Below are 72089 nucleotides of genomic sequence, written 5' to 3'. Positions count from 1 at the left end.
TCAAGCCACAGCGGAAGATGTGAGTCACATCCCACACAGATTCATTATAAGAAAAAGGGAATATGGAAGCAGAGCGACATTTTTATAGCAATCAGGTAAAAACCATTAGTGTTTCAAAAACCATCTCAAAGAAGTATAAATAGTTTTAGAAATTATGAAGAATATAATAAAGTAGAAAACTCAGTGATAAAATGAATGAAAGGAAGATATGAAAGGAGAACTGACCACACTAAAAAATATAATTAAGGGGAAAAAAAGCATTTCAGAACTAAAGGCTAACTTAGAAGCAATTGTAGATAACAGCATGGATATTCTAAGACCAACAGATAATGGAAAGCAGAAAAATAGAAAACATGAAACATTTGAAAACAAAAATAAAATGACTTCAGAAGAAGTTACAGGTATATAAGGTAGACAAAAATATACAATATATTTGAGTCCCCACAAAGAAAAACAATGTGACAAAATAATACTAAAAGCTGTGTTTTCAGAGCAGTTTCCTGAAATAAAAGAGATCTTGAAACAAGTCTGTGTTTATGAAAAAATTATCTCAGAACAGCTAACACTGAGACATATTCTAATAAAACTAATCAGAAAAAGTAGACTAATCAGAAAAAGAAAACTCTTTGAGTTTTCAGGTGAGACATTCAGGTCACTTATAAGAGGAAAAAAGTCATAGTTAACTGTTTTTTGTTTCTTTGTTTTTTAACAGCAATGGTTTGTGATAAAATGGTAACATTTACTAAAGTAAAAAATGTAAGAGTTTTATATCCTGTCAAACTGACCATCAAGCATAAAGGCTCTTATGAACATGTTCAGAGGATATTGTTTCTAACATTCTTTCCTGAGAAATCTTCAAACGAGAAAAGTGACTAGAAAGTATTGACTAAGCTGGGTGTAGTGACTCATGCCTCTAATCCCAGCACTTTGGGAGGCCGAGGTGGGCAGATCATGAGGTCAGGAGCTACAGACCAGCCTCGCCAATATGGTGAAATCCCATCTCTACTAAAGATACAAAACATTAGCCAGGAGAGGTGGCTCATGCCTGTAATGCCAGCTATGCGGGAGACCGAGGCAGGAGAATTGCTTGAACCTGGGAGGTGGAGATTGCAGTAAGCCAAGATCGCACCATTGCACTCCAGCCTGGGCAACAGGGCAAGACTCTGTCTCAAAAATAAGTATTAACTAAATATTTATCTATGATCAGTGAATATACATTTATGTGTAAAACTGAGGCTAAATGATGGAGGTAAGGGAAACGGCATAGTACATGACAGTTGTGCTCTGACAATGTAGATAAAAATGACACAAAAATGGCAGGAGAGGAATGGGGCACATTTATAAGACATAATATAAACTCTGGTGGGCTTACTGATAATAAGGTAAAATGTTATTTAAAATTTGATGATAGGGGAAAGGAAAAGGAAGAGTTACAAAAGATAACTAGATATTTCCAGTGTTGTTCATAGTACAGAACCAACAGAAAGCATCTTAAAATGAGGAGACTGCAATGGACATTCATGTGCATGTGTCTTTATGGTAGAATGATTTATATTCTTCTGGGTATATATCCAATAGTAGGATTGCTGGGTTGAATGGTAGTTCTGCTTTCAGTTCTTTGAGGAATTGCCACACTGCTTTCCACAATGATTGAACTGATTTCCACTCCCACCAACAGTGTATGTGTTCCCTTTTCTCCACATCCTCTCCAGAATCTGCTATTTTTTGACTGTTTAATGACAGCCATTCTGACTGGGGTAAGATGGTATCTCATTGTGGTTTTGATTTGCATTTCTGTAATGATCAGTGATACTGAAGTTTTTTTCATATGCTTGTTAGCTGCATGAATGTTTCTTTTGAAAAGTATCTGTTCATGTCCTGTGCCCACTTCTTAATGGCATTATTTTTTTTCTTGTAAATTTGTGTAAGTTCCTTATAGTTGGTCAATATTAAACCTTTGTTAGATGCATAGTTTGCAAATATTTTCTCTCATTCTGTCTTATCTATCAATGACAGAGTGGATAAAGAAAATGTGGTACATATACACCATGGAATACTATGCTGTCAAGATAAAGAACAAGTCATGTCTTTTGTGGCAACACAGATGGAGCCAGATGCTCTTATCCTTAGCAAGCTGATGCAGGAACAGAAAACCAAATATTGCAAGTTCTCACTTATAAGTGGGAGATAAATGAAGGGAACTCATGCATGCAAAGAAGGGAACAACAGACACTGGGTATACTTGAGGGTGTAGGTTGGGAAGACTACTTGAGGGTGTAGGGTGGGAAGGGGAAGAGGGGAAGAAAAAGATAACTAGTGGGTACTTGGCTTAATACCTGGGTGCTAAAAGAATCTGTACAACAAACCCCCCTGACACGAGTTTACCTATGTAGCAAACCTTCACATGTACCCCTGAACTTAAATTTTTTAGAAAAGGAGGCATATGAAATTATATATATTTTCATGCATTTTTTTATAGGAAATAATGCATTTTTCTTATCTAACTTTGCTCTGAAGCAGTAATAACAAGAGAGAGCTGGACTGGAGGATCAATGTCCCCTTTCCTCCCTAGTTTACAGTACACATTGAATGTTCCCCTGCTCCTTAATTTGGTTAGTTGGTACATGAAATAATGTCTCTTACCCCAAGAGATATTTGCATCCTCATTCCTGGGATCTGTGGGTATTTTAGACTACATGACATAGAATTGAGATTGCTAATTAGCTGACTTTAAAATAGGGAGTTTGTCTTGGGTTACCCAGGTAGACCCAATGTAATTACAAGGATTCTTAAAAGGGGAAGACCAGAAGCAGAAAAGAACAGAGATATGGCAACCTGAGAAAGACCTGGCCCAAAGTTATTGACTTTGAAGATGGAAGAAGAGGACTATGAGCCAATGAATGAGGGCAGCATTAAAATGTGGAAAGGGTGGAAAAATGGGTTTCCCCTAGAGCCTCTTGAAAGAAGTGCAGCCCTGACAACATTTGGAGTTTAGCCTACTGGGACCCATTTCAGACTTCTTAATTACAGAACTGTAACATAGGAAAGTTGTGTTGTTCCAGCATTCCAACAGCCATGGAAAATGGATATACTTAGTCTCAATATAAATTCATCTTCACTGGGTTTATGATAAATATTTGTGGATTGGTGTTCAAAATCCATTCTAACTTCTGTCTAGTGTAGTGAATAGCAAAATTTTTTGGCCTCAGTCCATGTGGCCCATATGATCATTTCATTTCATAACCTAGTTACACACACACACACACACACACACACACACACACACACCCCTCTGAAATAAAAAGCTTTACCAAACAATCCTCCTTTGCTATGTAGGATACAATAATCAATTCTATTCCATTTCATTAAAAATAAATTGATTTCATGGCTCATTAAATAAATTGATTTTATGATATGCAAGTAATTTGCAATGTAGGATTTGAGAAATGCTCTTCTATTATGCATTCCTGCCTGGTAAAATATATTAGAATGCTAACATTTTCATTTCCTGGACTCTCTGGATTTAAGGGTCCAGCTGTGATTAGATTAGGCCAATCAAATGCACTTGTGTGAAATCAGGGAAATACAAATCAAAGCCACAATGAACTATCTATACCTGCTAGGATGGCTATTACCAAAAAGTCAAAAAAATGCTAGTAAGAGTGTATAGAAAAAGAACTCTTATACATTGTTGCTGGGAATATTAATTGCTACATGCATTAAGGAAAACAGTATGGAAGCTCCTAAAAAATTAGAAATACAACTACCATGTAACTCAGCAATCCCCCTTCTGAGTGTATATCCAAAGGAAATGGAATCAGTATGTCAAAGAGATATCTGTACTTTCATGTTAATCGAAGCATTATTTATAATAACCAATATATAGTTGGATGATGAGTTGATAAAAAATGTGAAGCACACACACACCACCCCTATAACACATAAACCCTGGAATGATATTCAGCCTAAAAAAATAAATAAATTCTGCCATTTGTGACAACATGGATAAACCTGGAGGATGTTATATTAAGTCAAAGAAGCCAACACAGAAAGACAAATACTGCATAATCTCACTGATATGTGGAATCTAAAAAAATTCAGCTCATGGAAACACAGTAGAATGGTGGTTATTAGGAGCTGAGGGGTGGGGGAAATAGGAAGCTATGGTTTAAATGGTATAAACTTCTAGTTGTAAGATCAACAAATACAGATCAACTAAGATCAACAAATATACAGTATAGTGAACATATTTAATAATATTGTATAGAATACTTGAAGCTTACTAAGAGAGTAGATCTTAAGGACTCTCACCACAAAAAAATAAAGGTAATCATGTGAGGTGATGGTATGTTAATTAGTTTGATTGTGGAAATTATTTTATAATGTATATGTATATCAGAACATGTCTATCTTTAATATACGCAATTTCTATTTGTCAATTATACTTCAGTAAAGCAGATTTATTTACTTATTTAGTTAGTTAGTTATTGAGACGGTGTCTTGCTCTGTTGCCCAGGGTGGATTGCTCACTGCAATCTCTGCCTCCCGGGTTCAAGCTACTTTTTGTATTTTTAGCAGACACGGGGTTTTGCCATGTTGGCCAGGCTGGTCTCAAACTTCTGACCTCAGGTGATCCACACACCTCGGCTTCCCAAAGTGCTGGGATTACATGCATGAGCCACCACGCCTGGCCTTGAATTCCTTGAATTCTTTTTAAAGATGTGGGAAAATCTACAAATTGTAAGTGGGACTGGGCCTGGGTCGTCGTGAGGTGCAGTCATTCTCAGAGATGTAGTCTTTCTCTTTTGAGCAACTCTGACTTTGTGTGACTGTAGAGCTTTTGGAAGTGACACTGAACTCTTAATAGTCTTTGTTCCTTTGTTGAGGACCTAAAATCACAGCTGTGTTTCTGTGACCAGCTTCTTTCACTGAGTATAATATCCTTCAGATTTATCCATGTTGTCACAAATGGCAGAATTTATTTACTTTTTTAGGCTGAATATCATTCCAGGGTTTATGTGTGCGTGCACATGTTTGTCTTGCATTTTCTTTATCTACTCATCATCCAACCATATACTGATTATTATAAATAATGCTTCAATTAACACAGAAGTGCAAATATCTCTTTGACATACTGATTTCATTTCCTTTGGATCTATACTCAGAAATGGAATTGCTGAGTCATATGGTAGTTCTATTTCTAATTTTTTAAGGACCTTCCAATACGGTTTTCCTTAATGGATATAACAATTAAAAATAGGTACTGTGTATGATATATTTGTTTGAGTATATCTAGGATATATATTTTCGATTTTGAGATGATTTCTTTTGCATTCTTTGGTCTTTGAGAATTCTAAGGAACAAAGAATTTTAAAAGCACAGATTGGCTCGACATGCATATTAAGGGCAAATATGAAGAATATTTAACTACTGGTATGACCCAGGCACTGACCAACTCAAAACCAAGAGAATGAATGCTAGCCATACACACTCTGGGTGGCCGAGCTGGCACCCCACAGGCCATCAGCCTTGTTTATTAGTAATATTTTGCTAGTCTAGAAAGAATTAAGTTTGTTTACAAAAATTCAAAAAGATAAAATAACTGTAAAAAAAAAAAAGGGTAGGCTGGGCATGGTTGGCTCATACCTATAATCCCAGCACTTTGGGAGGCTGAGTCAGGAGGATCTTTTGAGCCCAGGAGTGTGAGACCAGACTGGGCAACATAGTGAGACCTCATCTATACAAAAATGAAAATTTTAAAAAATTAGATGAGTGTGGTGGTGTGCACCTGTAGTTCCAGCTTCTTGGAAGGCTGAAGTGGGAGGCTAACTTGAGCCCAGGAGGTTGAGGATGCAGTGAACTGTGATCACTCTGAACTCCAGCCTGGGAGACAGATTGAGACCCTGTCTCAAAAACAGTTTAAAAAATTGTGCTAAAGGAATGAAGAAAATAGAAAAGGCAGGATGAAGCCAGGGGAGAAATGTGTATTTTAAATGCACCTTGCAATGTCTTAGATACTTTTTAGAGACAAAAGGAAAAGGTGCCTCCCATCATGATCCACCAGGGGGCACTGAACTTGTGACAGTTTATTCTTTTTGTCATGTTTGAAGTCACTTACATTCTCCATAATACAGATCACCAGCTCGATGCTAACCATGCATTGGCTAAATTAATACTTCAATCTTTAGAAAAACAGAGCATTTTTTTTTTAGCTCCCAACACAATATTTCCTCTGTGCCCTTTTCCCAGAGGGCAGGGAGAAGAATAGATGAGAAACAACTCCTCTGAACTGATAAAGCATTTGTAAGTTCAGCCTCATTATGGCAGATTGGATCAGAGTTGCAGTGACCACTTAGACATCATGCAATTTTGTGATAAAAGCAAGGTCCGTTTTTCAGCTATGGTCTCTTAACTAGCTAAAAAGGATCACCAGGCCGATTGCTTCATGTACTTTTTCTCTCATCAGCCTACTACACAGGTTTGCTTTGTGGAATTTTATTGACTCTATGTTCTTTGAAATACTTTGCTTGACATACTTGATGAGGGGAAAATGTTCTAACAAGTGAATGAAACCTTAGTGGCCTAATGTTAGTATTTCTAAATCGACAGCTCTGAAGACTACATACAGAAGTAATGTATAAAGGAAGGACGGTGCCCGGCATGCCACTGCTATAAAAGTAATTGCTTCTATGCTGATGGAAAGAAGCAAATAGACAGTCAGCCCTTCATATCCATGTGTTCTTCATTTTTGCATTTAACTAACCACGGATTGAAAATATTTGAAAAAAATGCTTTTATACTGAACATGTACAGATTTTTTTCTTGTTATTTTCTAAACAGTACAGTATAACTGTATAACTTTAACATTGTACTAGGTATTATAAGTAATCTAGAGATGATTTAAAGAATATGAGAGAACATGTGTAGGTTATATGCAAATACTATGACATTTTATATCAGGGACTTGAGCATCTACAGATTTTGGTATCTGAGGGAGGTCATGGATCCAATCCCCCATGGATATTAGGGATGACTGTACTTCCCATTCTCTAGATTAGTTCTCACAGTTAAGGGTCAAATAATTAAAGAGATAGAATCACCTACAATCCCAGCAAAATCATTAAAGCTGTTTTTTGTTTTGAAAGAAAGAAAGAACAGCAAGACATCAAGCCTGTTAACTGTAAGTCTTCCAAATGGTTGAAACAAGAGAATTTATGGAGCCTTAGGGTTTAAGCCTGAAGCCAGAGATTAATGCCAAATGCTTTTCTTTAACTGCTATTTTTCTTCAGGCAAAGTCATCCTTGAGGCTACTGGAAAGTCATGGCAATTGAAATACAGAAAGGTGTATGTATGTAGGAGTCTCCTAAATAGAAGGCTTCCTGGTAAAATTTGACAAACAATAACTTAAACCCCTTTGAGAACATCAGAGTGAAATTGATGCTTATAAGCCTTTAAAAAAATTAGTAATTATAATAAATAACTCCAACAGCTAACATTTATTGAACACTCAATTTTGTGTCAGGTGCTGTTCTAAATACTTAAAATCTGTTGCATTATATAAACCTCACAATTACATTACGAGGTAGGTAAAGGTTTTACAGGTAATAAAACTGAATATTTACAGAGAGGTTACTTTCCCAGAAGTCTAAAATGCAGTGTGTGGTACAGCCGATTTCAAACCCAGACCATCTGACTCTATAATCCTTTATAATTTCTGTATGTCATGCCTTCCAACACCCATACAGCTGAAGACATATGAATCAAACAGCTCCCCACTTTGACTTCTTGGCTGACTCTATGGCTCATGATAATTAGATGGCATAGGAAACCTATTTACTATAATCAGAAATGGTAGGCTAATCTAAGAAGTCCATGCATGTGGAAGAATCATGATAAATGACAAATATATTTAATTAGATTCTTTTGATGTCCTTGAGGACAGCTTTTACACAAAGTAAATATTATTGAGAGTTATACAGGATTTTAAAATTAATATTTGACCCATTAAAGTAATAACCATAATTTTCGTTAAAAGTTTCAATTTAGCTTAAAATATTCTGATTTTACATATAAATCTAGGAAATTATAATAATTACTTTTAAAAAGTAGCTTTACAACTTCTTAGACCCTACTTATACATTAAAACTATCCTAAGCATTAAAAAATATCAATCAATTCCTTTTAAGAATTTTGAGGCTGGGCATGGTTGTGCATGCCTGTAATCCACACAGTTTGGTAGGCAAATGCAGGAGGATTGCTTAAACCCAGGAGTTTAAACCAGCCTGGGCAACATAAGGAGACCTCCATTAAAAAAAAAAAAAAAAAAAAAAAAAATAGCCAGGAATAGTGGTGCATGACCGTGGTCCCAGCTACTCAGGGGGCTATGGTGGGAGAGTTGCTTGAGCCTGGGCAGTGGAGGCTGCAGTGAGTCATGATTGAAATACTGCCACTCCAGCCTGGGTGACAGAGTAAGACCTCATCTTGAAGAAGAAAAAAATAATTTTGACAAAACTCTTCAAGTATTTGAATAACTCTCATTGTCTAATGGAATAAAGTATATAGTAAATTCTGAGTTCTCACAATACTACGATATTATTAATGAACTTAAAAATGTTTATATGTTTATATTAAAAATCAGACTGACATATTTTTAAAACTAAAATGTGCAAGATGGAAACTAATGTGGCAAATGTTCTCAGTAAAAAATGAACTATGCACAATTATCGCAATATGAATGTAATTAACTTCAGCAGCTCTAATCTTAATTATAAATTTCCCCAGCTTTAAAGTCACTTATTTCCAACAGATAATTTTATCACCTCAAGAATTTAGAGTTTCTTTCCCAGGTAAACTTGGGGTTATCTTCTTAGCCAAGGGAGATTTGTATTTATCAAAGATTTTGGAGTACTGTGAAGTCTGGAGGTATAGGAACCAGGTGTTTTTTTGGTTTTGTTTTTGTTGTTTTTTAATAGAGGTGGAATTCTCTTTATATTTACTATGCTCATGAGGACCACAAATCTATTCCTCCAAGTGTGTCCCTGGGATGTAAATTATATATTCCCTCATTCTCAAAGTTGATTTAAATCTACAAACTTCACCTAAGTTGCTTCATTATTTAATTGGACCAACGAATTTATTTACTATTTGATATTGTTATTCTTTTCAGAATTTTCCTGTATATCAACACAACAAGTCTTGGAGTTATTTATATGAGATTCTATCCCATTCTGAATATCTTTCAAGTCTTTTGGTATCAAGTGTAGCTAAGGACATACGTGTATTTTATTTTAATTTAAAATATATCGATGTACAAGTATTTGCCAAAAAGTATGGGCTTTTCTTTGAATAAGAATATACTAAAAAGTTGTTTGTCTTTCTTGCATAAACCATAACAATGATAGATTCTTTGTGATATTCTTTTAGAATAAGGACTTAAAAACACTTGTGAGGCAATCTGAGTTCAGGATTACTCTAGATCCTTGCAATTTCCCCTCCCCATGTTTTACAATAGGTCTTCAATTTTTTTAAGGCAGTTTGCTTTTATCGTGTCCTTCCAAGGCATTTCAAAGTTAGTTTTCCTATAAGCAATGTTTTCCTTTTTATCATCCTATTCAAGAAGTTTATATAATATTTAATCAAATTAAATAATTACAAATAAAAATCAATAATACAACTGACTCCAGATGGTCATTCATGCTAACTTATGGGAGTAGTAGTGTACCTGTGTCTTACTGGAGAAAAGCCTATGAACACTTAATGTCTTTGGTAGAGGAAATGGAAAAATATTGACTAAAGAAGAAATAGAAAATCTGAATAACAAGAAATTGAATTAATAATTTTAAAAAATTCCACAAAGAAAACCCCAAGCCTGGAAGCTTTACTGTTGAATTTTATCAAATATTTCAGAAAAAATATTGCCAATCCTCACAAATATTTTTAGAAAATAGAGGAGGAAAGAATACTAATTAATAAATTTTATCAGGTCATTAAAACTGTAATATCAAAGCCAGACAAATTATAAGAAATGAAAACTACAGACCAATATCTCTCATGAACATAGACAAAAATGTTAATACATTATTAACAAATGGAATTCTGCAACATATAGAAAGGCTAATGTACCATAACCAAGTAGAATTTATTCTAGTAGTTCAGGGTTGGTTTAACATTTGAAAATTCACTTAGTTTAATACACTGTATTATAGGAATAAAGCACAAAACCATATGATGATCTCAACAGACATAGGAAAAGCATTTGACCAAATCTAATGCCTATTTATAATAAAAACTCTTGACAAACTGGCAATAGAGGAGAACTTTTCCCTTTGGATAAAGGGTACTTACATATTTAATAGTGAAAGACAGAAAGAATTTTCCCAATTGGAAAGAAGAAAGTAAATGAGTCTTTTTTATAAAATAGTAGGATACTATTCCAAGATGTGATATTGTATGTACAAAATCCTAATGAAGCCAAAACTATTAGAGCAAATAACCATGTTTACAAAGGTTGTAGGATAGATTAATATACAAAATAAATTATATTTCTACGTACTTCCCAAATTTATATATTCAATGCAATCCCTATCAAAATCACAACAGGTCTTTTTATGTAAATTAAAAAGCTTTTAAAAAAATTTGGAAATGCAAATAAAATAGCCAAAACACCTTTGTAAAAGAACAAAGTTGGAGGACTTATTTAACTAGATTTCATAGCTTATTATAAAGCTATAGCTATCAAGACAATTTGGTATTGTCATTGATATGGTGGGTTTTATCCACACCCAAAATGTCATCTTGAATTTTAATTCCCACAATCCCCACATGTCAAGGATGGTACCAAGGGTGGAGGTAACTGGAACAGGGTGGCAGTTTCCCCAATGCTGTTCTCATGACAGTGAGTTAGTCTCATGAGATCTGATGATTTTATAAGTGCCTGGCATTCCCCTGTTTTCATTCTGGCCACCTGTGAAGAAGGTGCCTTTTTAACCCTTCGCCTTCCACCATGATAATACGTTTCTGAGGAGTTCCCAGCTATATGGAACTGTGAGTCAATTAAACCCCTTTCCTTTATAAGTTACCCAGTCTCAGGTATTTCTTCATAGCAGTGTGAGTACAAACTAATGCACTCATAAAGATAGGAATAAAGATCAATGAAAGACAATTGCAAGTCCAGAAATAAACTTATATTTATAGTCTTTTTTTTTTCTTAAGGTACCTATTTCAGTGGAGAAAGTATAAAATTTTCAACAAGTGTTACTGGAGCAATTGGATATTCACATGCAAACAACAACCGAAACAACAAAATGAAAACCAAACCAAACCAAGAACTTAGATGTTTACTTCACAACATAGACAAAATTAACTCAAAATATATTCAAAGGGAGAAAATAATCTCCTTTTTCAGTCTTTATAAATTTATAGCTGGAACAGATTTCTCTTAATTATAGACAGGTTAACAAGGGAAAAAGAAATATTTTTATGTTTAATACATTTGTATGTACATCATGTGGGAGGAGCCTCTGTTCAAAAGCCTCTCACAAGGTAGCGGCTGGGAGCTATGCCTTAAATGGTATTTTAACAAAGAGCAGTAAGTCCTGTAGTGACTAGACAAAGGGGTCCTTTGGAAAGGCCGGAAACCTGGGGGAAGGTAGTCAAATTTGTTCCCAGGTTTTCCTAGCTCTGCTTGTTCCAGCTTTTGAGCTAAGGGCTCAGAGTTACCTTCAGTATGGACAGAATTTGCATATCTGTCTTCAGGCAGGAAGGGGTAGGGGCAGGTTGAAAGATATTTTGACTTTATGAATTGCTCTCCTGTCATCAGGCAAGGATAGGGAGAGGCAGATATCCTCCTATGTTTTAGCCTTCTTCAGCTCAATAGCCTTCAGTATTTTAGAAATAAATATTTTGGTTTTCTTTAGTGTTATTGACCTAAATGTAAAATACTTGTTTAAACAAAAAAAAAATAGGGGAAAACACAGTAGAAAATTTTTGTGCTCTCACACTACAAAAAGGATTCATACACAAAAGAAAAAGAAAAAACTATAAAAAAAAAAAAAAAAGAAATTGCTCAATTGGATTACTTTAAATTTAGAACTTCTTGTGCTTCAAAAGGTAGCATTAAGAATTCGAAAATACAAGTCACATCCTGGAAAAAAAAATTGCCAATTATCTATCAAATACAGGGCTTGCATCCAGACTAAACAAAGAACTCATGCAACTTAATAAAAATAAGACAACCAGATTTACAAAGAGGTAGGTTTAGAAAAGATTCTCGTAAGTGTCACCTATGGGAACTGCTAGCATTATGGTTGCAGTTATTGGGATCAGCAGACATTGCTGGAGGAAACTCTAGGAGCCACATAAAGACCTGCTGTTAGCAAGAGGAGCCACGTGGAGAGCATCTTGCGAGGTTGCTGGGAGAGGCCCACAGTGGCCAATACATGTTGTTTGGAAACAGCAGCAGGTGGTAAAAGCAGATGGTGTTGGGTGTGTGATGTGGGTGGGAGTGCCTTCTTGCTCACACAACTCCAGCCATCTGTCATCCCCATCATGGGCTATCCTCAAGGGAAAAGGGGTGTTAGCCCCAGTTATCTACATGTGTGTGGAGGGGGGGGCGGTGAGGAGAGGAGTGGGAAGGGAACGTAGGGATAGTTGGTATTTTAGTATACGTTTCACTGAATATAAAGAATAACAACTTGCTACCTTGATACCAAATGTGGTTTCAAGCCCAGAATCTCTGATACATATATTAGACATCTAAATACAAAACAAGCAACCCCTCCAAAACAAAACAAAACTGTATAAATTTATGTGAGCGGAGTCTAGGATCTTCGAATTTGAGCTAACAAAAGATTCAGAAATAATAAATTCTGATTGTTATTTCTTTTTTTTTTTTTTTTTTTTTTTTTGGGGAGATGGAGTTTCGCTCTTGTTACCCAGGCTGGAGTGCAGTGGCACGATCTCAGCTCACTGCAACCTCCGCCTCCTGGGTTCAGGCAATTCTCCTGCCTCAGCCCCCTGAGTAGCTGGGATTACAGGCACACGCCCCCATGCCCAGCTAATTTTTTGTAGTTTTAGTAGAGACGGGGTTTCACCATGTTGACCAGGATGGTCTCGATCTCTTGACCTCGTGATCCACCCGCCTCGGCCTCCCAAAGTGCTGGGATTACAGGCTTGAGCCACCGCGCCCGGCCTGATTTTTATTTCTTTGTCACTCTTTATTCTTCACAATAAACTCATGGAATATGCTTTTGCAAAGGAGGAAACAGAGACTCGAGTATATAAATTAATGTATCCAGAGTTGCACAAGGAGCAAAACAAAAACACAGTTTTGGTTCTCTGACTTTAAACCCTGTACTTCCATTCTGTCAACATCTCATATTTTTTGGCAAGTAAGATCCAGGAATGAGAATTTTATGTTACTTAGCAACACACAAATAGGAGATGGTGCCTTGAGCCTTGGCAAGACATATAGTGGCATTCTAATGGGAGTGGTCCTTCTGGGATTCTGTTTTATGCTTGTGAATAAGACACACTGTTTATATTTTGAGATAGTCTTTCTGAGGCCCAATTTCCTCTTAAAAATGAAGATAAATTATATTTTACATTTTTTTAAAATTTATTTTCTGTCTCCCTTACTAGAATGTCACCTATATGAGAATAGGAACTTTACCCTATTCCCTTCCCATAGCACCAAATAAAGATAAACTATTTTGTAAATATTTGCTGAATTTGTGAAATAAATGACTATACTTTGTACCTGTCATTGTTACAGTAGGTAGCTAGTCAGATATGAGCAGGGCAGGAGAGAGGTGTCTTACAACCATCATGTAACAGTCAGGTGGTTGTAAAAATATCTTTCTAAAATAATAATCGGTCACAGCCCATGCCAGGGAAAGGCAGTCTCCCAATAGACAGAAAAAAAATCCTGAAACTGGTGATCAGCAGCTTCCCACTAAGATCTCAGGAGTTGAGTGAGTAGATTGAAACATGCACATTAAGGCAAAATGTTGGAGTTTAAGTGTTAAATGACCTTTCTCCAGGAACAGTGAAAAACTGCCTCAAGTAGGGGAAAAATACCCCAAGTGAGCAAGCGTACGTCAGTAAATCCACTTGGCCCATCCCGGGTGCTGGTAGGCCACTGCACATGTGAACAGCCCATCCCAAAGGAAAAATCAGGAGAGAAGAGAAGCAGCCCCCTGAAAGCACACCAACATATAAAACCCCAAGTCGGAGTTCAAACCATCTGCTTGAATGTCTCAAATCCCTCACTTGTCCCTCTTCCAAGCATACTTTACTTTCTTTCATCCTTTCATTCTTGCTCTAAAACTTTTTTTTTTTTTTTTTTGAGATGAAGTCTCACTTTGTCGCCAGGCTGGAGTGCAGTGGCGTGATCTTTCTGCTCACTGTAACCTCTAATGCCCTGGTTCAAGTGATTGTCCTGCTTCAGCCTCCTGAGTAGCTGGGATTACGGGCACGCACCACCACACCCAGCTAAATTTTGTATTTTTAGTAGAGACGGGGTTTTACAATGTTGGCCAGGATGGTCTCGATCTCCTGATCTTGTGATCCGCCCACCTCAGCCTCCCAAAGTCCTGGGATTGCAGGTGTGAGCCACCACTCCTATCCTCTAAAACGTTTTAATAAACTTTCACTCTGATCTAAAATTTGCCTTGGTCTCTCACTCTGCCTTATGTCCCTCAGTCAAACTCTTTCTTCTAAGGAGGCAAGAATTGAGATTGCTGCAGACCCATATGGATTCACTGCTGCTAACATCACCTGTGTTAGTTTTTCAGGACTGCTATAACAAAGTACTACTAACAGAATGGCTTGAACAACACGAATTTATTGCCTTATAGTTCTAGAGGCTGGAAGTCCAAGATCAAGTTGTCTGCAAGGTTGGCTCCTTCGGAGGGCTGAAGGAGAAATATGCTTTATGCTTCCCTCCTAGTTTCTGATAGTTCGCAGGCAATGTTTGGCATTCCTTGGCTTCTGTGGCATCATTTTGATCTCTGACTTTGAAGGAAATCAAAACAGTTTACCTCAAAATATGTGTGTTTGATATATTTCAAAATGGCTGCCACAGGACCAGCTGACTGAAATTGCTCTGCAGTGCTGTCTTTTGTGGGAGAAATTTGCCTCTGTAGAGACAAATTTCTCTATTAATATCTAAGGCAGACTTCCATTAATGCAGCCTGCCTTCCCTTTCTAGGCCTTCCCTGGATCTAGGAAAGATTAACTGAGACTATGACACCTTTTAAAACCTGAAAAAAATGTTTTCCAACTATTCTATCTGATGGCTACTACCCATGAGGCTTCATCTACATAACAAGACCACTTTTGCTGGCCAAGCCTCTTCCTTTCTCCCTCCTATAACCTGTCTTGCCACTAAAACCTGATTCACCAACAGAACCTGGTTTTGGGTTTGGGACCATGCTGTTTGTCATTCTTTCATAATCTCAAAATAATACATAAGGTTCTGTAGCTTGTTGGGGGATTGAGTCTTGATTCTGAAAGCTCCCATTTATACAGTTAAATAAATTCATGTGCCTTTTCTCTTTTTAATCAATCTACCTTACGTCAGTGATTTTTTTTCTGCAAACCTTTAGGGGGCTAAAGGCCTTGGTGCCCACAACTTAATCTCCACATGACATTTTTCCTGTGTGTCTGTACGTGTCCAAATTGCCCTTTGTTATAGGAAATTATATCCGTTATATTGCATTAGGTGTCCTTATAGGCCTAATCTACTCCAGTATAACTTCATTTTAACTAATTACATCTGCAATGACCCTGCTTCTAAATAAGGTCAGATCCTGAGGTAGTAGGAGTTAGGACTTCAACATATGAATTTTTAGGGGACACAGTTCAACTTATAACATCACATAAACACAATTGAATAAAATATAGTCCTAGCCCTTCAGGCACTCACAAAGTTCCGAAACATGACCTAAGAAGCAGTTCATAGGTTTCAAGTAACAAATGGATTTTGTGCAGTTAGAGGACCTTTTAAAAGTTTAAAGTAGGCTTTAATTTTTAGAGCAGCTTTAGGTTCACAGCAAAATTGAGAGGAAGTTTTAGAAATTGCTTATGTACGCACTCCCCCTACACATGCATAGGCTCTTCCATTACCAACATCCTCCACCAGAGTGGTACATTTGTTACAAGGGATGAACCTATATCATTATTACCCAAAGAACATAGGCTACATTAAGGCCTGACTAACTGAAACAGAGTTTTGAACTGATTTGGTTTTTACATTTTAGGAGAGAAAAGCAAGTGGCAGATTATGAGGTGAACAGTAGAATACCCCAATGCTTATTTTGAAAATAGGCATTGTAGGGTTAAAATGAAATGTGCACATGGGACTGAATGCTCTTAAGCTCCTTTTCTTTGACAAAGGAAAAATGCATCTAATTCAAGCTGATACAATTTTGGAAATAACCATGGTTACTAAAAGGGATGCACTTTACACTGACTGAGAGAAAGCGTTATGACCATGGCTGCTGTTTTCACAGTGGCAATCCTCTTCATGTAACTGAAAATGAAAGTCAGCCTATGTTTGGAAGCAGCAAATTTCAGCCCGAGACTATTCATTTAAGCTAAACAATATGAGGGCTGCTGAGATTTGGTGAACACACAGACGTGTACTTGAATAGGGAAACCGTGGTGAAAGCATGACACAATGATTTAGGTAAGTGGAATAATATGTTTTTATTTAGTGCATTTATTAGGTATGCATTGGATCTAGAAAATGGGATGATAGCACTAATTTCAGACATGAAAACTATTACAGAAACCTGAAGTTCTATTAACTGAGTTGTTGTCCACCATTATTACCACAGAGTATTGATTTTGGGAATATCCACAAAGTACAAATACATTTTGTGAAAGAAAACTGATGTTTATCAATCTTAATGAGTTTCTAAAACTCTGGGATTGTATAAAAGCCAAAGTCTTATATTTGCAGGTGATGCTATCACTGAGCCAGGGCCTCTGGAGCTCTGTGGCTTTCTCTGGCTTCCTAAAGGCCAGGGGCACAGGACACAGCCCTCCAGACCACACTGGCTGCTTTGCTTGAGTTTCTACCTCACTTGTGAAAGTCATTTATCTTATGTTAGCAGTTGTATTAGTCCATTCTTGCACTGCTATAAAGAAATCCCTGAGACTGGGTAATTTGTAAAGAAAAGGGATTTAATTGGCTCATAATTCTGCAGGCTGTATGGGAAGAATAGCGGCTTCTGCTTCTACGCTTGCAATCATGGCAGAAGGCATGGGGAAGCAGGCACATTTTACATGGCTTGAGCAGGAGAAAGAAGTGATGCATCAAATAAGATGTAAACACAGAGTGTTGCTTGATTTTTTTGGTCTTTAATATCTTTTTCAGCAAATATGCATGGAGTGCTATTTATGTGCTATTTTCTTTGAAAATCTCTTCCTTACTTAACTTTAGGGAACTATCCTAACATGATAGGAGGATGTATTTTAAATACTACTCACAATGCACATACTAGAGAATATGATGAGCCATATGTAATTGACGACTTTGCACTTCTAAAAATACCACTTTTATAAGTTTTGATAGACACAGGACTGAAGCTAAACAAAATTTTGCATTTATAGCCATGGTTTATTCTATATTACATTTGTTTACTGTTTCTATGATTTTCACAATTATTTGCATTAAGGCTGAGTTAGCTAGTACTATGTAAAAAAGAATTACAGAATCCCAATGGCATATAATAATAAACACATGCTTATGCTGCGGGTCTGCTGGTCTGTTTCATGTATAGTTTAATCTCCTTGGACCAGCAGACTCCCTGATGCATGTTCTTGTCATGGTGTTGAGCTGCAAGGAGGCATGCAACACATCTTAAGGCCTAGAAGTGGAATGGACACAATGCACTTCCAACACCTCTTTCCATTAGCCAAAATATGCAAGACATAGATATAGAGAGGAGCTGAAGAATTGAGGCCAATAATATAATCTACACCAGGGCTTACTATTAAAAAGCAATAATCTTTTTGTGTCACTGAAGTGTGCAAGGAAAGTGCTTTCCAATTAGGAAGGGAATAATTGTCATTACCATTGTCATAATCGCCATGATATCAAACACATATCATGACTTCTATATGCCACACACTCTTCTAAAAGCTTTACATTTAATTTTTGCACCACTCCTATGATGTGGTCACTATTGCCACTTCCACTGATAGCCAAGGAAATAGAGGCACAGGGTATTATTAAAATGCTAATTTTTCCTAGGAAATCAAGACTATCTGGATGAATTTCAAATTGCAGTATTCTAGCACAGATTCCTGTGTTGAAGGATGTGGCAATATTTAACTTCTTGTCACAGACAGGATAAAAAGCTCTACAATGTGGTGACCATACCACATTAGTGGGTTCTGCTAGTTACCTTTCCAGTTTAGTGGCTTAGTTAATCAGGCATTGTTCTGGAATGTTAGTTTATTTTACTGCCTGGAAATGAGGGAGTCAGGACCACCATTCATTATTATTATTTTCAACCATTCATCATTATTTTCTTTTTTAGTGATTTTTTTGTTCATCCAGTATAGTTTCATTTTAGCACACAAATAGGATTTCACCTAAACATCTTTTCTAAAGATTTTTTTAATGGCTTTTACATTCAATACATTAATAAATCCACTGGTACTATCCGAAATATTTAAACCTTTACTGTACTGAGCATGGCAAATTTGTTCTTTGGCTATAGGAATAACCCAGCCTAGAGAGAACCAGAAAGCCAAGGCCAGGGAAGAGTGGGAAAAAATAGATTCCTAAAGCATTTATTTCCATTTGGAATCTAGGAATGAAAACATAGGCTAAGTCTGGTCCAGTGTGAGAAATTACCCTCAGTAATTTATTAAAAAGAAAAAAAAACAAGTCTTCAGAGGAGTATATACGGATTCACATTTTCTGTTATATCTTTATATATCATCAATTTTATAGGATTTTAAGAGTCCTTTAATTTAGTTTTAGATGTGATTCCCAAACTTTTTTACCCAATTTTTGTTCATATAAATCCCATGTATGGAAAGTTTTTTGCTGTATTTATTAAATTATATCTTTCCCCTGTTATTTTCATTCATAGGCATTTAAGAATTATTTATACATTCAGGAATTAGGAAACACTTGCTAATTTGTTTATTAACAGGCATGTTGCTCAGCCTGCCAGGGGCTGAGCTGGCTGCTACTCCCACTGGATATATAAGGCTCAGACTACTTGTTTCCAGAGAAGTGTTTCAGGACTTAACTTGGAATCGACCTTGATGCTCCAGCCATCTGCAGGTTGGATAACATAGGCTCCACCTAAAAGGGAATGCTGTGATGTTTTATAGTAGCAAGCAAGAGTTGCTCTTTTCAGGCTCTGTCCAAACCATAAACAATGTAAACTAGAATTGTTTAGCAAATGCATTTGATAATGATATCCTTTTGGAGAGTTAGTTGTTCCTGCTTGAAATCTTTTTGGCTTCTCAGCTTTAACTGCAGTGATAATTACTGGATTATAAGGTGGCATTTCACAAAAAGGTGGAAATGCTGTCTCATGAATACCTGTGTCCTCACAACACTAAGCTAGACAGCAGAAGGAGGAAGACAAATGCTGAGTGAGGCTGGGCACAGCCTTGCCTTTTCCTTAGCACTGATTTGCTTTGGCAGATCAGACATAATTTTTAAAATTCAAAACTATTTATTGAATTCTTACTATATAGAGATGGGGCACTGAGGTAGGCATTGGAGATAAAAAAATGAACAAGAGGTATGATTCTTCCTGGAGCTAGAGGATAGGGAGGAGGGGGAAGGTAGCAGCTACTAAGTAAATGGACACATAAATAAAACAGTTTTAAATTGTGATCTATGTCAAGGAGAAACCAAAGGGACTATGTTAGGGGATAACTGGCCAGGGAGAGCCAAAGGGGAATCCTTGTTCCTGGTGCTTGCTTCTTACGGATCTGTGAGTGAGGCCCCCTCCTTATGTTCAGATAAGAAATCACCTAAAATAGTTGCTTTAAAAAAATGATGGATGAAACAAGGGTTCATGCACGAGGTTCTTTGGAGACCTTGACATTCTGCGCTCTGAGTTCCAGAAAGAGGAAGCCTTGGCTTTCCTGTAAAGGAGCAATGCATTATGAGGTCTGTTGAGCTGACAAATAGTTTTCCTTTGATTTAAATGTATAGAGACAATGCCTTCTGTGGAAATATTTCTGAAAGCTCAATTATTAAAAGAAAAATTACAGCTAGAACATGCTTTTAGTTTTTAATATGTTTGCATTCATCCCATACTGAACTAATATTACACAAATACTCATATACTGATCACATTATAATATTAATGTGACTAATTCTTTCTATCATTATGAGAAACTTGGTTTAGGTTAATTAGCACAATGCTAAACACATAGAAGTTGTTTTTAAACATTTGTTTGTTGAGTGTCTGACACCTAAAGAACTTGAGGAATGAAACCAAATGTACTTTAGCCCAGACACATCATGGCTGGATAAGTTCCCAGTAAACTGCCTTTCTGCCAATTCTTCTCTAAGAGATTTCTTTAAACAAGTAGTGCACATACACACACATGCTGTTTTTCAGGAATATCTGTATTACCTGCAAAATCAGAAAATTTAGAGCAAAATTGAAGACAATTTTTAAAACATAAATGAGCTGATTTTATAAACCTCTTTCTTCTAGAAAGTGGATTTTAGCATATTGCTGATAGTGAGAGCCACTGAGCTTTGTCAATAGCTGGTTGCATGCTATCCTGCCTACTGAGTGTTGACTGACACACAGCCAACTGGACAGGACAGTGCAGGATGGGTCAGGTCATGGAAGCCAAACTATGAACCCACACCCACCCTTTCCTTGCCTGAATACAAGGCTAGTAGTGGATAGCCTCACTAAAGGAACAGAGCTTGCCTGACTTGGGTCTAACCAAGGTGAAGGAATAAGCTTGGCAGAGTTTCCCCACCGGTGAAGTGGGTCTCCCCTCGCCCACCTCTACTAGAGTCATTGACAGAATACCTCTTTCTTGCTCTACCATTAGTCCAGGGTGACTTGTAGAAGTGCTAGATTTTCAATAGCTGAAAAAAGAAGGATGGAAATGGGAGATGCAAAGAAATATCATGATAATGTTTTTATTTCCTCCCTCCCTTCTTCTCATCCTCTCTCCTTTCTTTCCTGCCTTTCCTCATTTTTGCAAAAAAGTGTGGCTTACCTACTTGGTTCTGTCATCCATTGGGAATGGGCAGAGCTGCCAATGATAAGATATTTCCTGGTCAATCGGACTTAGCACCTTTCTCTGATTATGTGGCCACACCAACACAGGGATATTCTCACTGGCTATCTTTGGACAAATGGGCAGCAGGTCTCAGCTGCCATGTTGACTGACAATAATGCACTGCTCAGTCTCAGCTGAAAGCAACTTTCAGCAAACAGCGCCTGGGTCCAAGAAAAACTTACATGTTTCTTTGGAATTTTCAGACTCATTGGAGGTGTATAATAAAACAGATGCTGAGGGCTGGCTTTTTGACAGTTTATGTCCCTCAAGTGAGTTAACAAATAGTAAAAGCCTTCCCTGTGAAATCTAAAGTGAATCCTTTTTGCTATTCCTTTCCTTGGTCACACACAAACTGCAGGAGATTATAGAGATAAGTTGGCTAGTAGTGTTTTTCAAATTTAATGTACACATAAAGCACCTGGGAGTAAAGATTCTAATTCGGTAAGTCTGGGGTGAGGCCTAAGATTCTACATGTCTAACAAGCACCCAGGTAATGCTGCTGTTGCTGCTCCAGGACCACACTTTGAGGAAAAAGGGGTTGTTATATTGGAATACCTGTGCTCCTATTTTTCAAGGATGTTTACTTTTGTCAGATTCAATTTGAAAATGTGTCCTTTTTTTAAACTGTATTTTAAAAAAAAATTTTATTATACCTTAAGTTTTGAGATACATGTGTAGAATGTGCAGGATTGTTACATAGGTATACACATGCCATGGTGGTTTGCTGCCCCTATCAACCCGTCATCTACATTAGGTATTTCTCCTAACACTATCCCTCCTCTAGTCCCCACCTCCACAGGCCCCAGTGTGTGCTGTTCCCCTCCCTTTGTCCATGTGTTCTCCTTGCTCAATACCCACTTATGAGTGAGAACATTTGGTGTTTGGTTTTCTGTTCTTGTGTTAGTTTGCTGAGAATGGTGGTTTCCAGCTTCATCCATGTCCCTGCAAAGAACATGAACTCATCCTTTTTTATGGCTGCATAGTATTCCATGGTATATATGTGCCACATTTTCTTTATCCAGTCTATCATTGATGGGCCTTTGGGTTGGTTCTAAGTCTTTGCTATTGTGAACAAGTGCTGCAATACACATACGTCTTTATAGTAGATTGATTTATAATCCTTTGGGTATATACTCAATAATGGGATTGCTGGATCAAATGATATTTCTAGTTCTATATCCTTGAGGAATCACCACACTGTCTTCCACAATGACTGAACTAATTTACGCTCCCACCAACAGTGTAAAAGCGTTCCTATTTCTCCACATCCTCTGCAGCATCTCTTGTTTCCTGACTTTCAATGATCATCATTCTAACTGGCATGAGATCGTATCTCATTGTGGTTTTGATTTGCATTTCTCTAATAACTAGTGATGATGAGCCTTTTTTCATGTTTGTTGGCTGCATAAATGTCTACTTTTGAGAAGTGTCTGTTCATATCCTTTGCCCACTTTTTGTTGGGGTTGTTTGTTTTTTTCTTGTAAATTTGCATAGGTTCTTTGTAGATTCTGAATATTAGCCTTTTATCAGATGGATAGATTGCAAAAGTTTTCTCCCATTCTGTAGGTTGCCTATTCACTCTGATGTTAGTTTCTTTTGCTGTGCAGAAGTTCTTTATTTAATTAGGTCCCAAATGTATTCTTAAGTGATGCTTTATGGGACTCCTTAGTGAAGCTCTACAAATTATCTTGAAAAATACAAACCTGAAAACAAATAGATAGGCTACCCACAACTAAGGCTTTTTTAAAGGCTAAAGTTTATCCATGTCTTTACAAACCTTGTTATTTTGATATGGTCAAAGCATGAAGAGCCACAAGGAAAACTTAGTGATCATAAAAGTCAATGGCAGAGGCCATTCCAGTTTACATGATACTTGTGACTGAGACAAGGAGACACTTTACATATTGTCAGAGACTCTTTGCAAACCTGGACAACAAATGGACTTCTCTCAGCCTCAGTTTCTATAGTCACAAATTGTGAATGTGATAGGATGCATCATGTTTAATATAGCTTGAAGGATTTGGTAACGTTCTTTATTCAGATTATACAACCTAACATGGGAAATACGACTTATATACTACATATTTCATTTCGATCATGTTGCATTCAGATGGATCTAGGCAAACATATAAAATATAACTTTTAATAATAAAAATGCATATGAGACAGCACAAATGCTTACCATATAGTAACACATTTGATTTCTCAAACGATGCTGTGAGAAAGCTATTATAGTTATCTCTATTATATGGATAGACAAATAGAGATCCCAAGGTGATAAATAACTTCACCCGGCATTAAACCAAACTCATGGACCTTTTATGGTAGGAGGTTGAAAATTGGGGGCCAGTAGCTGATATGTTTTGTTTGAACTGCCTGGAGATTTTTTAAAAGTTGAATTACTTTTGACAGCTACAGGCTCTTTCCCTCTTCTTTTGGAAAACCAGAGGCACTTTAGGCTTGCATTTCCACATAGCAACAATCAGCTCGTACAAATAGTGACTCTGCCCTTAGAAGGGGTGTGAACATTCCAGCTTGTTGTAGTTCTACCTGGCCCACTTCACTTATGTTTATTATTTACGTTTATCTCACACAATTTGAGTGGGAAACCCCTGTGTACATATCATCATCAAAGATCTTTATGTAACTGGGAATCACCACCCTTCGCTAGTGTTTTGTTGAGCTTTCACAGGGATGAAAGTCACTGTGCTGGGTTCCATAGGACCTAGGCACTGAAGACAAATACCTCAGCACTCAAAATTGTTTCCCAATGCCATTTCAGTCAGAACTATTTCCAGAATGCCAGAGTATAATACTGATTTCTGTATTACAGCGTAATATATATACTATGCTATACACACTATATACTTCTATATTATGTTAATATTTACTTATGTATTACAGTATAATATTGTGTGCCATCAGGAACATGGTTAAGTAACACTATGCTCAAGGCGCAGCTCCACACTGATGTAGCAGTGGTGAATTTGTTGTGCTCCATTTTACCTGTCCATCTCTTCTCAGATTTGCCTTTTGTCTGCATCCTGATTTTGCAATAATCCATGCAGTAAGATGCAAAGGGTGCTGAGTAAGTTTCAAGGATTTCTACTTTTAAAGTCCTCATACTACACACACACACACACACACACGCATGCATACAGACACACACGCAAATACATACACACATGTGAGAGAAAAATGTGAGATAGTTTTACTTTTTAGATGTTTCCTCTTTTAGAAAAGAATTGGGTTATTTTCTTAAATAGTTAATTGAATAAAAGCATTTTCAAAGTCAATTTGGCATGCCTGATTCTTCACCTTCCATGATCTGAGTAATCAATGGCATGGTTCTTCTGTATAGAATGTCTGGGCCTTGAAGACAGTCAGGTAAGAGCGTGTTTGGGTGGGGGGTGAAAGGGGGTGGTGGCAGGAAGATCTATTCTGATAGAGGACTAACTTAAAGAAAAACTATTATTTTTTCTGGCCTGGGTTAGTAGGAAGGGGCAGAGTATATATGGATAAGGGAGGTGAACATGCTTTTAATTAGCCTCAAACACCAGCTGGCATAGATTTGATCTGCATACAAGCAATGGTGTAAGGGGAGAGCTCATTGTTATTCCTGAGGCATTCCCAGGTCCTCGGCCTCTAAGGAAGCAGCACCTGCTATAAATCTCTGTGTTCTCTGATTTCTGCAATCTTTCGGCAAAGCCCTTCTGCTTTCCACTCTGGAGCAGTTTCACAGAATGTGTTTTTGAACTATCTATCCCCAGAAAGTTTTAAGGCCTCAGCCAGTCCACTCAGCTTCAAGGGCAGCAGAGGTGGCAGCAGGAAAGCTGAGCCTGTCCTAGACACTGTTAGCGGATGGTGTGCAAGCAGGTATAGTTGGAAAACAGAACACAGAATTCATGGAAAGGGAGAAAGAAGAGAGCATGTTTTCTCTGAGGGCAAGGTGTGTGTGTATGAGTCGGGTGGGCTTGGGTGTTGGAGGAAGAGGTTGGGGCAGAAAAGGTAAGCCGGAAAAGGAGGAACTGGCAAGCAGAGGGGACAGTCAACAAGGGCTTGTGAAGTGTGATGGGAAGGGGAATATAATTGCAATAACAAACTTTACTGGGCTCCCTTATGGGACAGGCACTACTTTAAGCACGATGAGGTATTATTATAATTCTCATTTTACAGAAGAGGAAGGAGAAAGACAGCAAGGTTAAACAATTTGCTTAATGTCACACAGGAATTTGTAGCTAGGATTTAAACCCAGGAAGTCTAATTCTACTGCCCAAGCTCATGAAACTCCCTGCTAGGGTGCTCATGAAACAGAAAAGGAGGAAAGAAACAAGGCTGAGGGTGAGCTGTTTAGAAGAGAGACAGTGAGAAAGGAGGTGGAGAGTTCTCTACCTGGTGGAATTACAGCCTGGGTGAAGCCCACCTGAAACTGGAAACCAGAGGACTAAGGTATCTGCTTTTGCTGCACCACTTGTTAATGTGACTTTGAGCCTCAATTTCCTTATCTACAAAATAGGAGTGACAACACAAGTAACTGCTTGTAAGGATGAAATGAAATAAGTTAGACACAACACACTTGGGCATTATCAGATACTTTGTATGTGGTGGGACTCTAGAGGATGAGCTATGTTTCTGTTAACATATAAAATAGGAAGCTTAATTTGATCATTGCACCTGTGTTCCCAGGAGGCCACTTTTCTTCTGTGAGGCATTTTCCTGTCTTATGTTCCTATGTCTCTGCCATTGGGGAGAGCTGTCATCTTGTTTATTTGGCCCTTGTGGCTCTGTTGATTTTTTCAAGTGTCTGAAAGAGCTGCACATTTTCTTCCTTCACAGGATCAGTGATCCTGGCCTCCTGAGCCTGTAATATCCTGTTAGTTACTGCCGCTGTTAAGTGTATCAGTGGCAAAGTCACTGCTATCAACTCAACTGCCACGTGGACTCTCAACGACCACATTTTTTCCTATCTTGCCATAGCAGGATCATTTGCTCCAAGTCAAACAGAATTGATTCTTCAGTTTTCTTTCCAGTGATTATACCATCTCAGAGGTTACCAATCCTTGTTTTTACTGTCACGGGTGCTGTTTAAAGGATGCTTTCTAACTGGATAAAGTGAGAAGAAGAAAAAGGGTGTGTGCAATTGGGAGGAGAGAAAGCAGGCAGTAATCCCACCTTCTTCCCATCTCACCTTTACATAGGTCATCTCAATGCATCACTGTCTCTACCCAGAACCAGTGTAGGGACAGCAGTGACATGGGCAAGGTTTAGTGCCCTTTGGTCTTCCCAGTGAAGTAAAAAGTGGGAATCTTCACTTCACTGTTCTGCAGTCCACTTCACCTTCATACTCTTGTTTCATTCCCTGCAGCTTGTTAATTAATTCTTACTTAAACTCTCACTGCTCCTAGTGGTGTTTGACTTTTAATAGAAAAATAGTGAAAAAGAAAAGGCTTTAAGACTCCCCAGAATACATATTTCTGGAGAGAGAATGTTCAGTTTTGGCACCAGAATTCTTAGTACCCCAAATTCCTGATTCTGGGCCTTTTCACCTTTGGCTCCTTCTGCTTTGATTGTTTTTTTTCTCCTGATCATCAACTGGCTCTACGTGTTTCATCATTCAGGTCTCTGCTCAAATGTCACCTCCCTAGAGAAGCTTTTAATCACTTCTTTATGTAGTCATAATCCCTTCCAACCCTGATCTTGCTTTATTTTTTCATAATGCTTATCACTACTTGACACTATATTCTGTATTTGTTAATTGTCTGTGTACCTTGAAAAGAATGTAATCTGTACGATGTCAGCAGTGTTGTCTGTTTCAATCACCCCTGTGTTTCCTTAAGCAGGATCTTATTAGAGTCTGTAAGAATTTTTTTTAAATGTTCAAGTAAGTCATTGGAAAAAGTTTTTCTAATGCTTCTTAATCTTATCAGATATGATATATCTTCATTTTTCTGTTTAATATGCCTATGGCTTTAGTATTTTTGTCTACATTTATTCATTGATTAGCAAAATTCTTAATAGTTACTAAGTTGCAGTGATTGGGCTGGTACTGAGACTAGAAAGGTAACACAGCACAATCCCATCCTTCAAGATGCTCACAGTCTAGTGAAGGAGGCAAATGAGTAACAGACAAGTGCAATGGATGTGAGATACGAAGCTGGGCAAGACAATACACATTCTGTAGCATCTCAGAATAAATGAGAATTAGCCAGAAGACCTGAGGGTATGGGGATGTCTTTCCAGGCAGAGACTAGTATATGTTAAGGTCAAGAAGGTATAAGGGCTGGGTGTGGTGGCTCACACCTGTGATCCCAGCACTTTGTGAGGTCAAGACAGGCAGATCACCTGAGGTCAGGAGTTTGAGATGAGCCTGGCCAACATGGTGGAATCCTGTCTCTACTAAAAAGAAAAAAACAAAATTAGCTGGGGGTGATGGCAGGCACCTGTAATCCCAGCTACTCTGGAGGCTAATGCAGGAGAATCACTTAAACCCAGTACGTGCAGGTTGCAGTGAGCCGAGATTGTGCAATTGCACTCCAGCCTGGGCAACAAAAGTGAGACTTTGTCCTCTGTCTCAAAAAAAAAAAAAAAAAAAAAAAAAAGGTGTAAGCATTCATGGCAAATCCATTGAAGTGAAAGCAGTTCAAAAAGCCCATCCTGGATGACATGAACAAATATTGAGTGAGATAAAGCTGAAGATAAGTGAGGTAAGGTGGGAAATTAGAAGAAGTAATGAATGCTATTTTAAAGAGTTTGAACTTCCTTAAAGACATCAAAGGATTTTAAATAAGGGAAAAATGTAATGAGATATGTGTTGATTTACCCTGCTATTTCCTCAAGGATTTTCTTTTACACCCAGAATTGGCATCAGCCACAATAGATGAGCTGTGTAGGTATGGAAAATAGTTTTATTTATTTACATTAAATATGACTATAGTCAGCAACAAAAAGATAAAAACGATATAAAGTATACAAACAGTACTCTGGTCGGCATACCTATTTTTAAACCTTTTTAAATAGAAAATTTGAAGCATATACCAGACAAGCAAATTGTATAATTAGCCTTTATCTGTCCATCATTCATATTCAGCAGTTGTCAATATTCTGTGATTCTTGTTTCATCGGAACCCCTACCCATTTATTGTTGTTACCCTACCTCAGTTGTCACTGTTACAGTTCTAACAGCTCTTTTAAAGATACAGTTTCTATGGGTCTGTTGAAGTGCATCAATCCTAGCTATAGGATTTTGACTCATGTCTACGCCTCTGCTCAGGAGGGACTGATAAGCAGCCATCTAAGAACCAATAATGGGACACTGGAGAGCCCTATAGAAGAAGCCAGAGGGTGAGGTAGAACAAAGTGGGAGGGGCAGAGGAAGGTGGAGAATGTCATCAGCAAACTATGTACTTTCCTATGTATTCTTTTTTGATCTCAATCCCACTGAAACTTACATACCTTTGGTCCTCTTATGCCAATGACAAGTCATATGGGAAGGATGAAATTAGTTCACATCATAGGGTGCTATTTCTTTCCAAACTCTTGCCATTTCTTTAAAGTAACTTTATCGAGTGTAATTTAGATACAAAAAGCACATCCACTTTAAATGAGCAGTTCAATAAATATTGACAAATGTGTGTATAGCTGTGAACCACCACCACAACCAAGACATAAGGCATTTCCGTCTCCTCAGACAGGTCCCTTGTGCCCCTTCCCAGACCTTTGCCTCTAACCAAGGAAACCTCTACTAATATTTATCAGCTAAGATTAGTTTTGCCTTTTCTAAAACTTCATATAAAAGGAATTATTCAGTATGTACTTTTCTGTGTCCAGTGTCTTTTCTTTCAGCATAATATTTGTGATCACAATCCATTTTGTCATATCAGTAGCTCCTTTCTATTGCTGAGCAGTATTCCATTTAGATGGATATGCCACAATTTGGCAATCCATTCACCTATTGATTTTTTTTTTTTCAGTTTGGGGCTATTACAGATAAAGCAGTTATTAATATTTGTATATTGGCCTTTATGTGGTAAATATGTTTTTATTTCTATTTGGTAAATACATAGAAGTAGAATTACTATGTTAAACAGATGTGTATTTAACTTTTAGATACTTTCACGTAGTTTTCCAAAGTGGTTGTATCATTTTACATTTCCGCCAGCAACATATGTATGTGAGTTCTGGCTCTCCACATCTTTGCTTACATTAAGTGCTGTCCATTCTCTTATTTTATTCATTCTAGTGGATGTGTAGTGCTTTCTTATTGAGGTTTGATTTTGCCTCTGGTGACTGATGATGCTGAGCACTTTTCATGTGCTTAATGGTATTTGTATATCTTCCTTTGAAAAATGCCTGTTTAAGTTTTTGACTCATTTATTGGGCTTTTATCTTTTTATTATTGAGTTATATAAATTCTTTGTATACTGTATATGTCTTTGTCACATGTATTGTTTTATGAATATTTTCTCTCAGTATATGGGAAAAATTTTAATTTTATTCATTTTCTTAATAATATCTTTTTATGAAAAGTAGTATTTACTTTTGATGAAGTTTAATTTTTCATTTTTTTTTTCCAAGACAGAGTCTTGCTCTGTCACCCAGGCTGGAGTGCAGTGGTGCAATATCGGCTCATTCCACCCTCTGCCTCCTCTATTTAAGTAGTTTTCCCGAGTAGCTGGGATCAAAGGTGTGTGCCACCACGCCTGGCTAATTTTTGCATTTTCAGTAGAGATGGGGTTTCACCATGTTGGACAAGCTGGTCTCAAACTCCTGACCTTGCGATCCGCCTGCTTCGGCTTCTCAAAGTGCTGGGATTATAGGTGTGAGCCACTGTGCCCAGCCCAAATTTTCAGTTTTCTAAAAAAATTACTGATTTCTGTGTCATCAAAAAAAATCTCACCTCTTAAGATCTTCAGGATATTCTCTTATGTTTTATTTTAAAACATTATAGTTTTAGGTTTTACATTTAGGTCTAGGCTCCATCTTGAACTAATTTTTGAATGAGTGAAGAAGGAGCCAAGGTACACTTTCTGAGGTCAGTTTGGATGTGTGGGTTTGAGGTGTCTTTGAGAACCAGAATAGAACAATTCGCATTATAAACATAAATTCAGGAATGATTAGCATTTAAGCACATAAGCTGTTGTTGACTTCTTATATATGGTACACAAGGATCAGGCATAGGTAAAGGTAAAGGACTAAAATGAAGACCTTAGTGTTTCTGCCAATTACAGGGTCAGTGAAGTAGAATAGAAAGCTTCCAGGAAGATTGGAGTGGTCTGAGAGACAAGAAGATTAAGAAAACTTCACATAGGAGGGAAATGTCCAATAATATCAAATGCTGAATGCAGGTGAAGGAAGAAAAGTAAAGGACTATTTTTTTTCAAGTAACAAATCTGACTCAAACCAGCTTTGATTAATAGGAAAACGTATGGACCAGGTAGTCCACTAAGAGCAAAGATAGAAGCTGGTCTTGTATACAGTTGTACCAGGGATGAGAATTCTGAACTCTATTTAAGTTTTCTTCCTGCATGTTGGCTTCATTTTCTCCTGTTATAAATCAGCAGCTCAGCAAGAGTCAGGGTGATTAACATCTCTTGGCTTAAAATCTTACAGATTATCCATTATAGAGTAACTGAGGTTTTCTCTATCTCACTTTTTTTTTTTCTCATCTTAGTTTAAAAAAAAATAATCTCTGGAAGGGTTCTGAGTAAGCCTGGCTCTAGACAAATCCCATTGCCTGGATAAGTGTTATGAGACAGGTGATGCCAAAGATGGCATCTCCCACTGGAAATATAATATAATGTGGCAGTTAAGAGGACCCTAGAGCTGCCTGGCTGGGTTCAGATTTCCAGTCACTCACTTACTAGCTATGTGAAAAAGTGAGAGAGTTTGAATACTTGTCCCTGTCCAAATCTCATGTTGAATTATATTCCCCAAGGCTGGAGTTGGGGACCAGTGGGAGGTGTTTGGGTCATGGGGGTGGATCCCTTATGACTTAGTATTGTCCTCATGATAGTGGGTGAATTCTTGTGAGATCTGGTCATTTGAAAGTGTGGGCATCTTCCCCCACCACACTCTCTCTCTTGCTACTACTTTGACATGTAATGTATCTGCTCCCGCATTGCCTTCTGCCATGATTATAAGCTTCCTGAGGCCTCCCCAGAAGCCAAGTTGATGTCATCATCATGCTTCCTGTAGTGCCTGCAGAATCATGCACCAACTAGATCTCTTTTTTCTTTATAAATTACCCTATCTCAGGAATTTTTTGTAACAATGCAGAGACAACCTAATATCAAAATATTGGTACTGAGGAGTGTGACATTGCTATAAAGATATCTGAAAATGTACAAGTGACTTTGGAACAGGATAATGGACAGAGGTTAGACAAGTTTGGAGAGCTCACAAGAAGACAGGAGGATGGGGAAAGTTTGGTACTTCTTAGAGACCAGTTAAATGGTTGTGACTGAAATGTTAATAGTGATATGGACAGTGAAGCCCAGCCTGCTGAGGTCTCAGATGGAAGTAAGGAACTTATTGAGAACTAGAGAAAATGTAACATGTATTATACCTTAGCAATGAACTAGGCTACGTTGTGTCCATGGCCTAGGGCTTTGTGGAAGTTTGAACTTCAGAGTGATGATTTAGGGTATCTGGTAGAAGAAATCTCAAAGTAGCAAAGGATTCAAGATATGGCCTGGCTATTTCAAGCAGCATAATTCAGATGTGGGAATAAAGAAATGGCCTAAATTTGGTATCTATATTTAAGTAGAAAGCAGAATGTAAAAGTTTGGAATATTTGCAGACGTGCCACATAGCAAAGGGAAAAAAAAATTTTTAGGGAGAGGAATTCAGGTAGGCTGTGAAGCGACCACTTGCTAGAGATATTTACATAACTAAAAGGGAGTCAAATTCTAATATCCAATACAATTCATGGGAAAAGGCCTTGAAGATATTTTACAGATCTTCTGCTTCTGGGCAGCCCCTCCTATCACAGGCCCAGAGGTGTAGGAGGACTGAATGTTTTCATGGGCAAGGTCATGCTACTCTGCACAGCCTTAGGACACTGCTTTTTGCATCCAAGCTGCTCCAGCTGCAGCGTCATGCTTCCTGTAATGCCTGCAGAACCATGTACCAACTAGACCTCTTTTTGTGGCTCAAAGGGGCCTAGGTACAGCTCAAGCTGCCACTTCGGAGAATGCAGACCATAAGCCTTGGCAGCTTCCATGTTGTGTTAAGCTTGCAGGCACACAAAATGCAAAAGTGAAAGAGGATTGGCAGCCTCCCAGATCTCAGTGGGTATATGAGAAAGCCTGAGTACCCAGACAGGAGCCTGCTGAAGGAGTGGAGTCCTCAAAGAGACATTTACTCAGACAGTGTAGAGGGGAAATGTGGGATTAGAGGCCCTACACAGAGTCCCCACTGGTGCACTGCCTAGTGGAGTGGTGAGAAAATGACCACTATTCTCCAGACCTGAGAATGGTAGATCTACCAGTAGCTTGCACTTTGCTCCTGGAAAAGCCTCAGGCACTCATCCTGTGAAAACAGGCTTTGAGGCTTTACTCTGCAAAACCATAAAGACAGAGCTGCCCAAGGCCTTGGGATCCCACCCCTAGCACCAATGTGCACTGGATGTGGAACATGGAGTTAAATGAGATTACTTTGAAGCTTTAAGATTTAATGACTGCCCTGCTGGGTTCTGAATTTGCATGGGCCTGTAGCCCCTTTCCTTTGGCCAATTTCTCCCTTTTGGAATAGCAGTGTTTACCTAATACATATATTCCCGTTGTATTTTTGAAGTGAATAATTTGTTTTTGATTCTACAGGTTTTGTCTCAGATGAGACTTTGGACTGAGTTAATGGTGGAATGAGTCAAGACTTTAGGAAACTGTTGGGAAAGCATGATCGTATTTTACAATGTGAGAAGGACATGAAACTTGGGAGAGGGCAGGGGTAGAATAGTATAGTTTTGATGTTAGTCCCTTCCCAAATCCTATGTTGAATTGTGATCCACAATGCTGGAGGTGGAGCCAGGTGGGGAGTATTTTGTTCATGGGGATGGATCTCTCATGGTCTGGTGCTGTCTTCATGATGGTAAGTTTTTATGAGTATGGCACCTCCCCACAACTCTTTCTCTCTTGCTCCTGCTTTCACCATGTGACATGTCTGCTTTCTCTTTGCTTTCTGCCATGATTGTAAGCTTCCTGAGGCCTCCCCAGAAGCTGAGCAGATGTCGGCACCATGCTTCTGTAAAGCCTGAAGAACTGTAATCCAATTAAACCTATTTTCTTTATAAATTACCCAGTCTTAAGTATTTGCTTACAACAATGCAAAAATTTCCTAATATAGGAAGGGAGACTATAATTATCCTTTGTGTACACTGAAGGGCATCTGGAGGATTTGGCACTGAGCATATTAACAGTGACATCCAATGCAATACTCTATGTAGAACCCAAACTGAGTTGCTTTGTGAAGTGAATAGGAGGTGGAGAAGTAGACAGTGAGCAAAGACAATTCTAGAGGCTGAGTTGTAAAGAGAGAGAGGGGCGGTAATGTGGTAATTACACAGGGATCAATGCCTGCTGTTTTAAAAACTAAGGGTAAAAATCTTAGTATAATTTTTATATTAAGAACATAAAGCCACTAAAAAGATATTAATAATGAGGTGAAATTAGGTGGAATGATAAGAAACATGAAAAGTAAAGGAAGGATGCAATGAAGAGCTCTGTCTGGAAGGATTAGCCTCAGGCAAGCTCAGACTGAAAGAAAGAGAAAAGAATAATGTAGAGGAAGGGAAATATATACATAGAGGGAAGGGTGGAGGTGGAAAGGCAAGCCTCTTGAAAGGTGAGACTATGTCTTAGCTGTGTTTAAATTGTCAGCACTCAACATAACACTGCATGTGGTAGGCATGAATAAACATTTCTTCAGTTGAATTGAGCTCATCCCCAGTGGTCTCTGTTTTCTCCATGAAGTTGAGGTTTTGCCATTGAAGGGAATGAGAAGAACATAAGGAAAGGATGGAAAGATAAAACTGTGGACTAGCTTTATGGTGCATAGAACAGATGCCTTTGGCAAACATATGAAGAAGCTTCTTTCTTTTTATGCGCCTTGTAAAGTATGTGCAATATTGACAGGGAATGGTTTCATCCTCAGTGTTTAAAAGAAAAGAGTAATTACTTATGTGCAGATAGGATTTTTAAGTCTCTATATTCTCTGCACCTGGCCTCTTGAGAGTTCAGATATAGACAATACCACTAGAAGTCTGTTGGGGTTCAAAAATATTGCAGAGAAGATTTTGAACTTGAACTCTGGTTTTATTTTCTATTTTTTTCTTTCTTTTCCTTAATTTCTTATATCTCACTACATATTATTAATGCAACTGGTCCCTCTCTAGTTAAACCAGCAGTACCTTTACCCAAAAGTTTCAGAAATAACCAAGATTGAAACTCAAAGAGTCAGAGTTATTACTCTAAGGACCGCCTCTCTTCTAGAGAAGAGAATATAAGAGAACATAAGATAAAGCACAGACTTAACTTAAAACTTATGAAACATTTAATGGAGCAAAAGTAACACAGTTCTAAAGTTACAAATGTTCCTCAATGACCTTCTGCTAAATAAAGCAGCAGATTAGATAAAAATGTATATTTCATGCTGTATATTTATAATCATTCATCTATATTCTGAAATGCAATAATGTTTCAAATGTATTCATTTGAATATCAAATATGATGTATAGATATTCTAGTTACTGGGCACTGTTATTTGCTATGAAAGCAATGAAGAAAAGCTTATTAAGCTTTTTAGGCTGTTTTGCCATGTTTCCATCACCATCATTCTGCCTAAAGTTTAAAATCTTTAGGACCCAAATTTTTACTACAAAAGTAGCTTATATCCTTTGTGTGCTGGTGAATTTCTTGATCAAGGTATCCTACCTTTTCTTCTGTATCAGTCTCTTTTCACACTGCTGATAAAGATGTACCTGAGACTGAGCAATTTACAAAAGAAACAGGTTTAGTTGGATTTAGAGTTCCACGTGGCTGGGGAAGCCTCACAATCATAGTGGAAGGCAATGAGGAGCCAGTCACATATTATGAGGTTCGTGGCAGGCAAAAAATGAGAGAGGCCATGCAAGGGAATGCCTCTTTTTGAAATCATCAGATCTTATGAGACTTATTCACTACCGCAAGAACATAATGAGAAAGACTTGTCCTCATGAGTCAATTACCTCCCATCCGATCCCTCCCACAACGTGTGGGAATTCAAGATGAGATTTGGGTGGAACACAGCCAAACCATATTATCCTTTCTATTTTACTCAAATGTTACTAGGAACTGATTAAATTCTAGAAAACAGTAAACACTCAAACATCACCTACTGCATGAAGGCTTTCCTAGCCTTAACCAGCTATTGGTTTCTTCCTCTGTCTGTTCCTGTAGCTTCCTGGTCTTTTACCCATCTATAGAAATTTATATAGTGTTTTGTAATTACATTTTGGTTTTATTATTTCCTTCCCTGAATTGATGTAAGGCAGAGATTATGTCATTTTTCTCTTTGTATCTTTTGGGAGACATTTTCTTGGCATTTCTGCACATCTTGCATCAACTTTTATTATGGACTATCTTTTCAAAGATGTTTGTATAGCAAACAGCCATGGAAGACGTAGTGTCTCACACTACAACAGAAGGTAGATTTTTTTTTTCTGATTAGGGCAATAAAAATAATTCTCTGTGGCAAAGGTTAAGGAGGTATTCTAGCAATCTCCTTTAAAGGATGGAATTTTCTAAGCTCCAGGTTCCTCAGCTCTGACACAAACCCACTGTGTGTGTAGCATCCACCTGGGATGCCTTAATATCGCTTGTATACAACTTAGAGAAGGGTGGTGATGGAGAAGAGATATTTGTGTGAACATGAATTGTATACTGCCTACTGTGCTGTGAGTAATCAAGTCCTTTTCTCTGACCCCAGAGTACAATGTCTCCTACAATATCCACAAAATGGGTCAGGCTAACTTGTTAGCTTGCAAGTAGGGTAAAGTCTCAGACCTTCACAACTTTTGGAAGTTTCTTTAATATATAGCATATATATTATGTATTATATATATGTTGTCTGGAAGTATAGGAGAATGAACTAGATTTTCAGTTTTTGAGTACATTTAATTTACTTTAACTACAGAAGAGAGATTTTCATCTTTTTTTAAGCTACAAGCTCTATTATCTTGGTAAATTTCTTAATCTGTCTACATCTCAGTTTCCTTATGTGTAAAATGGGAAAAATAAAAGTATGGCCTTATAGGTTTGTGGTGGAAGTGGAGATGTACTGACAAGACCCCTTTCTTCTAGGAAAGACTTGCCCAGCTGTAAAGACAACAGTCAGCAGACAGCCTCCAACAGTTTGTCATTTAGGTCTGCCTGAGATGCAGAGTCACATTACCTGAGGTCACTCCCATTTTCGGGAATTGTGCATCCAGTGATGGTGTAGTGTGTTTATGGGTTATATAAAGGATGAATCATTTGGGTCCCCATTGGACAACTTTGTTGGGCAATATAGTTGCTTCAGAGCCCCCTGCTGGATTGACTGAGGCCTTGCCAGGCCTACATAGCAATTCAATTTCTCCCTCTGGGCAATTCTGCTTCCTTTCACAGATTTCCCTTTCTTTTATGGGTTTTGATCCTTGACAAATATTCTCCAAACTCGGTCCTAGCATCTGCTCTGGGAGCACTCAAACTGCATCAGGACGATTGTTGATAGTAAAACAGTAAGAACACATCAATCATTCAATGCAATCCTTGTATATGGTTGGTACACATTAAATATTAGCGTATTGTTATAATTACTAGTATTATTATGATCAACTATATGGAACACCCTAAAAGTATGGTCCCTGCAACTCAGAATGCTGGTGCTCTTTAAAAGTGTGTTTGGTAAAGATGAAAAGGGTAATTAAGTTACTAAAATCCTACCATAATATGTGATAGTTGAAACAATCAGAGATAATCAATCTGGAGAAAGAAAGCTTTGGAAAGCACCAGGTAGCTGCCTGCCAATACTCAAATGGCTGTTATGTAAGATTAGACTGATTCTGAGGGAACCCAGAGTAAGAATAGGGCATATGTGGAAATCATAAAGAGGCACATTTGGGTTCAAGGTATAGAAAACTTTTGAACATGGCTTCTTAAAATAGTCCAGGCTCCTTCAGGAAGATCCCTTATCAGAGACACTATTTAGAGGACTTACGGTGTTTATGAGGATGAGGGACTGTTATAAACCAGGTGACCTCTAAGATTACTGTTTGGAAGAAAATATAGAAATCTATCAGTTAAATTTCTTATAGAAGGCAGAAGGCTCATATTTACTTTCTCAATATTTTCAAAACAAATATTTATCAGAGTTGTTAGCTGTGTAATGTTGACTCAATGTGAGTGATGAACCAACTTTTAGTGGCAAAAATGCTGATTTCTGCTCTGCTAGTTTAATTCAGCTATTATAAGTGGCAAAATAGACAAGTGTCTACACAACTTGGTTGTGCAAAGGGATGCCCAGGGATATGGAATTTAAAAAATATATATATTTAGTAAGAGATGCTGTTATAAAAGTTACTAGAGAGCAGGTGTTAAGGACACTCTGCAAAAGAACTCTTTGTTTGGGAAAACTACTTGGGTGTCTCCTTTTGGAAATGTAGATGTTATATAGGGATCCTACACCTGACTGTTTTAAATCTTTTAGTTCACATCTCTCTTATATGGTTAGGATGTTTGTTGCCTCCAAATCTCATTTGAAATGTGACCTCCAATGTTTAAGATGGAGTCTAGTGGGAGGTATTGGCTCATGGGGGTGGATCGTCATGAATGGCTTAGTGTCATCATCTAGGTGATGAGCGATATCTAGTTCACATGAGATCTCATTGTTAAAAAGAGGCTGGAACCTCTCCCTTCTCTCTATTGCTCTCTCTCTCTCTCTCTCTCTCTCTCACCATGTGACACATTGGCTCCCTTTGCCTTCTGATATGACTATAAGCTTCTGGAGGTCCTCACCAGAAGTAGATGTTGGCACTATGCTTTACGTATAGCCTGTAGAACTCTGAGCCAATTAAACTTCTTTTCTTTATAAATTACCCAGTCTTCAGTATTCATAGCATTCAAGAAAGGACTAACACTGAAAATTGGTACCAAGAAGTGGGGTATTATAAAGATACCGGAATACGTGGAAGTGGCTTTGCTACTGGGTAATGGGCGGAGGTTGTAAGAGTTTGAAAGGCTCAGGAGAAGACAGGAAGATGAGGGAAATTTTGGAACTTCTTAGAGACTGTTTAAATGATTGTGACCAAAATGCTAAAAGAGATATGGATGGTGAAGTTCATGCTAATGAAATCTCAGATAGAAATTAGCAATGTATTGGGAATTGGAGTAAAGATTGCCCTTGTTACTCCCTAGCAAAGAACTTGATTACACTGTGTCCATGTCCTGGGGCTTCGTGGAAGTTTCAACTTAAAAGTGATGACACGGTATCTGGTGGAAAAAATTTCTAAGCAGCAAAATGTTTAAGTTGTGGTGTGCCTGATTCTAAGAGCTTATGATCAGATGTGGGAGCAAAGGAATGACTCAAAGTTGGAACTTATATTTAAAAGGGAAGCAGAGTGTAAAAATTTGAAAAATTTGCAGCCTGGCCCTGTGGTAGAGAAAGAATCCAAGCAGGCTGCCGGGCAACAACTTGCTAAAAGAAAGCCAGGTGTGAATATCCAAGATAATTGGAAAAAGACCTCAAAGGCATTTCAGAGATCTTCTAAGCAGTCCCTCCCATTACAGGTCCCAAGACCTAGGAGGAAAGAGTAATTTTATGGGCCATGTCCAGAACCTTGCTGACCTGCATAGCCCCAGGACTCTGTTCCCCACATCTATACCACTCTGTCTCTAGCCTTAGCTCAAAGAAGTCCACGTACAGTATGGCTCACTACTCCAGAGGGTGCAAGCTATAAGCTTTGGTGGATACCATGTATTTTTTTACAGCAATGCAAGAACAGACTAACACACCCTCAATTTAAAAATTGCCTAAGAAGAGATGGGCAACTTTGTCAAGGAGTCAAATTGCCTTTGGGATGTGGGAGAGGGAAATGGTGCTGTAACACTTAATAGTTTTCCTTTAACTTTGAAAGTTATTAAACTTGATCATATGTACTGGGGTAGCCCTCCCTGGCCCCTGAGGTGAAACTTACTAGAAGAAAAGTCATGTTCTTAATTCTAAAACTTAACACAAGCCTGTCAAAAGGTTCTAGAGAGCTAGCTCAAAGCACAGCCTATGGTGAAGTGAGCATTTCTTCTACTGTAAGGAGGTTTGGTAAGAGTTTGACTGGGTATGTGCGTGTGTGTGTGTGTGTGTGTGTGTGTGTGTGTGTGCGCGTGCGTGTGTGTGTGTGTGTGTGAAAGAGAGAGAGAGAGTGCATAATATCTTTTTACCCTGGGTTAATGTAATTATATATTTTCTCTTCCCTTAATCCATGGCAATGTCCTATATCCCCTGTAGTTCTGAAGGTTCTATGCTGTTGTCAACACCTTAGTTAAAGGCTTCTCCTCTGTGGGCCTGAGCAGGCTGTGTGGACAAGGTAGAAAGGATAGTTTCATCATCTGCAGCCAGTTCCAGCTGGTATCAGGGTCAGCTTCTTTGTGGCTGTTCGGATGGAGCAAAGTCATACATAATAGATGGGAATTTATATATGTGTGTTTTTGTGTGTGGAGAGGGTTGAGGGTAGACAAAAGGATCTATTATCAAAATAGATGTTTCCAGTCCATATCCAAAATAACTTTTGTGTCAACATAAGAAGTCCTTTTGTGATTTTTCTGAACAAGCATATTCATGTTTGCAACTAAAGGTACTGCTAGCAAAGTCTCCTGAGATGCAAGCACAGCAGGGTATCCTATTTCAGGCTATAATAACTGGCCCACTCTCTTTTCTTTGATTGTTGATTTGAGAGACACCCCTCACTTTTTTCCTGCTTTATTTACTTTTTTCCCCTTACACCTGCTTGTTTTCTTCTGGGTAGTCATTGCAAGGTCGTAACATAAAGGATTCAGTCTCTTAAAGAGATGTTTTCCAGTTTCCTACAATGCTTCATGTGGGGAGACCAGAGGTAGTTGTAATACTAGGAAGAGAAAATTTGCCTTTTTCTGTTCTCTTCTGAGAAACTATCACCAAAGAAACCTTGTTTCTATGGTAGCTCATGCCTGGATCACTACAGTACTGCCAGACTCTGATTTTTGGCAGCAACATCAGCAAATACAATTAAGAATAATGCATGCCAAGGGACTGATGAACCTTTCTGGTGTCTTTTCTCTAAGTCACTAATAACCAGAACTGACCTTCCTTGTTTGAACAAACACCACTGGCCTTCAGTGATTTGTTAAGAATAGGGAGTGGGACACTAGTGAGAAATGAAAGGCATTCTCTGGATAAGTGACAAATTTGAATGTTAAAAAAACGTTGAAAGTGGACCAATTTGAACATTAAAGGGAATATAACCTTATTTTATGAAGTATAATATGCCAGATAATATTGGATAAGCTAGCTCACGAAAAAGGTCAGGATCGTGCCCTGACATAGCAAGAATCCAGTGAGCCTGACTGGATTCCAGTCAAGCTGAATTTCAGATCCAGATTAATACCAACTGCCTTATCAGCAATTCTTCATGGGTTTACAGCTCCTTTGTTAGTTTGGGAGCCTTATTCAGGTGATGAGTGTTCCTCTTTTAAGGCGAGACATTCAGCCACAAACTCAATACATTTCAAGCATAAATATATTTGTTCAAAAATCTCAGCCTAAAATCTACTGGGATGATGAGGACTGAAAGACACAAGGACTTTATTTTGTTAAGCACTAGAGAAAAAGGAAAGTGCAGGTCCTTCAGATAGTAATGACATCCCCAATGAGCACTTCAACAACAAAGGAAGCAAAATTGAGTTGAAATTCATTTGTCTGCAGGGGCTGATCATGAGACTGTTTGTAGAAAGGCTGGAACAGAGGATGTTGCTTAACTCTACCTATAAGTGTCTTGCCAGATATTGTATAAACATTTAACTCGAGGAGGAGGAAGAAATAGGGCCCATTATCTTCTGTGATAACACAGGATCTGATTACCTGTTCTCTCAGATACCCTGCAGTCCAGAGTATTAATTTCTCTGTACTTTGAAGTAGGTGATAGCAATATATTTCAGGTCTTTAATTAAAAGCTAAAAGCTGATTCTAGAATCTCATTGTCTGGAGCTATTCTGATACAAACTCAATTTGCCACAAAGAGTCTCAGAAAAAAAAAAAAAAAAGAAAGAAAATGATATAAAAAATAGTTGAAAAAAAAACAGGTATTTAATTCAATCTCCATTAAGCTTTCCCTTCACATGTAACCTTTGAGTTAGACAGTTCCTCTCCCAAAGGGATAACACTTTCTTGTCACTAATCCCTAGATAACATAAGTCAGGGGAAACAGGAAATAGATAAAGTAATAGATTTGAGTTTCTGGATTTTTCATTTAGCCAATAGTAAGGTAGGAAAAAGGCAAGATAAAAAAATAAAACAGCACAGACAGAAAATATCCATTTGTCCATGGAGAGAACACAAACACTTGATGGAAGGAGGCACAGAATACACAGGATTGCTTTTTCACACATAAACCAATATTTTAAGTACTCTGTGGTGTACAAATTTTAACTTCATCAAACAGATGCATATACATTAAGGAGTCTCACAGTAGCACTACTTTTAATAGCAACAAACAGAAAATAACTTGTTTATATTAAAAGGTAACTGATTACATAGATCTGGGGTCAATAAACTATGTTTTGTGGGCCAAATCCGGCCTACAGCCTGTTTTTGTCAAGTTTTATTGGAGTACAGCCATACCCATCAGTTATGTATTATCTACGGCAGAGTTGAATAGCTGCAATAGAGACCAAGTATTTCACAAAGCCTGAAATATTTGCCATACGACCCTCTACAGAAAAAAATCTGACAACCAGCAATATAAATGGTTGCACATATATTCAATGGAACACTCTGTTACAATTAAAAGAATGTAAAAGATTAGTATATAACAATATAAACAGATAGTTGATATTAAGAAAAACTGATTCAAAATAGTGTGTATATAATATTTTCAGATTCCATTTGCCTAAAAACAAAACATGTGCATATGCATCAAACTCCTGAAAGCATACATACACCAAAAAAACTTAATAATAATTACTTCTGCAGAATGAAATTAGGAAGTAGGAATGAGGAGAGGGAAAATGAAGAAGGAAAAGAGGGGGAAACATTTATTTAATATCCTTCTATATCATCTCAAATTTTAAAATGCCCATATGTTAAATTTATAATTGAAAATAAACTAAAATAAGAATTATAGAATCAATAGGAATTTAAGAATATTTTTATTTGTAGAATAAATTAATGTAATTCTCAATGATTTAATGCCAATTTTCTTTTCTTACGAATGTTTTCATTGAATGTTCATGTAATATTTCCTATTTCTTTGACTAACAAATAGTGTATTTGCTTTCACTTGTTTAAATATCTATCTAAAATTTTAGTTTCAATATTTGCTTTAGATGATTACAATTTACCTCTTCATTAGTTTAGTGAAAAAAATCTCTAAGACATTTTATAACATATCTTTACTGTGAGCAATTTCACATAATAGTGTTATTTTCCAATATGATTTATAAAGCACTATTTTAAACCTCTTGACTCTTCAAACAAATTAAACTTTGATATTTCTAATTGTACAGAAAGATGTTTGATTTGAAACAAATTGTTTAAATATTTCATGATTTCTTAATTTTCAGCATAGAAAAATGCTACATATCTTACCATATAAAATTTTTGTCTTAAGAAGGTTTTCAAGGGTTCCATAAATTATCAGTTATTTCAAATATATTCACTTTTGGCACATTTTTGGTGCAGTCAAAATGTGAACAGTCACAGGAAGGTTTTTAATGGTAAGTGAGCAGGGAATCAATTAAAATAGCCAGTGAGCCAGTGTTGTAGATCTATGGTCTAGAATTTTAGACTCTTAGACCACAAATGATTCTGAAGTCATCCATAAACTGTACAAAATTAGGAAATAAGGGCTTCACACAAAAACAGCAGCAAGCTCTCTTTCAGTATTAAAATGCTCCTTTTTTTAATTTTTTCCCCAGAGCCAGTGCTTGTTTTCTTGCCTCTAAAATGTGGATGGTTATCCTGTATCAGTTTGCCAAACTCATAGAATTCTTGTGAAAATTAAATGGATTAATTTATGCCAGAGAAATATGTGTATTATAAATCTCTATACAATAATTTTTCAAAATATGGTATACAAATAATTTTCATGGTGGGGGGTTGACAGAAATTTTGTGTTTAAATGATTATATATCTATATTATATTTACTTCCTGTTTATGGTAATTGATATTCTATTTTTATTGTAGCTTCTTTGGAATTAATGTATGGAGGTAAAAATTACTTAAAAATAATACTTTAGGTAAAAGGTGGTTATGACAAAAATCGTGATGATGGTATGTGCATAAGTGAAGTTCAGAAAACACTGCATCTTAAAAACATAAATTTGATTTAGATTTTCATATTTTAGTATATGGTTCTCAACTGGCATTGTTTAATTTGCTGTGGTTGCAAACATATTGTGTTAAAACAAGACATAGGAGCTCTTTTACAGCAAAGGAAGAAAGAAATGGAGAAACAGATGCGAGAAACACATGGGAAAATAACGCCACTGCAGCTGAAGTGCTGGCTGTTGCAGGGTCCATTGTCCCAAGTTAGTGTAGGTTGCATTGATTTCATTGAAAGAATAAAAACAACAACCGTCAGAGGATTGAAAAGTATCTGCTAGAGAAGGCCTACAACATTTCTGAGAAATTAACTTTAGTTCACATTACAGTAAAAAATATTCTGGAGAAGTGTGATTTCTATGATGAGCAAATCCAACTACATGGCAGATCTGACTTCCCAGACCTGCCAGCCCAGTAAGACATTAAAGCTGCTTGAATTGAGTATGAGTAGTGAATATGGCATGGGGTGGCCTTTGGAAAACCACTTCTGGGTTTGTAACCTAATGCTACTGGAATTCTGATTGAACTTTCATGACTTAAGTGACAAAGGCATACCAAGCTGAGGCTGGGAGGAAGAGTTGGTTCAGTGGTGCCCATCTTCCTCCGTGACCTACAAAGCAAAAATGTCATGCCATACCCCAGCAACAAGCTCACCCTTATTCTTCCTCTCATTCCTTTCCTAATCTTCCCAGCTGACTGCTCCAAGGGAAGAGGTCCCTTTTCCAGGCACTTGTACATTTCCCCCTCTTTTTTCCTTAAACCTGGATTCTGCCTGAAAAGAATGCATTTTGTTCCCTCATCCAGTTTCATGCCTTGACTTAGGAGTGCAAAAGCAAGCTATTGCATTAAAAGTTGAGGATTTGGTTCCCAAAGTCTCACAAAGCCCTGAGCAGAGCAGTTCCCATCTCTGCCCTTCATTTAGGATATTGGTGCTTCCTGATCTCTAGTACCTGCCTGTGTGACTACTGATTTCTTATGTCTCTGCAAATTCTGGTGACTAAGGAATTGCTTATGCAGCAGTTCAGAGGCAAGATAGAGTATCTCCTCCATTATTTATTTTAAAAATTCTTTGCAGGCTGCCACTTAACCTCAGCAGGGAAGTTGAGATTTTTCACCCACACATAGTGATTTTATTCCTCTGAAGCCTTATATAAATTATTAAGCTTTTAAGAAAAGAGAGCAAATAGAGTTTTGCAAGGTAATCAAAAGCACATATGCTAATTTGAGTCTATAGGACAGTATCTTTATCAGAAGAAACATTAAACTTAGACCAGTTCTTCTGCTAAATTAAAGAAATAAAGAAAAAGAACAAGACTAACAAATTACCTTTGCTGATGGTCGAAACTAGCCCTATTTTGGACTCTTTCTTAATTGTCTTTCTCAGTGTAAAACCTAGTTACTAGGATACGGCCATGTGGCAGTGTCTTTATTAGAAACTGTGTGGGAGAAAAAAAGGTCAGAGGCTCATTTCCAATAACAGTTTGACAAGTAACATGGAGAAAAGGGCAGGAAGGAATTGAGGCTTGTGATGTTTTCTTATATCAAGATTTTGAGATAATAGCACTTATGTGAATAAGAAGTGTTCAGGAATACATTTTATTAATCTCAGGGTTCAAAGAAAAAGACATGGTATCATATTATCATGAAAATTAAAACAAGGAAGCCTAAAAAGATACATAAATATCAGGTAAAGGACAAAAACCCCATCATCTGTCACTGAAAATTTTTTTAATCCTAAAAAAAATTGGCTAAATTCAAAAGCCATATAATTATATAGCTAGAAGTCACACCTTCGATTACCACAATTGGTCAATAGTCAATAGTTAAAGGGCTTAAGCATTATGGAAAACTTTATAAGACCCAGGTGGGTCTCTTAAATCCCCCAAAGAAGTCATTATCCCTCTCTGAACTGGTAGATGTTTGTATTAGAATAGAGGTGTATTTGTAAAATTGCACTAACAAAAATTTCTTTGTGTTAAACTCCATCTTATCATTATAATGAAATTAAAGATATATTAATAAATTAGTATGTTTTACTAATCAGAAATATGCCAATTTAGAGACATACTAATACATTTCCAAAATTCACATAAAGATGTAAAACCTCTATAGTTAAAAAAGTTTAAGTTATTAACAATTTGCTGTGTAGTAAAGAAATCAAGACAATAAAAATATCTGATATTTAAGACACTCTGCTTTATCTCCCTTCCCTGGGCTCCCCCCTACCCTGAGCATTGCCATTGCACACAAAGGCAGAGTGGGCTAGAACAGTGTTGTACAGTTTGGCTTCCAATAAACCTGGCATTGAAACTCAGGTCCGCACTAGCTCCCCAGCAATGGTTTTTAACCAGAATGGAATGGCTAAAATGGGATTTTTAATCCTAAACATAGGATTCAGAATTTAGATGGCAATAAATCTTATTGAGAGTTAGAACAAATTTGAAACCCAATCTAAGGAATCTAAGGGATCCACTAAAATGATTCAAGAGATGAAAGACAAAAATAGCTATTTTCAGAAAGAAACATATGGATCTCATAGAACTAAAAAACTCACTACAAGGATTTTATAATATAATCCCAAGTATTAACAGCAGAATAGACTGAGCTATGGAAATATTTTCAGACCTCAAAGACTGATGCTTTGAATCAACTCAGACAAAAAAAAAAAAATAAGAAAAAAGAATAAGAAAGAATGAAAAAAACTTCCGAAAAATATAGAAGTGTGTAGAAAGACCAAACCTATGACTCATTGGTGTCCCTGAAAGAGAGGGAGAGACAGCAAACAACTTGGAAAACATGCTTGAGTATACTGTTCACAAAAATGTCCTCAACCTTGCTAGAGAGATCGACATTCACATTCAAGAAATTCAGAGAACCCCAAAAGATACTATATACAATGACCATCCCTAAGATGGATGGTCATCAGATTCTACAAGGCCAATGTGAAAGAAAAAATAATAAAGACAGCTAAAGAGAAGGTGCAGGTCACCTATAAAGGGAACCCCTTTAGGTTAACAGTGGAACTTTTAACAGAAATCCACAAGCCAGAAGAGATTGTGGCCCTATATTCAGCATCCTTAAATAAAAGAATTTCCAACCAAGAATTTTATAGCCAGCCAAACTGAGTTTCATAAGCAAAGGAGAAATAAAATTCTTTTTAGACAAGCAAACACTAAGGGAATTTGTTATCACCAAATATAATAGGTCCATAAGGAAGTGCTAAATATGGAAATGGAAGATCATTACCAACCACCACAAAAGCACACTTAAGTACATAGACTGTTGACATTATAAAGCAGCTACACAATCAAGTCTACATAACAACCATCTAACAACATGATGAGAACATCAAACCTACACATATGCTTATTAACTTTGAACATAAATGGGCTAAATACTCCACTTAAAAGGCACAGAGTGGCAAGTTGGATAAAGAAGCAAGACTCAACTCTATGGTGTTTTCAAGAGACCCATCTCACATGCAGTGACACCCGTAGGCTCAAAGTAAAGGGATGAGGAAAGATCTATTGGGAAAACAGAAAGCAAAAAGGAGCAGGGTTGATTAGTCTTATTTCAGAAAAAAACAGACTTTAAACCAATAATGATCAAAAAGGACAAAGAAGGGCATTACATAATGATAAAGTGTTCAATTCAACAAGAAGACTTAACTATCCTAAATAATATGCACCCAACATAGGAGCACTCAAATTCATGAAAGAAGAAGTTCTTAGAGGCCTATGAAGAGGCTTAGATAACCACACAATAATAATGGGAGATTTCAACACCCCACTGACAGTATTAGATCATCAAGGCAGAAAACTAACAAAGATACTTGAGACCTAAACTCTACACTTGACCAAATGTATCTAATAGACATCTATAGAACACTCAACCAAACATTAATAGAAAATACTTTTTTCTTATCTGCACATGGCACATATTCTAAAATCAACCACATGCTTGGCCATAAAGACATTCTCGAAAAACTCAAAACGACTGAAATTATACCAACTACACTCTAGGACCATAGCACAGTAAAAATAGAAATCAATACCAAGAAAATCTCTCTAAACCACACAATTACAGGGAAATTAACCTCTTACTGAATGACTTTTGGGTAAACAATGAAATTAAGGCAGAAATAAAGGAATTATTTGAAACTAATAAACACAAAGATGCATCGTACAAGAATCTCTGGGACACAGCTAAAACAGTGTTGAGAAAAATTTATAGCACCAAATGTCCACATTAAGTTAGAAAGATCTCAAATTAGTAACTTAACCTCATCCATAGGCCAACTAGAAAAACAAGAGCAAAGCAACCTCAAAAGTAGCAGAAAAAAAAGTAACAAAAATCAGAGCTGAAACGAATGAAATGGAAATGAGAAAAAAATCATACAAAAGATAAACAAAACCAAGTGTATTTGAAATAATAAATAAAATTGATATACAACTAGTTAGAATAATAAAAAAGAATAGTGAAATAAACACAATCAGAAATGACAAAGGGGATATTACTACTGACCCCACAGAAATACAGAACACCCCTGCAACTATTAAAAACACTTCTGTACACACAAAGTAGAAAATCTAGAAGAAATGGTTAAATTCCTGGAAACATACAACCTCTTAAGATTGAACTGGGAATAAATCGAAATCCTTAACAGACCAATAACAAATTCAGAAATTGAATCTGTAATTTAAAAAAAAGCCCTACAAACCAGAAAAGGCCCTGGACCAGACATACTCACAGCTGAATTCTACCAGATGTATGAAGAAGACCTGGTACCAATCCTACAAAAACTATTCCAAAAACTGAGGAGGGACTATTACTCATTGTATGAGGCCAGCATCATTCTGTTACCCAAACCTATCAGAGACATAGCGAAAAAAAGAAACTTAGGGCCAAATCCCTGATGAACATAGATGCAAAAATCCTGAACAAAATATTAATAAACGGAATCCAGCAGCACATCAAAGTTGGTTCAATATACATAAATTAATAAATGTGATTAATCACATAAACAGAGCTAAAAACAAAAACCATGTTATCTCAATAGATGTGGAAAAGGTTTTTGATAAAATTCAACATCCCTTCATTTAAAAAACCCTCAACAAACTGGGGATCAAAGGAAAATATCTCAAAATAATAAAAGTCAACTATGATAAATACACAGCCAACATTATACTGAGTGGACAAACTCTGGACGCATTCCTCTTGTGAAATGAAACAAGACAAGGATGCCTATTCTCACTACTCCTATTCCACATAGTACTGGAAGTCCTATCAGAACAATCAGGAAGAGAAAGCTATAAAAGGCATCCAAGTAGGAAGAGAGGAAGTTAAACTATTCTTCACAGATTATGTGATTCTTTACCTAGAAAACCCCATAGTCTCTGCCCAAAAGCTCCTATACTACATCTATTTGATAAAAAACTTCAGCAAAGTTTCAGGATATAAAATCAATGTACAAAACTCAGTGGCATTTCTATACATCAGTAACTTCCAAGCCAAATAAAGAACACAATCCTATTCACAATAACCATAAAAATAATAAAATATCTAGAAATACTAACAGGGAGTTGAAAGATCTCTATAATGAGCATTACAAAACACTGCTCAAAGAAATCAGAGATGGCACATACAAATGAAAAAACATTCCATGTTTATGGATAGGAAGAATCAATATTTTTAAAATAGCCATACTACTCAAAGCAGTTTACATATTCAGTGTTATTCCAGTCAAATTACCAGTGGCATTTTTCACATAATTAGAAGAAAACTATTCTAAAATTCATATGGAATAAAAAAAGTCTGAATAGCCAATAAAATTCTCGGCAGAAAGAATAAAGCCAGAGCCATCACACTACTTGACTTTAAGGCTACAGTAACCAAAATATTAAGGTACTGGTACAAAAACAGACACATCGACCAATGGAACAGTTTAGAGAATGCTGAAATAAAGCTGCACACCTACAACCAACTGATCTTCAACAAAGCTGACAACAGCAAGCTGTGGGAAAGAACTCTCTATTCAACAAATGATGGTGGGATAACTGGCTAGCCCATATATAGAAGACTGAAACTAGGCCCTCTACTTTCACCATATGTATACATGCAGCCAACAAGCATCCGAAAAATGCTCAACATCACTAATCATTAGAAAACTGTAAATCAAAACCCCAGTGAGGTATCATCTCACATCAGTCAGAATGCCTATTATTTTTTTTTCCCCATTTATTTATTTTATTGCATTTTAGGTTTTGGGGTACATGTGAATAACATGCATAATTGTTGCATAGGTACACACGTGGCAGTGTGATTTGCTGCCTTCCTCCCCATCACCTACATCTGGCATTTCTCCCCTTGCTATCTCTCCCCAGCTCCCCACCCCCCACCCTCCCTCCCCTATTTCCCTCCAACCGACCCCAGTGTGTAGTACTCCCCTCCCTGTGTCCATGTGTTCTCATTGTTCAACACCTGCCTATGAGTGAGAACATGCAGTGTTTGATCTTCTGCTCTTCTGCCAGTTTGCTGAGAATGATGGTTTCCAGGTTCATCCATGTCCCTACAAAGTACCCAAACTCATTGTTTTTGATGGCTGCATAATATTCCATGGTGTATATGTGTCACATTTTCCCTATCCAGTCTATTGTCGATGGGCATTTGGGTTGGTTCCAGGTCTTTGCTATTGTAAACAGTGCTGCAATGAACATTCGCGTGTGCACATGTCCTTATAGTAGAACGATTTGTAATCCTTTGGATATATACCCAGTAATGGGATCATCACTGGTCATCAGAGAAATGCAAATCAAAACAACATTGAGATACCATCTCACGCCAGTTAGAATGGCGATCATTAAAAAATCTGGAGACAACAGATGCTGGAGAGGATGTGGAGAAATAGGAACACTTTTGCACTGTTGGTGGGAGTGTAAATTAGTTCAACCATTGTGGAAGACAGTGTGGCAATTCCTCAAGGACCTAGAAATGCCTGTTATTAAAAGTAAAAAATGTATGCTGGTGAGGTTGTGGAGAAAAGGAAACGCTTATAGACTGCTGGTGGAAATGCAAATTAGTTCAGCCACTGTGAAAAGAAGTTTGGAGAGATCTCAAAAAACTAAGAACTAGCATTCCACTTGGCAATCCCTTTGCTGGGTATATACCCAAAGGAATATAAATCATTCTGCCATAAAGACACATGCGCATGTATGGTTCATTGCAACACTATTTACAATAGCAAAAACACGGAATCAACCTAAACATCCATCAGCGGTGGACTGGATAAAGAAAATGTGATACACACACACACACACACACACACACACACACACACACCCATGGAATACTATGCAGCCATAAAAAAGAATTAAATCATGTCCTTTGCAGTAACATGCATGGAGCTGAAGACCATTATCCTAAGCTAATTAACACAGGAAAAGAAAACCAAATACTGCGTGTTGTCACTTATAAGTGAGAGCTAATCATTGACCACATGGACACAAAGAAGGGAATAATAGACACTAGGGCTTACTTGAGGATGGAGGGTGGGAGGAAGAGATAGGAGTTAAATCTGCCTATCAGGTACTATGCACATTACCTGATGACAAAATAATCTGTACATCAAACCCCTCAACATGAAATTCACGCAGGTAACCTGCATATGTACACCCTGAACTTAAAATTTGGAAAAAAAAAAGACACACAGGTAAATATTATTTAAAACTATAACTCAGGTCCACCAATGTATCAGCTGTGTGACCTTGGGAGGATCACATAACTCTTCTGAGGCTCAATTTATTCAACCATAAAATTGATTTAACAATTTTCAGGCTAATTATGACAGTGAATGAGATTCTATATTTAAGTGGTAGGTATATAATTAATATTAGCTGTTATCATCATTATTATTATAGTTATGGGAAGGAGCCAATCAAGAACAGTCCTATTTCCTGACTAAAGATAGAACCAACTGAGGAAAAGACTTCTTTGTCTATTTCTAATGATTCCTCTGTAAATAAATGTACCCATCCAGTCACCAACACAGCTGGACAGGGACAGGCCTCTTACTGTGGAAAGAGGATAGGGATAGAGTAGAATATACTGTCCCGCTAGGCAGGGTTGCTTCAGAAGAGAGATAGACCAGAGGACCTGAGTCATGCATTCACAGATGCTTCTAAACTCACCATTTCTTTTACCCTAGGACGTGAGAAGGAGAGTGATAAGAGAAGCTGAAATCCCTCCAGGTAGAAACACAAGAGGGAGAGACATTGAGATTTCTCCCTAAATATTATTATAATTTTGATGCCAATGCTTTTAGGAAATTAATGATTATAAAGCTTAAAAATGTTACTGTAATACTTGTATATTTATAATTTAGCATGTGCATATATGTATATTTATATACATGTATATATTTCTCATTCCTTCTCCTTTGATATTTTTTCTATTGTGGTGAATTGAACTATTTGGCGCCCAATTATTGCCTTTTTCCCACAAAAAAATTTCATGTTTGCCTTTGCCACAAATTTTGTAGTATCTTACCTGTAGGTGGAGTATACTTTTCTGTCCCATTAGCTTTGTCCAAGGCCATGTGACCTGGGTTGGTCAATGGAGCAGTTGTAGATACGAGGTAAGCGGTGTCTGAGCAGAAGCTTTAATTGAGCTTTTGGGATTTTTCTCTCTTTACCCCTAACATTGCCCTCCACCATGGGAACACCATGCCCTAGGCCATGGCCACTCCTTAATTCTGGATCTCAGGATGAGTAGCCATACAAAGATGGCCCACTGGACCTAGCGCAGCCCAGTGAATTACATATCTGGTTACCTGTGTCACCAGCATGCCTGCATCTCTCATGTAAAGGGATAAATACTGTAAGTCACTGCAATTTTAGGGTTGTAAGTAGCATAACGCAGTTGACTAAACAGTACACCATTTGTTCTTAATAGAGTCTTGGCCAGACAGCTTGAAGGGTCATGATCTCAGATGAGGGGCAAGGACAGCAGTGAAAGCTCAGGACTACATACAGAACCTGTGCAAGTGTGCTGCATCAGTCTCACACTTGGCCACCTGTTCTTAGCATAATGGGGACAGCCAGGTTTCTCACTGAGACTATTAGCACTGTTTGAGTGTGACAAGAGTAGGCAAGGTCAAACACTGGCCGGGTGTTGAAGTGTTACATGTACTGCCAGAAGCAGCATCATTCATATGTACATTCAGAAGGAGTGTTTTTTAAAAGTGAATCTCCTTAAGTTCTAGTAAATTCATGCCAGTCACAGGTATATTCTTGCATAGTATAATGTAATGTGTAAATATCGCAAATATGCAATTGCAAAAGTGGATTATTGTAAATTGGCTAAATCTTATTGCAATAAAACATTATAATGGAGTGTTTATGACTCAAAAGATTTCTAAAACCTAGTAATGGCCAATTTATTTTGAGAAATATTAAAATGTGATGCTTTTTTGCTTTGTATAATGGAATTTAACTCTTTTTTTTCCTTTTTGGGGGGCAATGTACAGCCAAGTGACTAAAGGTGCAGGCTTTTAATAAGTTAACAGCACTCCTTTCAAGCCCTGGCCACTCCATGTCCTAACTTTATATTCTTGGGCAAGCCACTCACGTTAAGCTGTGTTTGAGTTTTCCCATCTTCAGAATAAGAGAAACGGGAACCTCCATAACAAAGTTGTAATAAGGACTGTATGAGATTATATATGTAAAGCATTTATCCCACTGCTAGAATTTTGTAAGCACTTGACATTTGTAGACATATGTTTTACTCTCATTCTTGCCATAAATAATTACATGTAAAGCACAAGCAACGCTCAGTCTTTTTAAAAGTTTCAGCTTTTCGTACTTGCAAATGATAAAATGTGCATGAAATCTTATCAAAAACCAGAATGCTCCTATCATGACAGAGGAAAAATAAAGAGAAAAAGGAAATTCTGTTTTGTTTTGACAAAAGACAAGGCAATAATTTCCATAAATACTCAACAACTAATATTGGAACATTTCACAATGTTGCTGCAATGTAGTAATAATTATCCTAGCTACACTGTATAGCACTTAAACTTTTTAAGATATTTTGCCAGCTGGTTTTTTAATCCTCACAGCTATTTAATTATAAAAGTTATTTACATGTGTCATATCTTTGCTATTCTTCCCTATCAAAATCAATAACGTTTTTTACAAATAATATTGAAAAATTTCATATCAGATACTATTAGCATTTTACATTTTTCTTCACATCTACTTCACTTCCTTCTAAAGCTTAGATTTTTAACAAGAACAACCTAGATTTGGACTAGCTCATTTCTTTAAAACTTTCTTTCTTTCTTTTTTTTTGAAATGGAGGTTTGCTCTTGTTACCCAGGCTGGAGTGCAATGGCGTGATCTCAGCTTACCACAATCTCCACCTCCTGGGTTCAAGCAATTCTCCTGCCTCAGTCTTCCAAGTAACTGGGACTACAGGCACGCGCCACCATGCCCAGCTAATTTTTGTATTTTTAGTAGAGACGGGGTTTCACCATGTTGACTGGGATGGTCTTGATCTCTTGACCTCTTGATCCACCCACCTTGGTCTCCCAAAGTGCTAGGATTATAGGCATGAGCCACTGTGCCTGGCCTTCTTTAAAACTTTGTTATTAAATATAAATCATATAAATAAAAATATGAAAAATATTAGTATGAATACTCATGTATGCACACCCAGATTTTTTATAATTAACATTTTTCCATGTTTAGCTTGTTAAAACAAAATACTAGAAATAAAGCTGAGGTCCCTTGTGTAACTTTCCTCCTCTTCTTTCTGCTGTTCTCTAAGTGCACCTGTTCTTCCTCAGCTTGCTATAGTTTTGCATTCTTTTAAACTGCATGGAAATGTTACATTAATTATTATTATACACAATCCATTTTTTCTCAATATCTTATTTGGAAATTTATTGACATTGACTAATGTAGAACTACACTATCCATCTGAACTGTTGTATAATATTCCTTTGAGCAAATGACAATTTATCCATTTTCAGATTCATGTTCGTAACTGTTTGCAATTTAGCAGATACTATCGTTTTTGCTCTTACACCCTTGGCACTCACTTCTCCAGACTGAAGCCTGCTTCCTGTGGACACCCGCAGCACTCTGCTGAAAGGTCTGTTCTTGCCTGCTCAGGGCACACTCAGCTCACATGAAGGGCAAGCTGAAATGCTAAAGAGGCTGAAGCAGACTTCATTCAAGGATAGGCAGGGATTTGGTAGATAAATACTACCTATTTTTACACCTATTGTGAGAGAATGCTGAGGTATTTTTCCCACCGGTACTTGCCTCGAATCCCATGGTGATAATTTGTTGATCCTGCAACCTTAGGTTTATTGCCTTTTCTTATCTTCTATCTCCACTTCCCCACTCATCCTTTTCTGAGATCACCTCCCAGATAAATTATAGGCATACTTTGGAAATATTGCAAGTTTGGTTCCAGACCATTGCAATAAAGCAGATATTACAATAAAGAGAGTCAAATGAATTGTTTGGCTTCCCAGTGCATTTAAAAGTTATGCTTACACTATACTGTAGTCTGTTAAGTGTGCAATAGCATTATGTGTACAGATATAGATACTTTAATTTAAAATACTTCATTGCAAAAAATTACTAATAATCCTCTAAGCCTTCAGCAAGCAGTAAGCTTTTTGCTGGTGGAGGATGTTGCCTCATCGTTGATGACTTCTTATGAGTAGGGTGGTGGTTACTGAATGTTGGGGGTGGTGGGGGTTGCGGCAATTTCTTTAAAAAAGGCAACAATGAAGTTTTCCACGTCAATTGACCCTTCCTTTCAGGAAAAATTTTTGTATAGTATGTGATACTATTTGACAGCATTTTACCCACAGTAGAACGTCTTTTAAAATTGGATTTAGGCCTCTCAAAACTGGCTTCTGCTTTACCAACTAACTTTATGGAATAGTTATATCCTCGATTGTAATTTCAAGAGTATTCACAGCATCTTCACCAGATGCTATTCTTGATATTCTTGAGATACTTTCTCAAAAAACCACTTTCTTTGTTCATCCATAAGAAGCAACTCCCCAGTTGTTCAACTTTTATCATGAGATTTCAGCAATTCACACACATCTTCAGGCTCCACTTCCAATTCTGGTTCTCTTTCCACCACATCTGCAGTTGCTTTCTCCACTGAAGTATTGAACCCCTCAAAGTCATTCATGAGGGTTGGAATGAACTTCGTCCAAACTCCTGTTAATGTTGATATTTTGACCCCTTCCCGTGAATCATGAATGTTTTCAATGGTACCTAGAATTGTGAATCCTTTCCAGAAGATTTCAATTGACTTTGCCCAGTTCCATCAGAGGGATCCCTATGTCAGCTATGGTCTTACAAAATGTATTTCTTAATAATAGGACTTGAAAGTTGAAATTATGCCTTGATCCATGGACTGCAGATGGATCTTGTGTTAGCAGACATGAAAATAAGATTAAGTTTTTTATATATCTCCATCAGAACTCTTAGGCAACCAAGTATATTATCAATTAACAGTAATATTCTGAAAGGAATTATTTTTTTCTCCACACAGTAGATCTCAGCAATAGGCTTAAAATATTCAGTAAGCCATACTCTCAACAGTTGTGCTGTCATCCATGTTTTTTTGTTCCATTGATAAAGCATGGTAGGGTAGATTTAGCATAAGTCTCAAGGGCAATAGGATTAGCAGAATGGCAAATTATCATTGGCTTCAACTCAAAGTCACCACCTGCATTAGCCCCTAACAAGAGAGTTCATCTCCACTGAAAACCTGTTGTTTAATGTAGCACCTTCCATGAATAATTTTAGCCTAATCTGGATAATTTGCTATAGCTTCTATATCAGCACTTGCTGCTTTACATTGCATTTTTTATGCTATGGAGACAGCATCTTTCCTTAAACTTCATGAACCAAACTGTTAAGTCAAACTTTCCTTCTGCAACTTCCAAAACCTCTACCTTGATAGAACTGAAGAGAAGTAGGGCCTTGCTTCAGATTAGGCTTTGGCTTATGAGGATGTTGTGGTTGGTTTGATCTTTTATTGTCAACTAAATCTTTCTCCCTATTAGCAATAAGGTTGTTTCACTTTATTATTATTTGTGTGTTTACTGGAAGAGCACTTTTAATTTTCTTCCATAAATTTTCCTTTGTATTCATAACTTGGCTGTTTGGTGCAAGAGGCTCAGTTTTCAGCCTTCTTTGGTTTTTGGCATACCTTCCTCAAGAAGCTTAATCCTTTTTATATTTGTATTCAAAGTGAGATATATGCAACCCTTTCTTTTTCTTGAACACTTGAGGTCATTGCAGGATTATTAATTGTCCTAATTTCAATATTGTGTCTCGGGGTTAGAGAGACTCAAGGAGAGAAAGAAAGAGATAGGGAATGGCTGGTTGGTATAGCAGTCAGAATATATACAACCTTTATTAATTAAGTTTGCTGTATTATATGGGCACCATTAATGGGACTCAAAAACACAACAGTAACGTCAAAGATCACTGATTACAAATCAGTATAAAATATAATAATGCAAATTTTGAAAATTATAGGAATTACTAAAATGTGACACAGAGACACAAAGTGAGAACATGTTGTTGGGAAAAATGATATTGATGAACTTGCTTGACACAAAGCCAAATTTGAAGCCCAGGGGTCAGTGGAATTTGAAATCCTGGGGTCCAAATCCAGCCTGCCACCTGTTTTGTATAGCCAGTGAGCTAAGAATGGATTTTATATTTTTAAAAGATTGAAAAGATCAAAAGAAGACTATCTTTGCTTTGTGCTGCTATAAATAAAATACTGTAGATCCAGTAACTTCTAATGAACAGGAACCTATTTGGCTCTTGCTTCTAGAGGCTAGGAAGCCCAAAATCAAGAGGCCACATCTGGTGAGGGCCTTCTCACTGAATCACAACATGGAGGAAGACATCACATTGAGAGAAAGCAAGAGAGGGCCAAACTCACTTTTATGACAAACATAATCTTGTGATAATGAATGCACTCCCATGATAGCAACATTAATCCATTCATGAAGGCAGAGCCCTCATTACCTAATCACCTTTTAAAGGTCCCACTTCTCAACACTGTTGCAATGGGGATTAAATTTCCCACACATAACCCTCAGAGGACATATTCAAACTGTAGTGTTAATTTTTCATGACACACAAAATTGTATTAAATTTTTATTGTCCATAAGTAAGTTTTTATTGGAGTTCAGCCATACTCATTTGCTTACTTATTGTCTGTGGTCATTTTTGTACTACTACAACATAAGTAAGCAGTTGCTACAGAGACTCTATGGCTGCAAAGTTTAAAATATTTACTATCTAGACTTCTGCTGAGAAAGTTCGCTGATCCTTGTTCTAGGATATATATTTAGAAGTAGAATTTCCATATTAAAGATAATCCATATAAATAAGTATTTAAATATTATATGTATAACATAAAATAATGTTTATATTATACAGATATATACTATTAACTTTGCCAAATTGCTCTCCAATATAAGTTGTTCCAACTTATACTTCCACCTACTGGATGCATTTGTGCATTTCCATTTCTTTGTATTCTTACTAGCATGCTTTTTAAAAAACACTTTTCTAATACCTGCTAAATAATCTTTTTAATGAAGTAAATATTCATGGCTCAAGCTCTTTTAAAGACAATGGTATCTAGAATTGCTCCGCTTTAAAAAATCTTTATTTTTATGCATTACCTTTAAATTTGTGATGAATGATATTGGCTTTCCACTTATGGGGGTGAGAGAAAGTTTCCTTTTAAAAAGTTTTAAGGAAAATGAAGACGTCAATTAAAAGATAAATGTTAAGTATATGACAGTAAAGTGACATCCAGATGTACTGAAATCCTAAAGATGGATTCTGAATGATTGAAATTTGTGAATCAGTGAAGGACTGGAAGCTTGCAGTCTGTATTTTAATCCTGGATCAATCATTTGCCAATTGTCTGTTCTTGGACAAATTATTTATACGCTGTACATTTCAGTAAAATGAAGATAATTGCTAAAGCTTCCCTATTTCTTTCTAGACTTCTACTGAGAAAATTCACTGTTCCTTGCTCTAGGATATATATTTATTTTGGAAATCTATTGAGATTACAAGTTAGCATTTAATAAAAGTATAGGGTACAATATAAAAGTAAGACTTCTCTGTTGCACCATCTCCATGCATTCCTGTATCCCAGCCTCCCTGAAGTTTCTACTGTTCTCCTCAAAGACAACGGACATGGTCCACTTTTGGTGTTTGGGTTTTTCTCACATTGATAACTCTGTCAATGGCACTAACTCCACCCTCTCCATTTCTGCTAGTAGAAATTCTATTGACTGTTCATTAGCCTTTTTCTATTAAGTTTTCCCCAGATTCTATTCTCTCTTGTCATGTTACATATCTTCCTCCAGTAAATCTTCATATCCTTTAAAGATATTCTCTGACAGACAGCATAGGATATATTTCACTGTCTATTCATTGGACTGCTCATGCATTATGAACATAGATGTGGTACTGCTTTGGCAATTTCTTCATATCTAGCATGTTTTCTTACACAAAATAGTAGCATATGAATATATATTTACATTAATTTCTTTTATAAGAATCAATTATCCCTTTTAAAAGTATGTTTGCCCCAATTTTGCCTACATGGCTAAGAATATGAGGCCTTAATATGGTGTAGAGAGTACTGTAAGGTAGACCTCATCCTGCCTCTTCAGGCTCATCTTGCAATAGCTTGTTTTCTCTCTCTTTGCTTTAGCTGCACTGACCTGCCAGTCCCCAAAACATGCATGCTCCTTCAGCAGCCAGGCCTTGGCACGTGTTGTTCTGAGTACATAGAGTAATTGCAATTTTCCTTTCATTTACTAATGTTTATTTGCTTTTCAGACTTGATTTCAGTGGTGCCTTCTCCAAGGAAGCCCTGCTGTATCTTGACTATGCCAAATTTCCCTCTTGCTTGCCCTGATAGCACTATAGACTATTCACCGGCAGCATTCATCATAGTGGCAACTTTACCCTTATTTATGTGATTATGTGGTTAATGTTAATCCTACCTGTTAAGCCTTCAGCTTCATAAAGACATGGGAATATTTATTTTTCCTTACCATTGTATCTCTTGCATCTAGTAGCCTGGTACATTGTAAATGCTCAGTAAATGTTTGTTGGATGTTTGACTGCATGACTAATGAGTTGCTCTACTCCCGGCAAAATCAAATCAAACATAGTGTCCCTTCTTGCTCCCATCTTCCATGATCAGAAAAAAAAAATACATATAATCAAGAGCCTAAATTGAGCTTTTTCTGCTCTAGCCAAGTCATTTGGGAAAACTTCCAGGGTGTCAAGACACCACTCGTAGCTTCTAGGAATCAGTGATTCTCTGCAGCAGTTCTTAGTGACCTGCTATTGCTGAACCCCTGTCCCTTGAATGCTATACCTTCCCCAAGCAAATGCCAGAATGCTTTCTGTGATAGCTGGGCAGTCCTCTCTAAACATACCTACATTCCATTTTGCCTTAAATTTCTAACTAAAAATAATCAGATTGTTGAACCACAGCAGAATAATACACAATTTAAATTCAGTTGCCAAGTGGCACATTTTTGCTTAAGAACAGGCAATCTTGCATTTGGTTTCTGACATTAAAAGACCTGTCTTGCTGTGAAGCATGAATTATAGATAACCCTTGAACATGACACATCAAACCTGACACTAAGGGCAGCCTCCATATACATACATATGTATGCAATTATTATTTAAACTTTGTATTTTAAAAGCTTCCTTTATAGCCAACAACAGTAGACTTTATCACCACTTATTAGTTTTAATATGATGACAATATATTATGGCAAATAGGATTTTAAAAAGTACTTATCTTTTTGCCACTTCAGTGAATCATGTTCCTCTAACTCTGCACACCCCCCCCATCTTGTTTTTTTTAGAATTCCCAAAGTGTTCCAAGAGGTTGTATTTGAGTGAAGATAAAATACAGTGACTTTAAGATGCCATGTTTATATATCCTTATTTTAAATACCCTCACAGTATAGCTCTGGCAAGGACACAGTTCATGAACAGATGTCGGCATTTGATAGGATATAAACATCACCACTTTTCATGTTGAAACTGCGCCACGGCCTCTTTCAGTAGATGATGTTCATCTACCATCTATCCTGTTAGCCCTTGTGTGCTACTTAGGGCCACACAATTGAACCATAGGAAATCATCTTCTCCAAGATTTAAATGTGGACAGATCCTTACTTTTCTTGATCTAAACTTACCTCTTTAACTTTGGGAGCCTGAGCATTGAAAGAACAAATACTTGCTTTTAACCAGAGGAAATGATCAAAGAAATAGCCTGGATAATATAGCAGTGAGTACTTGTTTAGTCATTGACTTAATCAGGGAGAGAAATTATTATCGAAAATGTGAATATGTAATTCTGGGTTTTCTAAATTAATGAAGACTCTCATTTCCATTTTCAAAGAGTGCTGTTGGGTATCATTTGTGTTTAATGCCACATTGTTGCTGGGTTGGTAGTGGATTGGCACTGAAATGGAATACAGAAAAGGCGCCAGTGAATACCAGAGCGGCCCAGGAAGAAAGAGAGCCAATAGAACATCTGGGTTAGAGATACAGCTGCTTTGCGGAAGGCTCTTATCTTTGCAGATTGGGTGATAAAATTCAGTGAGTCAAAACTTATATTACTGTGTGTTTCATAATAACTTTTCTAACACAGTTTTAGGATAAGGGTGCCAGGCAGGCTATTTACAGTGGAACCATTTGTGTTTCATTTTATTTTGCTTGATTGCTTCCATTGCATTGTAATAAAAGTTGCACAGGAGTTTTGATAGAGAAGACATCTTAATATTTTTAGTAGTGTACTCAAAATTTATATTGAAAATTGAGTGTATGGCAATGTAAAACTCATGTTGTGCTTAATTTTGTTTGGTGGAATAGGCATTGATGTGAAAATGAGTTTTTAACTACAAAATGATATAATGTTATGTCAACAGTGGTTATTTCTTGCTAGAGAGTTTTGAGTGATTTAAAATTATTCCTTGTAATTTTTCTCTGTTTTCTAAATGCCTTATTTGTATTAGAAAAGTGCATATACATACATGTGTGTGCATGTACATGTACATATGCACATATATATGTATACAGATATGTTTAAGTGGATATTTTCATTAGGCAGAGCTGACATTTCAAAAAAACGTTATATTTTCACCCTTCAAGATCCTAACTCAGAAGTGTGTATTCATGAGGTGGGAGAAATAAAAAGCAGGGGAGAAAGGGTAGAACAGAGCAAAGCAGAAAACTTCATCTCTTCTCTTGTCCATAGCTGTTGTCTGCAGGTAGGTCTTTTGCTTTCTATTTTCCCCTTGGGTCTCATGTGTCTTGGTTATAGAAATGTCATTTTTGCAACTGTGAAGTTCAGGACAGAAAAAACTAATTATGTGGCATTCTGATGACTTCCTGGGAGCCATGTGCTTCACTGCCTGAGGCTGCCACAAAGGCCTTCCCCTTGTGTACATCATTAATCTTACTTTGTGAAGTCTGAGGTTTGTTGGTGTTGGGGACATTGTTGTTTGCCTAATGTTTATTTAGGAATTAGGTAGCCATATGTTTCAGCTCTTGTTGAGCTGCAAGGGGTGGAGATACAGCACATTTTCTTGTCTAAGTCAATTATGTGATTCTGTTCTCCTTGCCAGTGATTGGTGTGAGGTGGGCATGTGACACAATGATGGCCAGTTAGATAGAAATGGAAATTCACTGGGGGGTGTATGAGTCCATTCTCATGCTGCTATGAAGAAATATCCTTGGGTAATTTACAAAGAAAAGAGACTTAATTGACTCACAGTTCCTCATGGCTGAGGAGGCCTCAGGAAACTTTCAATCATGGCTGAAGGCACCTTTTCACAGGGCAGCAGGAGGGAGACTGAGCGCCAGCAGGGGAGATGCCAGACACATCATCACAGCTGGTTTAACCTGTAATCAGATTGCAAAATGAGTTTCTTTTCCCCTTCTTGTAGAGGATAAATAACACAGAAAAGTGAAAACTGCTACTTAGATAAATACAGCGTTTATACCACTTCTTATTCACTTTAAAGAGGAGGAACATGTATACACACACACACACACACACACACACACACACACACACAAATCCTGCCAAGTGCTTTAAGATGACTTGTTCATGCTTGCATTAAGAGTTTGGAATTAATTTAAATATCCACCAATATAAGTATAGTTGAATATGGCACATAACAGATAATGGAATAGCAAGCATAAAGCGAATAAGGTAGATCTACATGAATTTTATCTGTAAAAATCTTTAATATATATATTTAGTGAAAAAAGTAAGTGCATACCTGTGTATACAATATATTATTTCACATTTGGGTATGTGTATAAATGTATGAATGTATATACATATTTTCATGTATATATTTATTAACAGTAAAAGTTCTAGAAGATTTAACAACAAATGGGTGGTGGTCATTACCTTTGGGAAAGGGAACAAGACTGAGGGATATAAAGGGATATTTTAAATTTTTACTCTATATATTTAAGTAACATTTGAATTTTTACTAAAAGAATTTATTCATGTTCTATTTACATAAATTAAAACATAAACAATTCACTGGTTATGTCAAAATATTTTCAATTGATTTTATGCTTTTGATTATCACTTCCCTCCTAATCCATTAAACAAAATTGTCCATACATAATTTGCTTTTTTTATTAATATTTTGAACAAAATATAGATTTATGCTTTTTATTTTTTTTCTGTGGATCACTTATCACTCTTTCATCCCCCAACACATACCTCCTTGAACCACATCTCCCTTTTGAAGGACTTCTCTAGTGGGTAGAATCTAGGAAGGATGGGTGTTTCCTGATTTCGGACTTCCACTTCTGGCCTTTAGTCTGAGGGGCTGAATCCTTAGTTCAGCCAGAAATCAGAAGTGCTTTCTTCTGGGACTCTTATGTGAGTGATTCGGGTGGAAAGAATGTTTTGGTGTCAGATTGGTCACAGAGGAAACTCGGGGACAAGACCTCTTCTTTTGTGGGACATGAATTCTGCCTATGCTGTGCAGCCTCCTGACCCTTTTGAGGTTTTGTCTCCAAGTCTGGTCCTGGGAGCACTTGATAGCCTTCTAAATCATTCATTTTTGTTCCTTTGGCTAGTTGAGTTTACTTTTCTTGCTTGCAGTCAAGAACAGACAGATATAGCTAAGATTAAATAAAATACACATGTTCTTTTTTTCTCTATGTGAGATGATAAATAATCACTAGGAACTTCCTATGGGAAAAGACTTTAGAATATGAATGTCCTCAACAAAGTTTTAATTTGTGATTTCTGCAGCAGCAAGCCAGCTCTGGGTCTTTCTCTGTTTAATCATAGTAATGATGATGCATTGTTCTTTTACATCCCTCAGGCTGCTTTCACCTTTGGTTACATGGAGAAGGAACAAAAGTCCTAAAGATAATAAATGGAAATTTTTTCACCTGGAGTTTAACTCTCTTAAAAATTATATTTTTAACCCGCTTTCCCGTGGTAGATTATGGACCTATAGGATGATTGTCGTTGAATTTAGTCTCTGAAGAGAATTTAGCAGTTATCTAGGAGCATTCCCTCAATTTATAAAGAAGTTTTTAAAGAAACTGTATCCCCCAGTAGTTAAGAGACTTATCCAAATCACATAGCAACCTAAAGGTACAAAATGAGGCTTAAAATTCATGTCTTCTGAATTGTAGTAAAAAATTCCTTCTCTAAATGTCACTCTTCAAAGATTTCATGATTTAAACAAAAGGAATGATGAACCAAATAGTAAATAAATTCATAATAATACTTTTTGGACTATGGCTAAATAACATCCCACCCAGTTTTTCTTCACTTACCACCTATGTCGCTTTGATTAACAAGTCTAGTAAACTCTGTCTTTAGATAAAAAATAGACAAAAGTGAATTACATTTTTAGATGATTCTCTTTCCCCCTCTTTTTCTTAATTATACATCTTAAATGTATTCTTTTTCTTACTACACGAAGGTGGTTACATAAGCAGAAACTGCATCTTTGATATATCACCATTCTTTCTCAATGTGTGACTGTTGCCTGGAGCCCTGCAGAGTGCAGCTAAGTGGGACAGTTGTAGTGCTCTGGGGACAGTTACCATATCTCCAGGCTTGGCTATTTCATATTATGTTTCCTTTCTGTGGGTGTCTGACCTCCTGAATGAGATTGTGCTCTCAGGGGGCCTTTAGGAAATTCATTTTGATGGCTTAACTATCATTCATCGTACATGCACCAAGCGTCTACAGCCTGTGCTGTGTGCTGTGGTAAGAATTAGTGGCACAGGTAGGAGAAAAACCCCCTCCCACCCTCAGGGAACCCACATTCTATTCAGAGCAATGTGCATTTTAAAGTGACAGATGATAAGAAATAATACATGATCAAACAAAGTAGAATACTGAGCTCTTTTAAAAATTTGTTATTATGTCTTTAAGAACTCAGATTAAGGAGCTCCATTAAGACATTCTAACTAGTACTTTGAGCAGTCTGCATGGGGCTCTCCAGCAGCCTGTGAAGACAATCGTGCTGGTAAGACAAAATACATATATTCCCATGAATAATTAAAACGAACTGTTTCTAATATAAATTAGTCATTTAATTTCTGTTTTTTCCAAGACAGAAGGAGTATATGTTTTTAGCAAACACTTAAAACAGGTCAACATGAGCCAAATGGCAGCAAATAGGCTGAAAATTCTGTAAAGGTGAAAGGAAAATGAGTAACATAAAATCTGTAGAATGATAAGGCTGACATGCGAGAGGCTTAAAAATCTCCTTTGCTTGGCAATAGTATTCGAAGGCTCCATGTGTTTTATTTCCATACAGTTTCATTCATTCATTCAGCACATCCTTTGAGCAATTTTTTTTTTTTCAGACACTGCTCTGGACATCTGAGATACATCAGGACAAAGATGCCTGACTCTGTGGGCCCACATTCCCAGCAGGGGAATATAGAAGATAAGCAAAGAGTTTAGTGAATATGCAGATGATATAGTGTGTTAAGGGATATGAAATATAGAAAACAAAAAGCAGATGTAGGCAGAGTAAGAGGGATTAGCAATATTAGAGTGGAGAGTTTTTAAAGTGTTCACAATAGGACTCCTTAAGATAGTAACATTTGAGCATTACTTGAACAAGGTCAGGGAGTTTACTACATGGAGGAAGTGCATTTCAGGCAGATACAAGAAGTTCTAAGATGGGCATAAACATGCCAGACAGGCTGGAACAGAGTGAAGGAGAGGCAGTGTGTTGGAGATGAAGTTAAATCATTGAGCACCTTTCAGTGTGTCGTAAGTACTTTGGCTTTCACTGTAAGTGAAATGTGGAGCCACCAGAGCAATCTGAGCAGAGGAATTACATGATCTGATTAACACTTTGAAAAGGGTTAGTCTGCTGACTGTGCTGTGTATACACTGGAGGGCAGTGGTAACAGCAGAGTCCAGCAGGAGGTGATGGCACCAATCTCAGCTAGAGAAGATGACAGTGCAGATCTGGTGGCCAGCAATTCAGGTGTTGAGAAATAATGTGTTTCTATTTACATTTCGAAGGCAGATTCAATAACAGGACAGGCTGATGGTAGATGTGTGATGTGAGAGGAAGAGTCAAAGATGTCCCTAAGGTTTTTTTCCTAAGAAATTGAAAGGTGGCGGTTACCATTAATATAAATGGGAAAAGTTTTGGATGGTGCAGATGTGAAAAAGATGATGAGTTTAGAGCTGTAGGCATGCTGAATTTCAGATGTTAATTAGATATCTATATGAACATGTTAAGTAGGCTGTTGGGTATGTAACTTTGACATTCAAAAGAGATGTCTGGGATAGAGATATAAATGTAGGAGTTGTTGGCACATAGATTGTATTTAGGCTGCAACACTGTATGCAGTCAGCAAAAGAGTGAACATAGAGAATAGAAGAGGATCAAGTTATAAACCATATGGCACTTCAACACCAAGATGTACAGAAGAAGAGAAACCCTTAGGAGAGAAAAAGGAGTAAAACAGATGTAGGAGAAACCCAAAACTATGCGAGTCCTAGAAATGAGTTCAGAGTACTGGTTTCTGAGGTTACTTCAAAGAAGTCTTGAAGGGTCCATTTAGTCAATTGAGGGGTTCAGGTTGACTTGTTAGGCCAGTCGTATACAGATGAGACCAATTGAAGGGGATCAACTCCAAATAAGATACATTTTACTTTCAGTTTCCAAAGAGAAAATGGGAGAAAGGAACAGGTAATAGGCTTTTAAACGGAAAACCTATCACAAGATGGGTTTTTTTGTTTTGTTTTGTTTTGTTTTGCGTTGTGTTGTGTTGAGACAGAGTCTCCCTCTGTCACCCAGGCTGGAGTGCAGTGGCACGATCTCTGCTCACTACAATCTCTGCCTCCCAGGTTCAAGCAATTCTCCTGCCTCAGCCTCCCAAGTAGCTGGGACTATAGGCATGTGTCACTACTCCCAGCTAATGTTTTGTACTTTTAGTAGAGATGGGGTTTCACGGTGTTATCCAAGGTGGTCTCAATTTCCTGACCTCGTGACTCACATACCTCAGCCTCCCAAAGTGCTGGGATTATAGGCATGAGCTAGGAAATCAATAGATTTTGAGTACACCTCCTGGCACAGGATCAGTATTCCATTTGGGACAGTGTAAAATTTTGACACAACAGTGACTGGCTAATTCCACTGGATGCCGGGATTCCTTCATGCTTGTCTGCTATTGTCAGGGCTGCAGGTTACCTCAGTACTGAAGAAGATGGATTCCAGCATCATTGCAGGTAGAAATAATATTTGGATCAGAAAGATGAAGCCCAGGATATTGGAAAAGGCTTGTGTACACTAATGTGAGGATCGGGGTGGAGGTTCTTAGATGGCAGAGGTTGATATAGCATCAGCTTATCCTTATATACTAAAGGAATGCAAATGTGACCAACATCCTTTATGTTGCAGCCAGTATTTTTCTTTTGAATGAAGGGCTCAACAATAATTCAACTGAATGACATTACTGGGTCACAGCATTGATCCTCTAGGCCAGGGTCAGTTCCTTGTGCCCACAGCTTAATATGTCTAACTAGGGTGGGAATAACTATAATTCACCAGCATGCAGTAGAGTAAACCATGTGGACCTGTTTCTCAGAAAATTCTGTCTATTAAAAAGCTATGTATGTTTCCTAGCTTGTTTTTTGCAGCTTTTGTCCTCAATGGCAGAGGTGAGTAGATGAATTGAAAGGGAGAAGGGACGGTGTTTGAAGTTAGAGCACCTTCCCTAAAACATCATAAAATGTATTCAAATTTTTAATTGTATTCCAGGATACATATTATTATTTGCTTTAATAAGTAAATAATGTATGAAATACCTTTCAAAAGAGTAAAATTGAGCCTTCAGCAAGTGTGGCTTTTGTAACTTGGGCACACAGTCTTGCCTTAGACCTGATAGCGTGCTACTACCAAGATAATTAATTAATTTACCAGATAAGGAAAGACAAGCTTCACACAGTTGACTACCTCTTTCCTTTTCTCCTTTCTAGCAAGCTAGATTGAACCACCAGGCATCCCAGGAAGAAGCAGAGGCAGAGAGGAGGCAGCAGCATGAGTAGAAGAAGGAGGAAGCTGAGCTAAGAGGGAGGAGTAGGCATAAACACGCCTTTCCTCCCTTTCTCTCCTTTACATTTCAGCTCAGGTGGGGTTACCCCTAACCCCATGCCATCTGTGTGGTCTTTCAATCTCTTATCCTCACCATATTGAGATTGAAAGACCACACAAATGGCAGGATTCTGCCAGTCTTGGCCTAGAGAATAGAGCAGAAGACACAGTGATTTTCCCAGCAGTGAGAAAACAATCTTATTTATTTTATCATTTTGCCTCATTCTTTGACAAGGCTGCTGACCCCATTTAATTAGGACAAATTTAAGACCAGAAAGGGAAGAGCTCTTTGATTTCAAGTTACATATTTTTTATTTTATAATGAGATGCAAAAGACTTTGCTAAGTTCTCACATGTATTATTTTATTTAAACCTTATATCTCCCCCCATTGTTATAGTTATTGTTACCACTATTATAAAGAACAGAAAGCAGAAACATAGAGAACTTGAGTCTTGTTTAAAATCACACAAGTAGTGGTGCCAAGATTCAAGGTCAGATGTGTTTGATTTCAACTTCTTCATGTTTCCTCTTGAGCATTTTATTGGGGAAGAGGACATGAATCTTGATTTATGGCACCCACTCTAAAAAAGCAACATACTCAAAGCCTTTGCTTATGCCCATGTTAAGAGTAACAAGGACCAGACTTCACCATAAACAACTAGAAAACTGGAACAAATGTATGAAACACCTGTTTTCAATCACTGGACATCAGCCAATGGTGAACTATAACCCTTAGAGAAGGGAAAAAAAATGAGGTGATCCCTAAACTTTGCTTGGCTTTCTGCCTGGAGGCATTTCGGGACCACAGAACAGGGAACTACTTCAATCAAAATACAGTGGTCACACTGAGTTAAGAGGAACAAACTGGAGTTGAGGGAGACTGAAGTAGCTAGAATTCATAGGACAAATAGGGAAATAACACCCCAAATTTGTATAAGAGTGCTTTTGATTTTTTGCTGAATACCAAGCCACAAATGATGTTGGAAAAAGAACAAATGGGGAGCTTTAAGCTAAAGCAGTTCCCCTGGCTCATGCTAGGCTGGGAGACATTTGAGTTCCAAACAGCCAAGTAGAGAGTCCTCACTGAACACCTGGGACATTCAATGGGGACCCAAGAAGGATCATGTCACAGTAATAGGTCTAAACTAGACATACCCCAGCAGATCTAGACATACCTAGCATACCCCTATCTCTAAACAAGACATACCCCAGCAGAACTAGACATACCTACCATACCCCATGTCTAAACTAGACATACCCTAGCAAGTTTGTTTTTGAAGCTTAAAAATAAACCTCAGAATGATCAAGGTGTTTCTAAAGTAACTAATCTACCTGACAGAAAAATGTTCAGCACCATTTAAAAAAAGAAACATGGAACTCAACAACAAAAAATTCAAAATGTCCAGCACATAATTTTAAAAAATAATAAATTCAAAGAAACAAGAAAATGATAACCATTACCAGAAGAAAAAATCAGCTACCACAAATGAACACAGAAATAAGAAATGTGAAATTAAAAGTTAAAGGGTAGAGAGACTCAAGGATTTGAAGGAAAACATGAACCTAATAAAAGAGAAATGGAAAAAAGACCCAAGTGAAAATTTTAGAGCTGAAAATACAGTGTCAGAAATGAAAAATTCATGAACCTAATGAACAACAAATGGAAAAAAGACCCAAATGAAAATTTTAGAGCTGAAAATATAGTGTGAGAAATGAAAAATTCACTGAATGGGATTAAAGCAGGTGAACACATCAGGAAAAAAAAAAAAAAAAACAGTGAACTTGATGACCTTGTAATATACATTATCTGAAGTAGAGCACAGAGAGCAAAACACCTAGAAAAGAAATGAATAGAGAGCCTCAGTGGCTTATGGGACACCAACAAAAAGTCTAACATATGTCAATGGAGTCTCAGAAGGAGAGAAGAAAGAAAAAAACATAAAAATATTTGAATGAACCAAAGCTTAATATTTTCAAAAGTTGATGAAAATTATAAATTGACAGATCCTATATGCTCAACGAACTACCAGCAGGATAAACACAAAGAGAACCACAGTAAGCATATCAAAGTTAAATTCCTGGAACTATGTGATGAAGATAAAGAAATGAAACAAAGCAAGCAAACAAAAATACATTAAGTACAGAAAAACAATGAATTACTATAGGCTTCCTATTAAAAAGAATGTAAGCCATGGGACACAACGACATCTTTACATTTTAAGAGTAAAAATTATTCTACCTAGAATTCTGTATCCAGCAAAAAAGATCCTTTTTGGATAAAAGCAAAGAAAAGGGATTTTCAGACAAACAAAAGCTGAAAGAATTTAAAGAATTGTTTCAACAGACCTTTATGAAAAAAAATGTAAAAAGATTTCTCAGGCAGTGCAAGCAAAGAAGTAATAATAAAAAATTGGCCATGGAAATTCAGTTGAGTAAGGGAAGAAGATGTCAAAAGGAGGAGGGAAAGGTGAACAAGTCAATTCATGGGTTGCAAAGTGGCATTATGGGTTGTTGAAACTGAGTTTCTAGAGGGAATGAGGTGAAAAATAGGGTTGTTAGAAAATAGAATATGTGAAATTGAAAATATTTAAGAATTTATAGTTATTGGTAATAATGAGGTACATAGCAAAAACAATAGAAATGGGATTTGTGTTAAAAATTGGTGCTTGCAGAAATGATACATAACTGAGAGAGAGATTCACAAGAAATAATTTTAGCTATCATGACAGGGACGAGGTACCTCATACCTTTTTTCCCCTATACAACTGCTGACTATCCCTGTAGGTACTTCTTACTGGCCATGGTTTTTTACCTGAATTCTATTTCCATGTCAGGCTCAGAGGGCAGTGGTGGTTCACCTCCCAATTTTGGCTTTCTCAAAACTATTTTTCAGTGAGTGATGTGCTTGACAAAGTAATATAAGAGCAGAATTCTGTATCATTAGTTTAACTGAAATATTGTTGATAAAATAAAAATATTTCACACAGTAAAATAGAAGTAGAAGAAAGACGAAGCTGAGCTAAGAGGGAGGAGTAGGCATAAACACATCCTCCCTCCCTTCCTCTCCTTTACATTTCAGCTCAGGTGGGGCTGCCCCTAACCCCATGCCATCTGTGTGATCTTTTCAAAGGGGGAAGACAGAGGTGGAAGCAGCCTATAAAAGCTCTTGGGGGGCAATTGCAGTTCCAATTAGACCCATAGATCATCACCCTAGCAAACCCATGGCCAGCCATTCAAACGTCAAGTCACCAGGGACATGCTTGTCATTTTGACTAAGCACTGCAGAGTGACTCCTCTTCAACTGCAGGTCACTGTGACTTTTTGTTTGGGAAGTTGATGGGTTGCTCACATTGGCTGAAACAGGCAAATGCTGGCATCATGTACAACTCTACTGAGCACTGGTGACATTCTCTACTTCAGAATAAGTATGCTTAGACTTCCTCAGGATTTGTCTGTTTTTTTTTTTTTTTTTTTTTTTTTCCTAA

At 37.2% G+C, this 72089-nt stretch overlaps 1 long non-coding RNA gene across 1 annotated transcript; it reads left to right on the top strand.

Moving 5' to 3' along the window:
- Window positions 1-31397: 31397 nt before the first annotated feature.
- On the top strand, window positions 31398-38387 carry LOC116526373. Its single transcript, XR_004258117.1, has 3 exons — window positions 31398-31484; window positions 37892-37894; window positions 38354-38387. It is a non-coding gene; the product is annotated as an uncharacterized LOC116526373 (long non-coding RNA).
- Window positions 38388-72089: the final 33702 nt, after the last annotated feature.

This window comes from Sapajus apella, unplaced genomic scaffold (genome assembly GCF_009761245.1).
Source record: "Sapajus apella isolate SASKATOON/1434 unplaced genomic scaffold, GSC_monkey_1.0 scaffold50, whole genome shotgun sequence".
Lineage (NCBI taxonomy): Eukaryota > Metazoa > Chordata > Mammalia > Primates > Cebidae > Sapajus > Sapajus apella.
The sequence above is the reverse complement of the archived record's forward strand: the minus strand, read 5'-3'. Positions and strand labels throughout refer to the sequence as shown.